Source organism: Loxodonta africana, chromosome 12 (assembly GCF_030014295.1).
Source record: "Loxodonta africana isolate mLoxAfr1 chromosome 12, mLoxAfr1.hap2, whole genome shotgun sequence".
NCBI classification, from domain to species: domain Eukaryota; kingdom Metazoa; phylum Chordata; class Mammalia; order Proboscidea; family Elephantidae; genus Loxodonta; species Loxodonta africana.
In genome coordinates, this window is record NC_087353.1 from 7,338,201 (window position 1) to 7,399,148 (window position 60,948).

The 60,948-nt window shown below is 42.2% G+C and overlaps 1 protein-coding gene across 2 annotated transcripts; it reads left to right on the plus strand.

The window, feature by feature from the left end:
* Positions 1-4,623: 4,623 nt before the first annotated feature.
* On the plus strand, positions 4,624-53,354 carry TDRP (testis development related protein). Of its 2 annotated transcripts, XM_064294981.1 has the most exons (4): positions 4,624-4,711; positions 4,879-5,114; positions 44,879-44,982; positions 46,282-53,354. In XM_064294981.1, exons 2-4 carry the CDS (start codon positions 5,004-5,006, stop codon positions 46,625-46,627), a joined length of 561 nt encoding a protein of 186 aa, XP_064151051.1. In that variant the 5' UTR covers positions 4,624-4,711; positions 4,879-5,003; the 3' UTR covers positions 46,628-53,354. The 2 variants fall into 2 exon arrangements, with proteins under 2 accessions (XP_064151051.1, XP_023406343.2); XM_023550575.2 differs by lacking the exon at positions 4,624-4,711 and having other exon boundaries at positions 4,867-5,114.
* The last annotated feature ends 7,594 nt before the right edge of the window (positions 53,355-60,948 follow it).

A 60,948-nucleotide genomic window follows, 5' to 3' on the forward strand; every position in this document is an offset into this window, starting at 1 on the left:
ACTCCATGGCCACTGGAATTTTAGAAAACTCAGAAATTAGTGAATGAATGAACTATGTCAAATTCAGAGAATTCATGAGACGTTTTTCTCATAATTCTGGAAATGCCTGAAGTAGTCATAACAGCATTGCCGTTGTACACTACCAGCTTCCCTCCCTCCCTTCTATTTGCCTTAAAGTGCTTCAGGTTGCTGGCCTTTACCCTCTACAAGGGTAGACATCCTTATCTGCTGTGCTCTTCAAAGGAGTAATATTAAATGGTGTTTAAAATATTTGGCCTTTTGATTTAGCGAGCCTGGCCTTTTTCCAGATTATCCTGAATTTGGAGGGGGTTTACACTGAAAATTTTAAAAACACGGAGCAGTGACTAATCCAGATGGAAATAAAGCAGTGATCTTGGAGCATAAAAACCAAAATCAAACCCGCAGCCGTTGGGTCGATTCTGACTCATGAAGACCCTATATAGGACCGAGTAGAACTGCTGCACGGGGTTTCCAAGGAGGGACTGGTGGGTTCAAACTGCCTACCTTTTTGTTAGCAGCCATAGCTCTTAACCAGTGGGGATTCCGTGTTATCTTGGCATTTTTTTCCTTGAAATGTTTAGAGTTGATTTGCCATGTTTTATTTGCAGTGACTTTGAATTGGCTTTGTTTGGATCATGACTTTGTTTTGTAACCTCTGTTTTATGGTATTTACTTTTATCAATGTTTTGTTCTTTGAGTGTGTTTATTTTGACAGCACCTCATGGGTTATGAGGTACAAAGTCATCCTGTGTTTGTAGTACATACTGTAACCATTGCCAAGTCTATTTGCAATTCCTTAAGGTTCTGTAGCCTGGAAGGCCAAGCTTATTTGAATATGTTTGAAAAGGTGTATATTTTTAAACATTCTTAAATATTCCCCTGCAGAAGGAGCTCTAAAATTTAGTTTCTACTGGATGGAATGTTCTTTAGTTGGTGTCCTGTGGTTTTATTTGATATTGTAACATTTGTGCCCCGTAGGTTCGGAGGTATTTGAGGATGTGTGTGACTGTCATGATGCTCCTGACTTACTGCAAATGTAAGGTGGTGATTGCTGCCACACAGTTTTTCTTTCAATGTGGCTGGTTGATGTTTATATTTGGCTAATCCCCTTCAGTAACTTGGCCCCCTTCCAGACCCTAACCAGTTAATCCTTTAAGTACACCTCTATGTAAGAGGTTCCTGGTGTGGGTGGGGGGTTCCTTCTCATCTGTCAAGCATAAGTCACCCTTCAGTATATTCTTGGGGCTCTTCTGCTTCCAAGCCTGGCTGAGGAGTGTGGAAGCTGGCTCTCGGCAGGTCTCTTCCAAAGACAAGCTCACAGCCATTTTTCATTTTAAATGTCTTGCAGCTTATCACTTCTGGAAAACCCAAAGGTGCACTCGACTTTTCAGAGTTGTTGTTGTTAGGTGCCACCAAGTCAGTTCTGACTCATAGTGACCCTAAGTAGAACAGAACAAAACGCCGTCCGGTCCTGCACCATCCTCACCATCGTTGCTATGCTTGAGCCCATTGTTGCGGCCGCTGTGTCAATCCATCTGTTGAGAGTCTTCCTCTTTTTCACTGACCCTCTACTTTCCAAGCATGATGTCCTTCTCCAGGGACTGGTCCCTAGAGTAGTGAAGATATAAAACTCTTAAGCATTTGCCTATTAACCAAAAGGTTGGTGGTTTGAATTCACCCAGCGGCTCCTGGGGAGAAAGGCCTGGCAATCTGCTCTTATAAAGATTATAACCTAGAAAACCCTATGGGGCAGTTCTACCCTTTCACATGGGGTCACTACAAGTCAGAATGGACTCGTTGGCACCTAACAACATCAACATAAACAGTTCTGGATTCTTTTTTAAATGTATCTTTAGATGACTGAAGTAATACATGATTATGTATTTGTTCTGAAAAATGTAAGCAATACTGAAGTATATTGAGTAAAACGCTTCTCTGTGGACTGGAAGGGAATGTTATCTCATGGTCATTTGTATTTCCTGATCATAATGGAGCTGAGTATCTTTTCGTATTTTATTGTTTGGTTCCTGTTGTGGATCAAATTATGTCCCCCCCTCCCAAAAGTGTGTGTATTAACTTGGTTAGGCCATGATTTCTAGTATTGTGTGGTTGTCCTCCATTTTGTGATTGTAATTTTATGTTAAAGAGGATTAGGGTGGGATTGTAACACCCTTATCAGGTCACATCCCTGATCCAATATAAAGGGAGTTTCCCTGGGGTGTGGCCTGCACCATCTTTTCTCTCTTAAGAGATAAAAGGAAAGGGAAGCAGGCAGAGAGTGGGAACCTCATACCACCAAGAAAGCAGCCCAGGGAACAGAGCGCATCCTCTGGACCTGAGGTTCCTGCGCTGAGAGGCTCCCAGACCAAGGAAAGATGGATGACAAGGACCTTCCTCCAGAGCTGAGAGAGAGAGAAAGCCTTCCCCTGGAGCTGACGCCCTGAATTTGGACTTTTAGTCTACTTTACTGTGAGGAAAATAAACTTCTCTTTGTTAAAGCCATCCACTTGTGGTATTTCTGTTATAGCAGCACGAGATGACTAAGATAGTTCCTTTCTAAGAAAAAAAAGTCCTTTTTTGCTTTGGAACGTGCACCTGTGCTTCTAACTTCTGGTGAGGGCAGGAGCATGCTTTGCTTCAGGATGAGTCCTCTGGCTCTCAGGGATTCGCATCCGTCTTGAGAAATCCTGGGCTATGATGGCAGGTCAGGGCCCCTTGCCTCTGTGACTCCCAGACTGGGTTACGGCTTGGATTTCTGACATAGGCACTGTAAAGTGTGATTGAACCTGTCTTAGCTGGAAAAAGTAACAATCATGTATTGTCAGAATCACCAATAAAATCACTTTAAGCTGCACTACATACCTTATATTTTGTCGTCTAGGAAATGCTTAAAATGATTTACACATTATTTCCTTGGATTTTGCCACACACATTGAAGCACTGACTGTCTCAGGCACCTAACCCACTGCCTTTGTCAAGTCCACACTGACTCATAGCCTCCCTATAGGACAGAAGAACTGCCACATAGGGTTTCCGAGGAGCGGCTGGTGGATTCGAACTGCCGACCTGCGGGTTAGCAGCCAAGCTCTTAGCCACTGCGCCACCGGGCCTCCATCAGGTATCTACTGCCTATTTAACGAATGTGAGAGATACAAACTATGATGCTGAAGAACCGTCAACTGAGGCCTATAATTTTAATTCCTGTAATTCCTGTTTTGGTTCCAAGGTGGCAGGATGATGTTTGACATTTGGCTTAGGCCAGGTCTACCCGCGTTTCCTTTTTTCTTGGGCCACAGACTCTAAACTTACTTACAAAATTCTCCCTTCCTTTTCCTCTAGTATATCCGAACACAATCCATTTACCTGTGCCGAGCCCAGGCCACCATAACCAGAAAGTTAATTTATCAAGCTAGTCAATAAAGAACACTGTGCGCTGTTTATTCCTTGTGTGTTGCCCCCTCCCTGCAAATTCTAGTATCTACCCTTCCCAAATATAAACTCCTTAAGGATAAGATCTTGCATTAACCCACAATGCAAACTATACATTTAAGGAGCAACTTCAAGCCCACAGCCTGCTAATCACTCAATCTGATCTGAAATGTTAAAGAGTCAAAGGAGTCTCGAGGCTTTGCTTCTACTTCCATCTTGCTCACCCAACTAACAGACCTAGGAATTATGGTCTTTCACTCACTGGGGCTCCTTTTATGCTGTTGATGAAAAATTCTAGTAAGAACTGAATTATTACAGAGTGGATTAAAAGTCGCTGTGTGCTAAATGCCAATTTTCCACGCAAGTGAGCAAACATTCTGGAATCAATTTCTGTAAGTGAAATGCCTTTGGAGTTTGCGTGCTACTAGGTTTTAAGCGACTCGTAGCCCGCTGAGCGACTGAGGGGTGCTTCTCTGGCACCCCACTTTCTAGCTCTACTTGGCCTTCAGCTGGGCGACCTCTATCTCCTCCTCAACCTTACTGGCCCCGTAGGCGCGCACTCACACGTTCCCCACCGTGCGCGGGGCAGGGGAGGAAGTCCGGGGTCCCGAGGAAGGGTGCCCCCCCCGGTACCCTCTCCCGGCCGCCCCGCCATGGCCCCCAGATGCCCCTCCCCCCAGCCGCCCCCATACCCCCCGGGTGCCCCTCCCCCCGGCCGCCCCCATGCCCCTCCCCCCAGCCGCCCCCATACCCCCTGGGTGCCCCTCCCCCGGCCGCCCCTCCCGGGTACCCCCCCGGCTGCCCCTCCCCTGGCCGCCCCCCCCGGGTAACCTCCCCCCCCAGCCGCCCCCCTGTATCTTCCCCCGGCCGCCCCCTCGGGTACCCTCCCCCGGCCGCCCCTCCCGGGTACCCTCCCCCGGCCGCCCCTCCCGGTACCCCCCGGGTACCCTCCCCCGGCCGCCCCTCCCGGTACCCCCCGGGTGCCTCTTCCCCGGCCGCCCCCCGCCCCGGGTGCGCCCCGGCTGCGGTGTGGGAGCCGCGGGCACGCGCGCGCCTCGCTGCGGCCGGCCTGGGGCGTCCCGGCGGCCGCGTTGCCGTGGTAACAGCAGAGCCGGCGCGGCTGGCCCCGCCCCCGCCCCGCCCCCCGCGGCGCCGGCCGCTCTCCGGAGCTAACATGGCTGAGCCCAGCGGCCGGCGGCGGAGGCAGCAGCTGGCGCTCGGCGCGGTCGGCGGTGCTGCGCGCGGCGGAGCCTGAGAGCAGGTGAGGAGCGTCCCCGCGGGCGGCCGGGCGGCGCGGGGGGCGGCGGGGGGGCCGCAGAGGCCCGGGGTCGGCGCGGCGCGAGGGGGCGCGCACTGGCACGGGGCTCGCTCCGCGCCCGCCGCCCCGGCTCCGGCGCAACTTAGTTCCCCGCCTGTGCCTCGGGGCAGGACTCGTAGACCGCGAGCGCCGGCCCAGGAGCGGAGCGCATAGGACAGACCCCCGGCGCGCGCCCGGAGACCGCGCACCCGGAGGGAGACCCCGCGCCCGGAGAGAGGAGACCCCGCCCCGGAGCATGTGGAAGCTCGGCAAGAGCAAAGTGCTTCTGAGCAGCGCCCCCGAGGAGGAGGAGGGCCTGCGGGAGGGGAAGCCGCCGCCGCCGCCCGCCGCCGCCGCCGCCGCGCAGGTAGGGCCGCCTCGCGCTTCCTGGCCCCAGGCCGGGGGCCCGGAGGGAGGGGGCTCGGGTTTGCAGGGCGCGCTGCCCGACCGCCACGGTTCCCTCCGTCGCGCCTCGGCGTGTGTGCCGGGCGGGCTCAGAGCCCAGCCGGGGGGCGCGCGGAGCTCGGGGGCCCCCGGGGGGCGCGCGGGGCGCGGGGCGCGCGGAGGTCGCGGGGCCGCCGGCCGCTCCCGCCCGATGACTCTGCAGTTCAGCGCGCGCCCGCCGCCCCTTGGCGCAGAGCGGGGAGAGCGGGGCGCTGCGGGGCAGGGACGTCGGGGCCCTGTGGGGTGGTGGCATCGCCCTCAGGAGCGGCCCCGGGGTCCGGACGCGCTGCCGGGAGCCTCAGGAAGCCGAGCCGAGGGATGCCGGGGAAACCCCGCCTAGGCGCTCCGGCAAGGCGCGCGCTCAGCTGCCCATCGCAGCCGGTTATGGTTACAAGTGGACGAGTTCGAGCGAAAACTTTCAAAAAACAAGGGCTTATCTGGGGTTTTCTGTTGTGTGTTTACTGTCTCTCCACCTCCTGTATATTTTTAGTGCCCCTTCCTCACCAGTTTAGTAAGAAAACGTACCCTGGTCCCGTAAGCAATTGAGGGACTTCGAAGCCTGCCCCATATAAGCTTATTTATTCATCTGTAATGCGGTACCGGGAGAATGGTCCAATTTTAGGTTTGTGACGGCAGCGGGAGTACGATGGTCGGGGAACACACCTTCAAAGCATATTCAGAATTTTTGGCTTTGCTTTTTTTTTTTTTTTAACCTCTCATTGCGCTTCTCCGTTGAGCCATATGATGAAATATACATTCTTGGAAGGGTGAATATCCTCGCGGAATAGATAGCCACGGGAACGTTTTAAAGTTCACTTGCACGCCTGTCTGATAACTGGTGTGGAAATTACAGAGAAGTCCTGAATCATTGTCAGCTCTAAGGGCATTGAGAATAAAAAGCTGACATTAAGAATAAAAAGCTTTTGATGATCATAGCAGACAGTTAAGTGTGCTAAATATTTGTTCGAGTTAACAAGTACTTCCTTTTCTCAAACCTTTGATTTTCTTGAGGAAGAAGGCAGATGTCCGTTATACAGAAACTTGAAAGGCACAGGTTTACAAGTTTAGGGATATGCTTGGAATGTTTAGAATTTTTTAAATTAAAAGGATTCCAGGTGGATCCTGTATGTATTACATATGCCAAACCCCCCCCCCCCACCTTTTTTCCCCTAATGCACTCTTTTCCTGTGCCATGAAATTTAGGCCAGAAATTCAGCATTATTATTATTCTTTAAAAAGAAGGTCATAGATTTCTTTAAAGAAAAACAACTTTTTTTCTGATGAAGTTAGAGGTGTTAGGGAACATTATAATTATCGGTATTTTTTTTCTGAGCACTTATAAATAGTTCATGAGATTGCTGCTTCCCTAATTGAGCAAAAGGTTTTCTTTTAGGGATTGAAGTTGTTTTATCATGATTAAAAAACAAAACAAAACAAAAAAAACCCTAACCCGTTGCTGTAGAGTTGTTTCAGACTCATAGTGACCCTATAGGACAGAGTAGAACTGCCCCATAGAGTTTCCAAGGAGCACCTGGTGGATTTGAACTGCCAGCCTTTTGGTTAGCAGCTGTAGCTCTTAACTACTGCGCCGCCAGGGTTTCTTGCTTTAGCATGATACTCTTACAGAAGCTAAAAACCAGGCTCCCAACTCATGTAAAATGGACTTATCTTACGTGTTTAAATAGGGTTAATATCTGAATAGTCGCTTTTTTGGTAGTATTTGAGCTTATCCTACTTTTTATTTTTTAAATCTCAACATTTTACGGTTACTGTAAACAGCAGGGAAACCCTGGTGGTATAGTGGTTAAGTGCTGCGGCTGCTAACCAAAGGGTCGGCAGTTCAAGTCCGCCAGGCGCTCCTTGGAATCTCTGTGGGGCAGTTCTACTCTGTCCTGTAGGGTCGCTATGATTCGGAATCAACTCAATGGCACTGCATTTTTGGTTTGGTAAACAGCAGTTGTCATCTTAGATGTAATAGTAAGAGTTTAAATGTGACCGCTGAGTTAATTGGAGAAGCTGTAAATAACTAATACTTCTCCAAGATGAGAAATACTGTTGTCAGGACGGACTCTGTTGAGAATTTTAAGTTCATCCTGTGTGTGTTCCACTCCCATTTCTCCTAATGATAGCTACTGTGCTAAAGTTCTCCCCCCGCCCCAAGTTTTTATTTTGAAAAAGCTCTAACAGAAAACTTGGAAGAACTGAACAGTGTACACCCACGTATCCTCCACCTAGATTCAGCCACTGTTAACACTTTGCCACATTTGAGTAAAGCTCTTTTTCTGATCTACTGGTTTTGAGATTGTCATCTAACCTACACCCTGCCTCTAACTGTAGTTTTTCTGTATCTGTACTTATAACGTGTTGGAAAAACTCTGCCGTGGAGAAAAACAGAAAATTTTTAATTGTGACAGCTTATTCACTTTCTAAGTTTAGTTAATTCCTTCAAAAGGAATGATCTTTATCAAAACCAAAGCCATCTTCTCTTAGAATGAAAATTTAAAATTCATGACAAATCTACCTTAAAACTGCCTACAAAATTTTATTTTAAAGTTGAGAGAGCTAGGATGAACACATGAGTAGGATTTAATGAATCTGTTAAATTCCGTATCATATTAGAAATGAGTTCTCAATTCTGCTTCATTTTTAGTCTTTCAGCCACCCTCCTTTGCCAAAAAAAAATCACCCTACCAATTCAATATTAATATGCAGCTTGAGAGTACACTTTGCCTTATTCTAAAAAGGTTAACTACAATCGTAGCCGATGTATTTAACTTCCTTAAAAATCAGGCCTAATAGCTATAGTTTCTACCACCTTATGTTATTTTTAAGAAGAAAAATAGGTTAATGTTAGGTTCTGTGCGAGGCATTCAAAGTCATGACTTGGATTTAAGGGATGTTTAAAGCTGTTACTAAAATGCTTTAATATTATAAAAAATAAACTTCAGTTTCTCTTTGGACCATTGGCCTTTTTGTCATAACTACACATATTTTGCGTATGTTTTTATGCATTTATTCAGTAAAAAGAGTTTACAGGTTTTAATGAATCTCACGTTTATTTAAAAAAAAAAACACTGCTATGCATATGGCGGAATATTTAAAGAAGGGTATCAAATGTTAGGTCATCTTCTTGCCGGTAGGAAGTATTGCTAAGTTTTTTTTTTTCATAGCCAGTCATTAAACATTGATGTATATACATAAGTGTGTGTTTAAAACAATACATTTGTTTTCCACTATAAATGTTTTCTCCAACCTGGATTGGCCTTTAATAATATGCGTATCATGGCGAGCTTTCCCTTTGAGCACCAACAGCTCCACTGTGTTGTTGTTTTTTTTTTAATTGTGGTTTAGGTGGACGTTTACAGTGCAAACTAATTTTTCACTCAAAAAAAAATTTATACATAAACTGTTTTGTGACATTAACTGCAATCCTCACGATATGTCAGCAGTCTCCCCCTTTTCCCTTCCCACTCGGGTTCTCTGTGTCCATTCATCCAGTTTTCCATTCCCGTCCAGGCTTCTCACCTTTGCTTTTGGCCAGGTGTTGCCCGTTTGGTCTTATGTGCTTGATTGAACTAAGAAGCACCTTCCTCTCTTCTGATTACTTTTTAAGGCTGTGATGTTAAATGATATTAAATAATGTGCGAACATTTATCTAATTGGGGCTCTTCTGGTGGTTGTTGAGGTTGCTGAGCCTTTTTTTTTTTTTTTTTCTTACCTTTGTCCCCTAAAGTTTTATGCGAATTATAGAGAAAGCAAGCAGAGAGATTTCCAACATTGATACAGTTTAGACTCATTCTCCAGTTGCTTCAAGGCTGGACTGCATAGGGATTTAGCTAATTTTAAATTAATACCTTTGAAAACAAACCCTAGAGAATTTTTGACATATTTTCACATTACAAATTTAATTTAAAAGGCTTAGATTCTGTAGGCACGGCAATAAAAAACATCGAGGAACATTTCAGGTGTTTATTAATCAGCCTTGAAGATGGAAGAAACCAAAGGATAATCAAATCTTAAGCTTGTTGTTCTTTGCTGATATTTGCCCCCAGATCAGCTCCCACCCGTGGCGGTGTGTGTAACTGAATGAGACGTCGCCTGGTCCTTTGCTGTCTTCGCGGTCACTGGCATATTTTAGCCTATTGCTGTGGCTGCTGTGTCAGTCTGTCTCTTTGAGGGTTTCCCTCATTGTCATTGGCCCTCTACTTTACCAACCATCATGTCCTTTTCTTGCAAATGGTCTTTCCTTATTATGTGTCCAGAGTAAGTCAGTTAAAGTCTTGCTGACTTCACTTCTAAGGAGCATTCTGGTTGTATTTCTTCCAAGACTGATTTGTCCTTTTGGCAGTCCCACTCTATCGTCTATATTCTTTGCCTGCAACTCAGTTTCAACAAATCCTTTCTTCCTCTGTCCTCCTTTTTCGTTGTCCAACTTTTGCATGCACGTGAGGAAATCGAAAAGACCATGGCTTGGGTCAGATGCACCTTGGCCATCAGCTTATGTTGAGGTGGAACCCGTACTGAAGCCTGTAGTCTTTGATCCTCATCAGTAAGTGCTTCAAGTCCTCTCCACTTTCTGCAGGCAAGGTTGTGTTATCGACATCACGCAGGCCGTTACTGAGTCTCCCTGCAGTCTTGATGCTGCATTTTTCTTCACATAGTCCGGTCTCTCAGATTATTTACTCAGCACACAAACTGAACAAGTGTGGTGAAAGGATACAGTCCTGACGCACACCTTTCCTGATTATAAACCACACAGTATCCTCTTGTTCTGTTTGAACGACTGCCCCTCGGTCTCTGTACAGGTTCTGCATGAGCACAATTAAGTGTTCCCATTCTTTGCAGTGTTACCCATAATTTGTTCGGATCCACACAGTCGAATGCCTTTGCATAGTCGATAAAACACAGGCAAACGTCTTTCTGGAATACTTTCAGCCAAGGTTCATCTGACATCAGCAGTGATTACCCTTGTTCCAAGTCCTTTTTTGAATTTGACTTGAATTTTTGACAGTTCCCCATTGATGTACTGCTACAGCTGTTTTTGAATTATCCTTAGCATTATTTTACTTGTTATTGTTTGATAATTTCCACATTCTGTCGGATCACTTTTCTTTGAAATGGGTATGAATATGGATCTCTTGTAGTCGGTTGACCAGGTAGTTGTCTTCCAAATTTCTTGGCGTAGACGAATGAGCACTTTCAGTGTTCCATCCATTTGTTGAAACACCTCAGTTTGTATTTTGTCAATTCCCGGAGACTTGTTTTTCCCTAATGCCTTCAGTGCAGCTTTGACTTCTTCCTTCAGTACCGTCAGTTCTTGATCGTACACTATCTCCTGAAATGGTTGAATGTTGACCAGTCTTTTCGTACAGTGACTGTGTTCCTTCCATCCTCTTCTGATGTTTCATGTGTTGCTTAATTTTTTGCCCATAGAATCATTCAGAATTTCAACTCAAGGCCTGATTTTTTTCTTCAGCTCTTTCAGCTTCAGAAATGTTGAGCATGTTCGTCTGTTTTGGTTTTCTACTCCAAGTTTTTGTACATTTTATTATAATACTTTAATTTGTTTTCTCGAGCAACCTGTTGAAATCTTCTGTTGAAGATTTTCTTCATCATGTCTTCCTTTTGCTTTAGCTACACTGTGTTCAAGAGCAAGCTTCAGAGTCTCTTCTGACATCCATTTTGACCTTTGTATTTTCTGTCTTCTTAGTGACCTTTTGCTTTCTTCACGTATGATGTCATCCCACAGCTTGCCTGGTCTTTGGTCATTGGTGTTCAGTGCATCAAATCTGTTCCTGAGATGGTCCCTAAATTCAGGAGGGATATACTCAAGGTTGTACTTTGGCTCCTATGGACTTTATTGGTTTGATTCCTGTATATTCCATCTGGTGAAGTCAGTGTGTATAGTCGCTGTTTATGTTGGTGAAAAAGATATTTGCAATGAAGAAATGGTTGGTCTTGCAAAATTCTATCGTGCGATCTCTGGTGTCATTTGTCACCAAGGCCATATTTTCCTACTTATGATCCTCCTTCTTTGTTTCCAGCTTTCACATACCAGTCATCAGTCATTATCAGTACATCCTGATGCATGTTTGATCAGTTTCAGATTGTAAAAGTTGGTAAAAATCTTCAGTTTCTTCATTTTTGGCATTAGTGGCTGGTGCATAAATTTTAGTATAGTTGTATTAACTGATCTTCCTTGCAGAGATAGATCTTGAAATGTTCTTTTTGACAGTGAATGCAGTGCTGTCTCTCTTTAGTTTGTCATTCCCAGCATACTAGATTGTACGCTTGTTCAATTCAACATGGCCAACACCAGTCCGTTTCCGCTCACTAATACCGAGGTTACTGATCTGCCGGTGTTCCATTTCATTTTTGACAGCTTTGAATTTTCTTAGATTCTTACTTCATACGTTCCAGGTTCTGGTTATTAATGGATGTTTACAGCTCGCTCTTTTCATTTTGAGTCATTCCACATCAGCCAATGAAGGTCCCAGAAGCTTTGCTCCATCTGCGTTGTTCAGATCAACTCTACTTTGAGGAGGCAGCTCTTCCCCACTGTATCAGACAGTGTTCTGCTACTTTTCACAAGGTCTTCACTGGCTAATTTTTTCAGAAGTAGATTGCTAGGCCCTTCTCCCCAGTCTGTCCTAGTCTGGAATTTCCACTGTAACCTGTCCAGCACGGGTGTCCCTGCTAGTATTTGAAATACTGGTGGCATAGCTTCCAGCATCATAGCAACATGCAAGCCACCCCAGTTCAGCAGACTAACAGAGGAGTGGTGGCTGCTTTTAATAATTTCTAAATTGTCCTCCTAGAGAGATTATACCAATTCCCATTTCAACCAGCAGTATGTGAGTGGGCCTTTCACTGCAGGCTATAGGGTCGCTATGAGTCGGGATCGACTCGACGGCACTGGGTTTGGTTTGGTTTTTGTTTTGCCAGTACAATATAATACAGTATGTTACAAAATTTTAGATATGGTGGGTAAAAAGTGGTATCTCATTTGGTTTTCATTTGTATTTCTCTTATGGCTGATATTGAATAGCTTTTCATGTGTTTGCAAGTCTAAATGAAGACTTCTGAAAACTTCTCCACCAGCCCTGTTAACATATCATTAGATCTATTAATCTGTAGTCGAAATAGCTTCATTTTCTTGAAGATACGGTCTGGTAGTTAGATCTGGACCTTGGCTTTCCATGGACCTGAATTGAGTTCCTCCTGTGAGCTCCCTTGTTAGCTGTTTGGCCTTGCACAAGTCACTTAACCTATCCAAGCTTCATTTTTTCGTTTTTTCTTCTGTAAAATTGGGATTAGGATAGCTAACACTAACGTTTATTGAGATTTTTTTTCTGGCATTGTTATAAGAACTTCTCACGGATTAGTACCTTCATTTGACGGATGAATAAACTAGTCCCAAAGAAGTAGAATAACTTTTCAAAGGCCACACAACTACTAGGTGATGAGACTCTAATTCAAGCTCCATGGTCTGTCTCCTCAGCCCACGTACATAAACTAGGCCTTCCTGCCTCTCTGGGATAGTTATAGCACTTACCCAATGAGTTATCATGGGGGGGAAAAAAAAGTTTTTTTCTCTGGCACATAGAAACACTTTGAGGAGTAGCCCTTATTGTTAAATAATGGTAATAATTAACAATCTTTTACGAATTTATTATTAGGCATTCTCTCATCCACCCCTGAGACTCGTCGTTAGCACTCTAGAATGTACCTGTTGCTCGCGTTGGCTCAGCCATTGGGATACAGAGCTGACTGCAGATGTCAGGAGGGGAGAGAGTAATGGCCATTGTCCTCATTAGGACAGCTGCTTCCTGACTGATGAGGCTGACCCCTTGTATTCTAACCATTTGATAGACATTTGGAGATCACTTATCACTTATTTCCTAAGAGTTATCTGGACTGCAGACTCCAAAAGAATAAAGACTTTATGTATACTGTCGAATCCGTGATGTCAAGAAAAGTGCCAAGCGTGTAGCTGATGTTCTGTAAATAACTTGTGAAGCAAATGGACCAGGTGCAGGATTTTCAGATAACACGACCACGCTTTAATAGAATTGTGTTTGCGGTGCTGAGGGAATTAAATGTGGGGAAGTCAGGGGGGGTATTGTTGAGCAGGTTTCCTTTCCACTGGGTCTTGAAGGACAAATAGATCTTACTCATTTGTAGATACAGATTCATTTTTGGGTAGGCAAATACTTCTTCGTAGGGTTAGTCCTACTGGGCAGTCACGTTAGCTGAGCCATATATTTAGTCAGCAAAAGAACTTCAGTCAAATCTAAGCAAATGATAGTCCTTTGAGGGAAGGGGGTGAGGAATCAGAGTTAGACAAAGAAAAGAAAAAGGTAGGGTAAAACCCTTTTTAACGTTTTCCCCTTTGATTGAGTTTAACCTTGAGGAGTCTTCTATTTGTTGAACGTCTAGAGCGGTTCTGTCCAGTAGACATGCAATGAGTGACACGTAATCCAGAATTTCCAGTAGCCACATTAAAGGAGCTCTAAAAAAAGTGAAATTAATTTTAATGAAGTGTTTTATTTGACTCAGTGTATCTAAAATACAATACCAACATGTAATCAATATAAAAGTTTATTAGTGAGACAGTTTACATTCTTTTTTTCGTACTAAGCCCTGGAAATCTGATGTGTATTTTACACTTACCAGCACATCTAAATTCAGACACTAAACTTTTTATCAGCAATACGTGATGGTTATGTAGATTTTATAAAATTTACAGTTGAAGAAGGGTATAACTGAATTGAATATCTGTTTTTTAAATTCAAATTTATATAACTAAGATTGAAAATTCATTTTCTCAGGTGCACTAACCCTATGTCAAGTGGCAATTGTGTTGGACTACATAGCTCTAGAATCTTCCCTTAGGTTCAGTTCAGCTCATCACAGAGGATTTGTGGAGTCTTCTACTTGACTGGGCCTGTGGAACTTGGCTAGGAATCAGCTAGGTAAATTCTGAGATTCTTTAGTCTGTCTCTAGTACAGTAAGTCAGCTGATGATAGAAATGATGAAGGCTTAAGTATTTGCCTCTCTTGGGCCCTAACGTATTACCCTGTATAACATTGACCTGTTAATTCTGATGTTAAACTTTTGATTGAAAATTCACTATTTCTAAAAGTTAAATATTGAATATACCACGGACTGCCAAAAGAAAGAACAAATCTGTCTTGGAAGAAGTACAACCAGAATGCTCCTTGGAAGGATGGTGCGACTGTGTCTCAAGTACTTTGGACATGTTATCAGGAGGGACCAGTCCCTGGAGAAGGACATCATGCTTGGTAAAGTAGAGGGTCAGCGAAAAAGAGGAAGACCCTAACAAGATGGATTGACACAGTGGCTGCAACAATGGGCTCAAGCATAACAGCAGTTACGAGGATGGCCCAGGACCGGGCAGCGTTTCATTCTGTTGTACGCAGGGTCGCTATGAGTCGGAAGTGACTCAACGGCACCTAACAACAGCAGCAGCAAAAGTTAAAATTTTAATGGTTAAGATTCACTTTTACTTTTTTTACTAGAGCTTAAGGTAGCATGATTTAGAATGTTCTTAAAAAGTTGCTACTTGCATCAGTACGTTTAAGTTAGGCTCTGTAGGTTTCAGTATGTGGATCAAATTGATTATCGTTGACCATGGAGCCTAACTCACTTGTCCTGTTTTAAGGCTGTGGTCTAGTGAACCGTGTCTCACCTCGCTGTCTCACGTCACTGAAACCTTACATTGTCCACCTGAGATGGTGAGGCATTTGTTCTCTTTTTTTAATATATTTGTTGGGAAGATTGATCAGGTGGGGCCATTTGCTTTAAATCTGGGTTTAGGGAGTGGAGCGTGTATGTGCTGTTGTGTGCCATTGAGTAGATTCCGACTCATAGTGACCCTATAGGACAGCGTAGAGCTACCCCATACGGTTTCCAAGGAGCACCTGGTGGATTTGAACTGTTGACCCCTGGGTTAGCAGCCGTAGCTCCCAACCACTATGTTACCAGAGTTTCCAGTTTCCAGGGAGCGCCTGGTGGATTCGAGCTGCCGACCTTTTAATTAGCAGCAGTAGCTCTTAACCACTATGCCATCAGGGTTTCCTCTGACTCATAGTGACCCTGTATAACAGTAGAACTGCCTCATAGGGTTTCCTAGGCTGTAATCTTCACGGGAGCAGATTGCCAGGTCTTTTCTTCTGCATGGTGGCAGCTGAGTTTGAACCTCTGATCCTTTGGTTAGCAGCTGAGTGCTTAGCATTGCACAACCAGAGCTCCTTGGGAAGGTGGTGGCGAATGTGTAAGGAGCAATAAGCCTCAGTCTGAGGAATTAAAAACCAAAGACTAGAACTCAAAAAGACTTTGATCTGTTTCAGGATGAATGAAGATCCATGCTAGAGAAAGCCACAAGAATTTTGCAAACTTTGTTGTTTTCCTGTTTGCTCTTTCTATTATCCCTGTCCGCTCATGGCAGGCAGTCCACTTCATGTTCATTTTGCTCATTCACTCATCACGCCTTGAGTGTAAGTGCTTCTGTGTCTCAGTGTTGTGCATAGTCAGATAAATCAGTTTCTGCTTTTCGAGTCTTACAGTCTTTGAGGGGATATGGTAAGACTGACCGTTTCTAGCCTTGGTTTTTGATAAAACCGGAGAGGAGGACTCCCAAGAGGTAGGGTGGGTGGTGGCTGCCATCAGATCAGAAAATGGATGAGTACATGGAGAGCTTCGACAATTGGTTTGAATCTAAGGGTAGACTGGTGCTAAGAAGGAGAAAGGGTCTCTGGGAGCTTCTGATAGCAGCTTTTTTACTTTTCAAGATATTAATAAATGCTAATTACAAAAAAGAAAACTTTGGTTTAGCTTTGTAATCTAATAGATGGAAGTATAGTGTTCTATATGGAATTTTTATTAGCTAAACAAAACAAAGTGGCAAATGTTAATCAGTTCTAGCATGTGAAAGGTAGCTTGAGTTTCTCTCGTAACTGCTCGCTATTGCGTGCAGCAGATGCAACAGTTCACTCAGTAGAGTTTTAATTTTAATCCGTGAATGTGTCTTGGTTTGGACCATATAATAAAAAAAAATAATAATACTAGATGGTAATACTGGTATCTGGGGTGTGCCAGGCCCTGCAGTGGGTGCTTTACATATGTTATCGCAGATTCTCACAACCACCCTGGGAGAAGTATTTTACATATGAGAAGCCAAGAAGTTGTGTAAAATTATGTAGCTAGTAACAAGAATCTGAATCGCCGTTTCTCTGAGTTTATATCCTTTGCTGTGCTTTTTCTTAACCTCTAAAAAACAGTATCATTTTTCTTCATTTTTCAAGTACTCATTCTTTTAATATTTAAAAAAGCCCAGGGCTTCAGTAATCGTCGCCTTAGAAAAGCATTGGTAGTATTGTATTTTGGCTAAATTGCAGTATAATAAACATCATAGTATACTTTGAATTTTTGCTATGCTTAGCTTTGTAATAAAGAGCGTATGGATAGAAGTTTTACTTCCTGTCTACAGGAAGTGAACAGTTCTCTGGTGAATTAGAAGTTGGAAAGCTCTCCAAACGTTGCAAGAAAAGAGAACTGCCGTGCATATGCCTACCCTTTTCTTGGTACACTTCCTTTTTTATTCTTAATTATTTGAGGAGGAGCAGGTGGAATCTAAGCTGGCTCTTGAGGAACGATCTTGAGAAAGGGGGGCTTGGCATTAGTGGTGCTTTGGGAGCAGGACAATCTAAGAATGTTTTGGGGATAGAAAATGAGCCAGTTTGACCAGCACCAAGGTTTGTATAGGGGATATTATGTGGCCCCCCAAAAGATATGTTGAAGTCCTAACCCTGGTTCCTGTGAATGTGACCTTATTTGGAAATGAGGTCTTCACAGATGTGATTAGTTAACATGAGGTCACATTGGAGTAGAGTGGGCCCTAGTCCTATATGATCGGTGTCCTTACCAAGAGAGACACGGAGAGGCACTGAGATGCAGAGGGAAGGTGCCACTCGAAGACCAGGCGGTTTGGAGTTAGGCTGCCACAAGCTAAGGAATGCCTGGGGATACCTTGAAGCTGGAAGAGACCAAGAAGGATTTCTCCCCAGAGTCTTCTGAGAAAGCATGTCCCTGCAGACCTTGATTTTGGACTTGAAGCCTCTGGAACTGTGAAGAGAGTGAATGTCTGCTGTTTCAGGTCACCCAGTTTGTGGAACTCTGTAATGGCAGACCTAGGAAACCAATACAGGGGAGAATTGGGGAAGCGCATTGAGGAGTATAGGCTTCATCTTTTAGATAATGATAATCAGTGAAGAATTTTTAGAAAGGGCATCATTTTAGAAAGATGACTTACCTGTGGACATGAGGATAAATTGAAAGGGAGGAGGAATTAGAGACAAAATGCAGATGAAACAGAGTGCTAGTGTGGTAGTTCAGATAAGAAATAGAAGCCTGAATTCTAGATTGGATGCTTGTGAAAAAAAAAGGGGGGGGATGGTGAGCTTGCCAAAGATGCCTGTTGAGAGTTGGTGCCTTTGGTATGAGGATCAAGGACTAAAGAGCAGCTGGAGTGTTGGGGAGAAAGGTGTACCCTCTGATAGCACCAGGGATGTTCTGAGGGAGATCGGGTTTTGAGAGCAGTACGCTGTTTTATTATTATAGACTTGTTGGCCTTGAGATAACATCTGGACATCCAGACTTGAAGAGCCGAGCAGGTGGTGTGGGATTGGAGAGCAGGGGAGAGGGTTAAAGGCTCGTTGTTTGTCGCACTATAAAAAAATCTGTGAGAACCTGGCTCTCTTTTTCAGAACTCATAATTAGGTTGCCGTGTGAATTGGGTCTAGGAAAAAGGGGTAGCTAGTGTAGTGTTGTTGAAAGGCTGCCTAGGAGTTGACAGGTCTGTGTTCCAAACATGCCACGGATTTTGTGACTTGAGGAAAATAAGTTACTCTCTCCAGATTGCATGTTTAAGTGGGGAGTTGAAACCAGGAGCTGGAAAGCTTTTACTGTAAAGTGCCAGATAGAACGTATTTTAGCATCTGTGAGCCGTACAGTTTCTGTCACAACTATTCAGCTCCGCAGGTATATCATGAAAATAGTAGTAGACGGCATGTAAATGAATGAGTGTGTTGGTGTTCCAATAAGACTTTATAAAAATAGGCACTGGGCTGGCCTGCTGGCCAGTGCTTACCAACTCCTAGTTTAAAATAAAAGATCTTTGAATTTTCTTCTAACTCTAAAGTATCTTAATTTGTTGGAAGTTGTGATACAGAATTATTTGTGATTTAGGGCACAAATGCAAAAACAAAACAAAACACACACACGCAAATAAAGCAAAAAACACCAAAACTAATCCCATTGCCATTAAGGGTACAAATAGGAAGTCTTAATTGCTAAAGTCAGGAAATAAATAACATTGTCGTGGAGCCCATTTTATTCTTCTGGGGCCTCCATTTTATTAGCAAGTGTTCATTTGTGTAGTTTTAAGTGCTTTCATATAAATTGTCTTATTTGATCCTTCGTCATTTCATGAAGAAATGAATAATTATTTTGTAGTTAAAAAAAATAGGTGTTAAGAACTATATGTGATAATACTCATTATCTGAATGCTCAGAGTTAAAGAGGCTAAGAGAAACTGGATAATGTTTTTGTAAGAACTGTGTGATAGTGTTTACCGTTTTAGTTCTTTAAAGCCTGGAGGCTAGCAGGTGCTCTCCTGAGAGAGACTGTTGGTTTTCCCCAATACCTGTTCTTTTCTTCTGCTAGTAATAACCCTCAAGTTTTAGTTGGGAACGTGGATACCCAACTAAAGACCACGGTTACCAGCATCCTTTGCAGTTGTCAGTAGCTCTGTGACTAAGTTCTGACCAGTTGTATGCGGGATGAAGCAGTGTATAGCACTTTGTTACGCCGTTAAAGGACCTTGGCGTGCCCTTCTCTGCTTTTTCCCACTTTACGCCAGGTTAGCAGACAGAGTGGGCTATCTTACACCCTGTGGATGAGAGCAGCATCTGGGATGGCTGAGGAACAAGATGAAGGAATCTAGATTCCTGTAAAAATGGAGTGGCGGCTGTCAGACCTCCTCTAACTTCATGGGGAGGAGAGAGAATCACCATCAACAGCCCAGGGCTGAATCCTGTGGGTTGGAGGTCAGACATGACTCCACTCTCCAACTCTTTTACCATTTCTGACACTAGCCATCCTTCCCACGGCAGTCTCTGCTTCTTTGCTGGGTTCGTTAATTTCTTTGCAGTGGTCACACAGAACTCACAGTCAGTGCTCACGATTATGAGATTTATTAGGGAAGTAACAGGCTGCAAGTTGGGATCAGGATCAGGAAGCATGTAGCCAGTCTCCGTTCTTCAGTACAAGACAGCCCTCTCAGCTCCTCTCAGCTGTGCAGAGCGCTTCTCGACCCCTGGGGACAGACTTCTCTCCCCGCCCCCGCTCGAGCCTGGCCTCTGCCCTGCTCAGCCAAGTGTTACAAAACTCTTAAGCTCTGCCAGTAAGTGCCCGAAGGCACCCCATTCTACCAGGAAGCCTCGGCTGGAAGGCGCTCAGCTCTCTCTGTGGGTTGGCGAGCCTAGCTCTGCCAAGTGCCCAGAGGTGCTCCACTCTGCCAGCAAGTCGCCTACCCAAAGACGCTCAGCTGCCTTGGCTCCATGGATTGGCACATCCACCATAGCTGGCTCACTTGGAAGCCCACTGCTCCATCTTGTGCCGGCCTCCTAGTTCTGCTGCTGCTGTTTGCTGCTGCTTCCCACTGTCTTGTGCCATCTCCAGTGTTACAGCTCTCTCTGTCTCCAGAGTCTAGAAGGTTCTCAGTACAGGCACCCCAGGTCCAAAGGACACGCTCCACTCCCAGCTCTTCTTTCTTGATGGTAGTGAGATCCCCCCTTCCCACCTCTGGGATGGCTCATTTTAAGCCTAGCAGGATGGTGAAACTGACCAGTCCCTTCGTTAGGATTCCATACACCTTATTTGCATGGTCCCACCTCCACAAAGATGCCACATACCTCATTTGCATTATTAGCAGGCTGTGCAGTGTCATTCGTGGGCCACAAACACCTTATTTGCAAAATCACTACCCAGTGATTTTTGTGGGAGTCACAAAGACCATGAATGGTTAGAAGGGCCACATTATGTAATTCACTGCACTGCAGTTCTTAACACTGCTGAGCCCTAACTGCTCTCCTGGACTTAGTGAAACAGAAGTGTACTTCAGTCATCAGTCTTTGTTTTTTCTTCTGTTACAGCAGCCAGACATTTTTATAACCAAAGCCCTTTATTATACAACTTCCCTCCACCCCACCCATGCCTATATTAGTCATGTGCTACTTAAAATCCACCCCCTCCCAATTAATTTAAATTATAAAATAAAACCTGGAATTCAGTGTTTTCTTGTAACTACTTAAATCACTTTTTGGATCTTTACCAGGCTGTGGCTAATACTAAGCTTAAGGAGCCCTGGTGGCGCAGTGGTTAAATTAACCAAAAGGTTGGTGGTTTGAAACCATCCGGTGCCTCTGTTGGAGAAAACACCTGGAGTTCTGCCCCCCAGCCTAGAAAATGCTCTGGGGCAGTTCTACTTTGTCTGTAAGGTCATTATGAGTTGGAATCAACTTGACAGCACCTAACAATAACAATGATACTAAGCTTATTACTGAAAATGAATAATATATTTTTTAAAAAGTTAATTTATAGTGCTGATGTTTTTAAAAATAAATGGAATTTTTCCCTATAGTGTAACTCACAGGCAGTTTTGTCTGATAGGCAAGAAGGTCTGCTGAGAAATTTTACAGGGAAAAGAAAATTGTGTAACTATGATGAGGGTGATATCCTTGTACCTTTTCATTCTGTCATGGAAAAATGCATCCTCAGTTTTTGATTTGTTACAGATGTGTATGAATTTCAAATTAAACTTCTTATTAAGAAGATAGTTATGTAAAAAATTTCCTTAAAGGATGTACTTAATGACTTAAAACTACTTCCTTGTAGACTCAAAATCATTATTTAATTACCAAGGAACCAGATCAGCCTGATAGTATTCTATTCTTTTTCCTCCAGTCTCACCTTAATATCCTTTGAAAGGATAGCAGTCCTGTTTTGTACCTTGGAATTCACTGACATGAGTGATTATTAGGGTTTTCTTTTTGTCTTTAGGGTTTTGTTTTGTTTCTGTGTTGGGTTTCGGACGGGGTTATATTGTGGGGTTTTGTTTGTTTGTATGCAGTTTGGCAAAGTGATCCCAAATTTCACCTGAAAAGTAAACAGGCAGACGTGTTTTCAAGTCTGGTAAAAGGTAGTGTGTTCTACCAGCTATTAAATGGTTTCCAAGTGTGTTGTAAGTAAAACTGTGGAAATACTCGAGTATGAATACATAAAATAACTCAATAGAACAGAACAGAAAACTCAACAGATCCCAGTATATGTGAATTTTAGCATACAGGAAGAGTAACTTGATACAAAAGGGGGGAAAGAACAGTAGTTAAAAAAAAAAAAAATAGAGATAGTGGGGCAACTGGTTAACTATTTTGAGGGGAAAAAATTTAGACCCATCTAGTTAGACCCATATTTTCACAGCAGACAGCAAAATAAACACACAGATTAAAGATTAATTTCTTTCAAGTGAGGCCATAAAAGTGCTAGAAGAATCTGATCTCAAGGAAGGAAATGCTTTTCTAAGCGTAAGAGCAAGTGGGGAAAAAAAAACTGAGGGACTGTACTATGTTTAAAATTTTTCAATTTCAAAAACCACTGAGTACAAGAAATGGCAGAGAAATGACAAAGTGGGAAAAAAACTACTACCTAAAAAGTAGCTTCTCTTAAGAATATTTGAAAATCATAAAGAACACAGTAGAGAAGAAAAATTAGTGAGGGTCATGAAACAAGCATTTACAAAATAAAAATGTCTAAATGACTGGGAACTCTGAAAAAGTTTCACTATTAACCTCAAAGTATAAATAAGAAACTTTTTTCAAAAAAATGATAATGCCCTGTTTAATTAACCCAGGCCCTCCAAACTCTGTTGGTGGGAGTTTATTTTGAACGTGCACTGGGTTTGCTTTCCCACACCTATTGGTGGGGTTGTCATGACTCAGAATTGACTTGATGGCAGCCGGTTTAGTTTTTTGGTTTAATGGTTCTTCATTTGATTCGCTTCCGTTTTCTAGTTATGTAGTCAATTATATAGTCATTGCCTAAATAGCAATAATTGTATTTTCCTTTCTGGTAGCTTTACTTATTTCTTTGTATATCTTCTACTGATTAGAACTTAAAGAATAATTTTGAAGAATAATGTTTAAGGACTGCTGTATCTTCTTCCTGAGTTTACTGTTGTATGCTGGCTAGAATATAATTTATTTTTATATGTACTTCGAACATGCTAATATGAAAATAAATGCATTGTACATATATTTATAGCTTTAATCAGAGAGAGAGATTTTACATAGCGATAGATACAGTTCTTATTTGCTGGCTGAGAGATCGATAAGTGAGTAAAAATTCATAGAAAATGTAAAGCAGAAAAGACAAAGTAAGGGTGGAAGAGGAGAGAATGAGGGAACAATTAGTGGGCATCTCATTTAGTGCACATTTGTTCCATGAAGTATGAGTGTTATTTCATGTTTAATGAAATGTAGGCCGAGGAGAGGTGCTAAGTATTTTCCACAAGGTTGCAGAGCTGGTCAGTGGTAGCCCTGAAATTTGACCTGCATTCCCAGCTTTTATGGTCTTTTTTCAATAATGAAAACCCTGGTGGCTTAGTGGTTAAGAACTGCAGCTGCTAGTCAAAAGGTCAGCAGTTGGAGTCCACCAGGCGCTTCTTGGAAACCGTATGGGGCAGCTCGCTATGAGTTGGAATTGACTTGACCGCAACGGGTTTGGTTTGGTTTTTGGTATTCAGTAGGTACTAACGGAAGTGTAACAAACAATTGGAAAACATTCTTTTTTAGATCTTTTTGCAGGATAAATTCCATCATGGTCCAGTTACTTCATTCTGTGAACTGAGAATTTTAAAGTGGTGGCCCCCCCCCACCCCAACTCCTATCCACCAGGTCAGCAAATACCCTCTTACCTGTTGGTACCAGCGCAGGGGAAGGGGTGCTGTGATAGATACGTGAAATCAGCTGTCTACATATGTGTCCCAGCAGTGTGTCCTGTTGGGGCACCTGGTGGATTCAAACTGCCGACCTTTTGGTTAGCAGCCATAGTACTTGACCATTACGCCGCCAGGGTTTCATTACAGAGCTAGGAAGCTCATGCCCAGACTTGCCAGACTCCTTGCAGCCTGTGTTCCTTGGGAAAGACTGGAAGTTGGAACTGAGTTTATTGGGGATACAGGAGAAGCTTGAGGCTCTGTTTTGCTGGCGTGGATTCAGCTGTCATGGAGTGGTTTTGTAGGCCGCGGTTCCTGCCCTGTCCTCACATAGCAGCTAAGGTTGTGTATTTCTGGGGTCGTCGATTTGCCAGCGTTCTGGTCCAGATCGGAGTAAAGAAGCCTGACCTGGAGTCAGTGTTAACACAGCAGCTTCCTGTTCCTTCAGCTTTGTAGTCCTGCAGCCCAGAGATAGCAGCTCCTCTACTGGGCCAGCTCTGTGATCATTTTCCGGGAGTCATTCCTGGAGGCTCAGTTCAGAACCCCAGTGCGCATTCTTTCTAACAGTTTTGTAAATAGCGAGTTCTCGGTATTAAATTGCTTCCTGCTTAGAATAGTGGTTTCTGTTAATTGCGCCTGAATCGAAGCTTTGTAGGCTTTATGTATGTGCTGGCTGCCACGATTGTAATATACATCAGGAATGACCGTGGGCATCCTTGTGTGGGCAGCATTGTTGTTCTAATTGCTGTTGAGTCGATTCCAGCTCCTGGGGACCCATGCATGCAGTAGAACTCCATAGGGTTTTCAAGGCTGTGAACTTTAGAAATAGATTGCCAGACCTGTCTTCCCAGTGCCTCCGGGTGAGTTTGAACCGCCAACCTTTAGGCTAGTAGTTGAGCACTTAACTGTTTGTGCCACGCGGGGACTCCTGTGGGTTTGATTACAAATGGATAAAATGGGTAGCGCATACCATAGCGTCATTATTAATGCTAGGCTGTGGTAATAACTGCTGTTCGGAATGGTTGCTTAACTTGAAGAATGTAATCAATGTCAATGAATTGTACATGAAAAAATAGTTGGATTGGTGTGTGTTCTGCTGTGTGTGTTTTCAACAACAAAAAAGCAAATTATTAAAAAAAAGAATCTGCTTTTGCATCTATGTTCATAAAGGATATTGGTCTGCAATTTTCTTATGATACCTTTACCTGGCTTTGGTATCAGGTTAATGCCATTCTCATAGAATGAGTTAGGAAGTGTTCCCTTCTCATATTTTTTGGAAGAATTTGAGAAGAACTGGCATTAATTCTTCTTTAAATGTTTGCTAGGATTTGCCAGTGAAGGCTTGGACTTTTTTTGGTCCTGGACTTTTCTTTGCTTGGGAGATTTTTGATTATTATTCAGTGTCTTTACTTGGGATAAGTTTATCGAGATTTTCGATTTTCTTTTTGAATCAGTTTAGGTAGTTTGTTTCTATGAACTTGTCCATTTCGTCTAGGTTATCTAATTGGCATAAAATTGTTTATAGTATTCTCTTATCATTTTTATTTAAGGCCAGTAGTAATGTGTCCCCACTTTCATTTCATTTTAGTAATTTGAATCTTCCCTTTTTTTCTTGGTCAGTCTAGTTTAAGGTTTGTCAATTTTATTAATCTTTTCAAAGAAGGAACTTTTGGTTTCATTGATTTTTGTCTCTTGTTTTTCTATTCTCTATTTCATTAATTTCCACTCTAATCTTTATTATTTCCTTCCTTCTGCTTGCTTTAGGTTTAGTTTGCTCTTCTTTCTCCAGTGTCTTTAAAGATGGATGATTCTTTTTTAATACAGATATTTACAGCTATAAGTTTCCCTCTTAGCACTGCCTTAGCTGCATCACATAAGTTTTGGTGTGTTATGTCTTCATTTTCGTTTATCTCAAAGTATTTTCTAGCTTCCTTTTTGACTCCTTCTTTGACCTAATAGTAAAACTGGGTCATAAGAAAATTAAAAAAACAAAAATCAAAAAAGAATCCTGAAAATAAGAAAGCAGGATTATCTATTATCATGTAAGGGAAAGGAATTCTGTTGCCTTCCTGTTGAATCTCATGACTGCTGCATGATTAAATAGTTCAACTTGGAACATCATGAAGGACAGTGGTGGTTCAATGGTAGAATTCTCACCTTCCATGCAGGAGACGCAGGTTTGATTCCTGGCCAGTGCACCTTTGTCATTTGAGGCTTGTGTATTGCTATGATTGCTAAACATACTAAGCGGAGCTTTCAGACTAAGACAGACTAGGAAGAAAGACCTATTGATCTAATTTCATAAAGCAGCCAATGAAAACCCCTATGGATCACAGTGATCCAATCCACAGCTGATCAGGCAGTGATTCATTTTGTTGTGCATGGAGTTGCCATTGTTGGTAGGTACAAACAACAACTTAGAAAATAAACTAGACGTTAGCTTAAAAAAAAGAGACTCTCCTTTTCAGACATGACGAAATGTTCCAGGTATTTTTCTTCCCATGTTTGTGCAAGGCAGGTGGTGGTGGTGGGAGTGTTCTTGTTTATTGTCAGCGAGTCAGTTCTGGCTCGTGGTGACCCCACGTGTGCAGAGTAGAAAACTGCTCCGTAGGGTTTTCAAGGCTGTGGCCTTTTGGAAGCAGATTACCAGGCCCGTCTTCCAAGCGTCTCTGGGTGAGTTTGAACCACCGACCTTTTGGCCTGTAGTGAAGCGCTTACTGGTTTGCGTCACCCAGGGACTCCTAATAGGAAGTACTTAACACTGAAGTCAGTTTTTTCAAGAACAATGGTAAATGGAGAAGCATGAGGGCTGGGAGTGTAAGATATAAAAACTTTGGTGTTGATTGTATTTTTTTTTTTTTATGGTATTAGTATGTGTGGAGAGAAGACGTGCAGGGAAAAAGCAGGGGTCGAGGATGGCGTTGGGAATCCCAGGTTGTCACCTGAGTAAATGCCAGGAGCAGCTGCCGTTTGTAGCCATATGGTGACTGCTGACATCTCTCTAATCTGAGGCTGGTGTCCCTTCACTCAGCATCAGTTCTTAAACCAGTTTTCTTTTTTTGCTCATTGTTTAGGGTTGGTGCCTTTTAATGCTTTACTTCTCTAATAAAGGAAATGATGGATTGACTCAAGACATGAGTGTTCTCTTTATCTACTGATGATTTCTTTCTCTCATTTATGTGTATCTAACTTTGAACTTCAGCTTTGCAAGTAGTAACTTGGAATACTGCTGTGATTTGTAAACATAAGCTGCTTTTGGTCTTAGTTTTAGATGAGTTTATTTTGGCATCTTTATATAATTTGGAATTCCATTTTTGACCCTGAGTACAACTAGGGTCTTATTACTGTCCAGTTGTAATGGTACAATTGCAAATACTGAAACTTTTATTATTAATAACTAGCCTGTCATCCAGCCATGGAAGTAGAGAACCTTAAAAAATCTAAGATTGTTGGCAGGACTGTGGAGTGTGCTGTTACTTCCGTCCTTCAGCAGATCCGCACAGTGGATGAGGAAACCAAGTGAGCAAGGAGAATAGTGTGTATTTCGCTTTACCACCTTGCTTTAAATTTCTCTTCCTTAGCCTTCCACGTTCTTTGTCCCATAGCTCTGAATGCTACTGCAGGGTTCACAGGTTTCCCTTCTTATGCTGTGAAAGCATTATTGCTTGAGGAGTGGGAACAAACTTGACCTTCTACAGAACAGAAAGATCAGTAGTGGCTGGAGCCCTCATACTCTGGTGCCATCCTTGCAAATGTGCATTGGAGACACGTATGAGAATATACAGGAAAAAGGTGGAAACAACTCAGAGATGCTTATTTATAGGAAAAGGACGAACAGTGGTGTGTTTACACAAAGGAGTACTGCAGAGGTAAAGGTGTGTGAACTCCAGCTACGTGCAGCACGGGTGAATCACACTTGTACCATGTTGAGTGAGAGCAGCGAGTCCCATAGCACTTGTAAAGCTAAAAAACAAGCAAAACTAAACAGTGTCTAGCTTAGGCAGCTGGATCTGAAAAATCTATAAAAAGTCAGGGAAAACGGGAAGAAAGGTACGTTGATCTAGGTTATTGTAACCTTCTAGTTATTGGATGGAAACCCTGGTGGTACAGTGGTTAAGCGCTACAGCTGCTAACCAAAAGGTCAGCAGTTCGAATCCACCAGGTGCTCCTTGGAAACTGTGGGGCAGTTCTGCTCTGTCCTTACAGGGTCCCTATGAGTCGGAATTGCAACGGGTCAGTTATTGGGTAGGGTCATGTTGTCATGGTTGTTCATTATTTTTTTAGGCTTTGTAATGTACTACATGTTATGTGTGTAGCAGAGTAAAGAGTGGGTATAGGAGCACTAAGGGTGTAGGGAATAAGCTTTGTGATGCACGTGAGGCCAAGATGCTTCATGCACTTCCTGGTCTGCAGGAAGACCTGTGAGTGAGCAGGACATTGTGCAGGTTGAGCCTGGTTAAGTCAGCCTGGGCTCAGGTTGTGCATGGCCTCATAGCTGATTTTGTGTGTTGTCCTAAAGGCAGTAAGAAGCTATAGAAGGTTTTAGGAATTTGAATCTTAAAACTCAGCTATTAATAACAGTGTGCATCGCTTTTCCTTTCCGTTTACAACGCCATCACCTAACAGCTCTCTCATTTTATCAAGCCTTTGTTAGGTAAGGATCACCAGAAAACCAAACCCGTGGCTGTTGAGTTGGTTCCAACTTACAGCGACCCTAAAGGACAGAGCAGAACTGCCCTGTAGGTTTTCCAAGGAGTGCCTGATGGATTTGAACTGCCGACCTTTTGGTTAGCAGCCGTAGCTCTTAACCACTATGCCACCAGGGTTTCCAGATTACCGTAGGAGCTTTCTGAAATGGATTTTCTTTCTTCATCTACCCACTTCCTCTGACCCCATTATCCTTCCTGCAGGTTCAGTTTGTTATTTAAGACCTAGAAATCTGGACCTTTTTCCTTCCGAGTCTTCTACTTTACGTCAGTCAGACCTATTTCTGTAATAGTTTGTTTATAGTAATGGTATTTATAATAGCTAAACTGTACTGAGTGCTTACTGTGTGCTTTGCAGGCGGCGTACTGCCCTCAGTGCTTTGCATATGTTTTTTTCCTTAATGTAGGCCCTGTTATAGCCCCTGGTGTACAGAGAGGAAGCTGAATGATGGAAATGTAGTTCTCAGGCTCAGAGGACTAGAGCATGGCAGGGCCAGCTTCCCTGTCGCACGTGTCTGTTCCTTTATCCTTGATGTTTATACACGGCTCATCATTCTGATACCTGTACTCCATGCTGCCTAATTTATATCTTATCATTTAGAACCGACAGTGCATTGAGACTTAAGTCTGTTTGCCTGAACTACTTGTTTTGCACTTTCCTGTATGATACCGTATGTTGCTTGCTTTTCATATCTATGTCTCATTTGTTAAGGCAGTGCTAGGTGCTGTAACAAATAGGCCCCTAAAGATGTAATGATCAAAAACAATAGACATTATATCTTGCTTATGCTGTAGTCTGGCAGATGCTCGGGGACTGTGGGAACTGTGGGTGTCTGTCTTCTATATGGTTATCAGGGACCAGGCTCCTTCCATCAATCTGCTGTCCACTGCATTCATCTAGACGAAGGGGAAAAGAGAAGGTTTGGAAGCATACCCACTTCTTAAAAGCCTTGCCCAGGAAATGGCACATTCCCTCTCACGTGCAGTCCGTTGGCTGGATCTTAGTCACATGGCTATACACAAACCCAGAAGACTGGGCCGTGTCACCTGGTTGTGTGGCTCGGGAGGGAGAGCACAGCTTCTCTTAAGTAATCACTGATTCCTGTTCCTCTTTTGATTCATCTTTTTGTCCGCTGTAGTACTTGTTGCGATAAAAAAAAAAAAAAAAAAAAGCTATAGGAATGAGAGTATGAAAGAATCGTTTTTTCATCTTAAAATGCCCTGCCTTTGTTTCTTGTGCCTTGGCCCCAGTTTTCACCCTCCGTTTCATCTTCTTACTAGTCACTAAGTTGTAGATGCTTTTCCACCTTCTTGCCACAGCACGAGTAAGGGAAACCTGGAGTTTGAGATTCTTGAAAAAAATGGTAATCTTCTGACCCTACCCCTTCTGCATCATTATGACACTGGAAAACGGTCCATGACTGTGATGTTTCTGTCAGGAAGGGGACAGGATGGAAGAGAGGAGGAGCAAGGGCGTGTGGGAGAAAGGAGGAAGGCAGGGTCACTGCCCAGGAGGCAGGGCAGGATGGAGCTGCAGCGACCCTGCAGCTGGCGACAGTGGAAGATACCTCTCCTGCCCTTCTCCAGAAGGCCTCCTCTGAGAGCCTGTCCCCTTATTGCTCCGAAGACCTGAAAGGCCCAGTGGCTGCCATGACTTGAAGTCAGCACATTAACGAATGTGCACAGGCTTCGTGCGTGGTTTTAGGGTTCACGTGACAGTCTCCAGCCATAGTCAATATCCTGCTCCATGCCCCAGGTGTTCAATGGGCGATGACCTGTAGTTTGAGAATTTTTCATTGGAGGGGTGTTTATAGTTTATGATTCTGTACCGCTTTGTTCAAATCTGGGCTTTAAGAATACTGTGACTTTTTTTTTTTCTCCCTCAACTAAAGCCTCAGTGAAGTGTTGATTATCTGATAATGTTGGTTTTTGTTAGCTGTGACTGAAGAAGATAATTCAGAGAAGTTTATAGGAAGTGCACTGGAGTAGGTGGGATTTTACACTGACTTCTCGTAAAAGATTGAGTTCACCTCTCTGAAATAGCTCCAGCAAAATAAGTGATTTTGATTGGCCAAAGTAATGAATGTCTTTCTTCACTGGAATTGCTTTTTCTAGTTTCTCAAAAACAGAAGAGAAATTTTAAGCACCTTAAATATTGTGAAAATATGCATCCTTTTAAGAGACCCCTCCTGTGGTCGCATAATGAGCCCGTTATTAAACCTGGTTTAGTACCTAATGGCAGAGGAATGCAGGGATTTGTAGGAACAGTTAATGGACTTAGTGGGTTAATCCTTTTCAGTACTTTAGAAACCTGTTGAACAAAAGAATGTTTGTACTAAGGAAGTCTGTAATCAGGCTGTTTTAGGTCTGTAGATATTTGCTGAGTAAATTCGAACCCGTTGCCATCAAGTCGATTCTAACTCATAGCAACCCTGAATGACAGAGTAGAGCTGCCCCACAGGGTCTCCAAGCCTGTATATCTTTACAGAAGCAGACTGCCACGTCTTTCTCCTGTGGAGCGACTGGTGGGTTTGAACCGCCGACCTTTCAGTTAGCAACCGAGTGCTTAACCACCGCACCAGCAAAGATCCTTTTTGCTAAGTAGGCACTATTAATGCTTTTCAATTTTAGATTACCATACACCCAATGTGTTGTTTTTATCAAGCATACAAGGTTACGTGGCAGGTGTAACGTATATCAGTTATCGAAATTAAATATTAAGCCATCATTTAAAAAGATTAACTTTTGTTTTGGCAAAATACTTCAAAAAATGAACCGGTCACGTAACCCACCTTCCTACAGGTGAGACCATTGCCGCTGAGTCGATTCTGACTCATTGCAACCCAATAGGACAGAGTAGAACTGCCCCGTCGGGTTTCTAAGGAGTGGCTGGTGGATTATGAGCTGCTGACCTTTTGGTTAGCAGCCAAGCTTTTAACCACTGCGCCACCAGGGCTCCGTACAGGTGAGGGGATTGTGCAGACAGAGCTGGAATCAGAAGCTGGGGGAATAGTTGGCTACTTAAATAACAGTGGAGAGGAGTCAACAAAGACCCCTTTGTGCCTTTAAGGCCAGAAATCCCATCGGCTTCTTTTTGTAGCACCAGAACAAAAGTAAGGGAACAAGAGGTCTCGTGAGCTGCCCCTTGATTTGAGTCCTTTGTCTTTATATTTTTTAGGCTCAATAAAAAGAGTTTGTCTGATATATTAAAGTTGAAAAGGTAACCTAAGATGGAGCAAAGTGAATACCTTTGACTTTAGCCACTACGGCTCAGTTTAGAAGGCTCTTCTCCAAGATGTCGTTTAATCCATAGTTTCTCTTAACAACTGAGAATATAAGTTTCCGCTGTTCAGCAGATACTTGTTTTTTGCCCATTTTTCTACTTGGCTGTTAATATATATATATATTTTTAATAAAACTCCTTACATTATTGAGGACACTAGGTTTCCATCATTACATATTAACACATTTCCACTTAGTGGTTTGCTTTTTTTCCCCTCAAACTTGAAAAGAACTGTAAGTTTATAATTTAAAAAGCATTTCCCCGCTTCTCTCCTTTCACCCACGAGTTCTTCTCTGCAGAGGTTGCCACTCTAACGTTTTGAACTGTGCTCAAGGTTTTTAACTCCATGTTTTAAGTATAATGCTTATTTTACCATTTCTGCTGGATTGAATAGCGTCCCCAAAAACTCATGTCCGGTTGGATCCTGTGAACGCTCTAGAAGTCCTTATTTGGAAATAGGGTCTTTTCAGAGGTAACCAAGTTAAGGAAGAGGTTGTACTGAGCTATGGTGGGCTCTGAATCCACTACGACTTACACAACCAAAAACCAAACCCGAGTGGATTTCAACGCATAGCGACCCCATAGGACACCGTAGAACTGCCCGTAAGGTTTCCAAGGAGCAGCTGGTGAATTTGAACTGCCGTCCTGTTGGTTAGCAGTCAAGCTCTCAACCTCTGCGCCACCAGGGCTCCATATGAGTTATAAGAAGAGAGAAGTTTGTACACAGAGGCTGGCACAAGTAAAACAGGCATGTGAAGGCAGAGGCAGAAATTGGAGTCCTGCGGCCACCAGAAGTTGGTAGACGGGAGAAGGATCCTCCCCTAGGAGGAGGGAGGCCCTACTAACAGCTTGTTTAAGGACTTGCTGCCTCCAGGAGTAAGTCGGTTGTTTTAAGCCACCCCGGTTGTGGGACTTTGTTACGGCAGCCCTAAGACAGCAATAACACGTCGTCGTACGGAGTAAGAATTCTGCAGTACTTTGCTGCAGGAGGAGAGGAGTAGATCAGCTTTCCAAGGAAGTTGGAGGTTAGGTCAAAAATAAACTTCCCACAGGATTAAATTTGTGTAGGAACTCATAAGCTTTATTTGCAGTTCATGAACGGGCGGGGAGGGGGGGCACCTGGTCTGGAGCCCTGGTGGTGCAGCAGTTAAGAGGTCGGCTGCTAACCAAGAGGTCAGCAGTTGGAATCCACCGGCCACTCCTTGGAAAGCCAGTGGGGCAGTTCTGCTCCATCCTATAGGGTCGCTATGAGGCAGATTCGACCCGACGGCGGTGGATTTGATTTTTTGTTTTATTTTGGTTTTGGTCGGGAAGTCAGGCAAGAGCTGCCAAGGACAAGCAGAAGAGACCAGGGCTGTATGGGCAGGATGCTGGAAAGTCGTGTTCTACTTTGCACACACAGGGCAGCTATCAGTCGGAATCAACTCAGTGGCAACTAACAACATCTCCTTTTTATTTTTGTCATCTAAATTTTAATTTCTTCAGGCCTTCTCTCCCTTGCTCTAACCCTAGTCTTATAGGAACGCACCCTTGCCCTTGTTTTCTCCTTGCTGGAGGGCTGACTGAGGACAGAGTGCATCTCTGTGCCCTGGCTGCACGCAGGGGGCCCTCTGGCTTTCTTTGCCGTGCCGCCTGAGGGCCCCATCTCCTAGTCTTGCTCCCTGTACCTCCTCTCTCCTGCCCCTTCCAAGCATGTACTTGCTTCTCAGTTATGAAAAGTTGGTTTTCCGGAAAAAGAGAACCTTGCCTCCAGTCCCTGCTGTGGGGTGAGGATCTGAGATCACTTACTAGGATGGCGTTAAGGTTATTTAGGATAGAAAGCCTGCCTGCTGCTTTTCACTTGGTGAATTCATTCTGTGTACTGTCTCTCTTGACGTTTAGGCATTAGATCTTTCTCAGCTGGGGTTTTTGAGAAAATTAAAGCTACAGTGCCCTAAGACATCCATTATATGACATAAATTAACTTTTCTCTGTATCTAGGATGGTACTAGCCTTATATCTTCCTGAGACAATTGAGAAGGCACTCACTCAAACCATTTTCTGTCTTTTGTGGTTCAGGTGAGGAACGTGAGTCAAGAGAGGCCTGTAATTATTACCATACTTTAAGATGATAGCTCAAGATATATAAATACATTTAAAACATACACATGGTACAAAATTTTAAATGTACAAAAGGGTATACAGTGGAAGTCTTCCTTCATTTCTATCTCCTAGCCACCAGTTCTTCTCTCCAGCTAACATTTTCTTGTTTTTCCCTCCAGAGATACAGTATACATAGGAAGATATATATCTACAATAGTCATTTTAAATTCAGATGATAGCATATTGTATATACTGTTTGGCACCTTTCTTTTTGGACTGAAGAGTTCATCTTGTTGATAATTTCACGTTAGCACCTGTGAATATTTGTCCTTCCACATTCTTAAACTGTAGAAAACAAACCTGTTGCCATCAAGTCGATTCCGACTCATAGCGATCCTATAGGACAGAGTAGAACTGCCCCGTGGAGTTTCCAAGGAGCGCCTGGTGAGTTGGAACTGTAGACCTTTTGGTTAGCAGCTGTAGCACTTAACTGCTGCGCCACCAGGGTTTCCTTTATACTGTAGAACTGTACCATATTCTGTTTAACAAAGTCCTCTGTTGATGGACATTTAGTTCCCAACTTTTGCTATTAAGCCAAAACTCGAACCCGTTGTCATCGAGTCATTTCCAACTCCTAGCAGCCTTATAGGACAGAGTAGAACTGCCCTGTAGGGTTTCCAGGGCTGTCATCTTTACGGAAGCAGACGGCCATACCTTTCTCCTGTTGAGCGGCTGGTGGGTTTGAACCACCAAACTTTCGGTTAGTGTTTAACCACTACCCCACCAGGGCTCCTCCACCTTTGCTACCACAAAGTGCTTTTTTTTTGTCCTTGGACTTGGCTGTACACGAGGACAGTTGCTTTGAATCAGGGATGTCTCCCATGAACGTGAATAATTTAGAGTTGACTGTAAAGTGATTAGGGTATTTAAAAGAAAAGATACAAATAAACATTGTGGAATAAATGATCAAGTAACCAAAGTTTAATTGTTGGTTGATCCCAAACATTTTTTCATGGTTTTAGGAACTGGTAAATATATTTTCTAACGTCAACAAATGTGTTTACAGTACTGTGTGCTTTAGAATAAGCATCCATACCCGTTATCGTTACTCGTTGGCTCTGTGGGTTGTACGTCACTTTGACTTGTAAATTCCCAGATGAGGAGCACTTCCACGGGAGACAGTGGGCGAGAGTGTTATCCTAAGAGCAAGTGATGTGATGCTTTAACTGTTTCCGAGCTTAATCTAAGCGGCCTTTGTAGAGATTACTGTCAGTGCCAACCTGGTAAATCAGAACCGTTAGTGTAAACAGATACAGAAGCCCATCAAGCCAGGCAGAGGCTTATGGTCAGTGCCCGTGCTACCTCAAGTCTAAATTTAGCTTTGAAAACGGTGAAGGACCCCCTGTGCTCCTGGCGTTTCAGTCTGGCTTTATATCCTGTAGTAAAATGACTAACGTTTTCCCGGCGTTTTAGATGGAGTTAAAAACACGGAAACACTATCAGGCCATCTGCCATCTGCCTTACTTTCACCAACCCTGATAGCACCAAGAGTTCTGGTGTATTTTGTTACCCATGTAAATTCAGTAAGAATGTAGGGCTACTCCTCTTTATATTTTCTCCTAAAAATGTTTGCAATGTCAAATAATGAATTTGTATGTCTGCCTGAAGTGTGTCTGTGTCATCTAAATAGTGTTTTTGGGTAAGGCAGTAATAACAGGCAGGGCTGCAGTAATTGCTTTGCCGAAAGAGGGATGGCCCTTTTCAGCTCAGCTCTGGCCCTGTTTATTCCTTTGTACTGAGAAGGCGCAGCCAGCCTTTCCCTTTCTCCTTCCAGCCTCAGTGTTTCTCATCTGTAAGACCGGGGAGTCAGACTACATTTCTTCTAAAGTCCTTTTCCGCTCAGTCAATCTATGATTTGGTGACTGTCCCCTCAGAATTTTCTCTGTAGCATAATAGCTCTCAAACCAAAACCAAACCCATTGCTGTTGAGTCGATTCCAGGCTCATGTCTTTGGTAAAAGGGCCTAGGATTTGTTTTCATAGCTTGACATAAATGCTGGAACTGGGTTATGAAAGTAATTTTGTCCAGAATTACAAGTTTCTCAATTACTTCAGACTATTTAATTAAAAAAAAAAAAAAACTCTTTTTTTTTTTTTATTAAAAGATGGTTATGAGTTTTAAAATCTACAGGAGTTAGAAAGAAAATCAAGCCATTCTCCCATACCTTAAGACAGCCTGGTCCTGGCTCTCGGCACTTTTTCCTGTGAGACACACAAGACTGAAGGTTTCCCGTGGAGGACACTCATGTGTGAGTGCCCATATTTTGGTGACATTCTCCTCTCTTTTGCTTAGAAGTAAAGTTCTATAACAATTTTGATTTCCACAGTCATCGGTAAGGTGATAGTAGCCAATGGCGATACCAGGGGAAGGCTTTGTGGAGAGTCTGTGATTTAGCTCCTCCCATAGTGGCATAGTGGTTAAAAGCTACGGCTGCTAACCAAAAGGTCAGCAGTTCGAATCTACCAGGAGCTCGTTGGGAACTGTGGGGGGTAGTTCTACTCTGTCCTATAGGGTTGCAATGAATCGGTATCCACTTGATGGCAATGGGTTTTTTTTAATAGTCCTCTCTCAGGAGCCCTGGTGGTGCAATGGTTAAGTGCTTGGCTGCTAACCAAAAGGTTGGTGGTTCAAACCCACCAGCCGCTCTCTGGGAGAAAAGACCTGATGATCTACTCCAATAAAAGTTACAGCCCAGAAAACCCTATTGGGCAGTTCTCCTCTGTCTTATAGGGTCTCTGAGTAGGAATCGACTCAGTGGCACACGGCAATAACAACAACAATCCTCTCTCACCAAGTTCTTCCCGAAAACTGTACAACGTTAGTGCTTTCTGTGCGAAAAAGCTTCCAGAGACATCTCTTAACCCTTCCCTGCATTCAGAATGCCAGCCTTAAGCCCCTTCTCCATAAAACTTCTGGAGTATGATAGGCCGTGACGTGGAGAACGAGGGGCCTCAGGATTTATGTAGCCAGCTCTGTCTTTATTCCCTTCTTTTCTTCCACAGAAGGAAACATTGGAGTGTCAGTAAATCTTTTGTAGCAAATCTCACATCTCACATCTAATGGAGATAAACCACGATACTGATGTCAAACTCCGGATCACTGTAAAATGATAAACAGTGTTTTCCTAATAAAAAATTGGGGTGCTTTGCCTATCAAAGATTTTTCTTTCTTCTAACCACTGAATCCGTGTACTTTTAAGAAGTATACAAATTAAAATATTAAGATTACATGGATCTTGACTGGACCGGGAAGTGTGTTATATGACGTGCTCCGAACTGGCCAGAAGCACTGTATTTGTGCTCTGTTTAAGCACCCTATCGTTAGTTTCTGTTTCTCAGATATTTTGGTATAATATTTTTCTTGTCACATCACACCATTGAATTGGCGCATTTCATTTGAGTTTCAGCAATCCCCTTTGGTTTTTTTTGCTCTGAAAAAGTTTGTGTTTCGGTCACCTATTTGGATCAAGAGTTCTGTGGAGTAGTGTGGGTGGCAGATAGTTACTGCTTTCTCACAGTAGATGAAGAATATAAGTGACCCTTCTGATTCGTGGTATTACATATGAAGTAGGAAAAATTTGAAATGAGACATTGTAGTGGTTTCACTTGAACAAATAAAACCCTTGAAGCTGGAATTTTATATTTAAGGAAAAGTAGGAGAAAATGCAGGTGACAGTGTATCTTGGTCTTTAAGTAACTTTGGGACATTTTACTCAAAATTTTAAAATTACAAATTGTGAGATAAAGTTTGAAGGATGGTGCGTTAAAGAATTTAACTTGGTTAGATAGCAGTCTTATTTCCTAACCTAAAGCGATGAAGGAAACCCTAGTGGCGTAGTGGTTAAGAGTTACGGCTGCTAACCAAAACGTTGGCAGTTCAAATCTACCCGGCGCTCCTTGGAAACCCGATGGGGTGGTTCTACTCTATCCTGTAGGGTTGCTGTGGGTCAGAATCGACTTGATGACAACGGGTTTGGTTGTTTTTTTTAAAGAGATGAAGTTTGGCACGTTCATTTTTTTTTGTTTGTTTTTAATTACCAGGCTTTCATATCCTTTGTGTTTTGTGCTCAGAGATGGGAATCTTAGAATCCTAGAACTGACCTGAACTGTAGGTGAGAAGGTCCTCAGTGCTCCCTCCCCTATGATTCACCTCCAGGTGCCACAGTCTCCCCTGGCCTCTGTCTCAGCTGTACTTGGTTTGTGTTAAACTTGCATGCGATCTCTCCAACAGATATAATTTTGATAGATTATGGATTATATTAATTTTCTTTCTTAGTATTTCATCAATTTTCTACATGGAGCATGAAGTACTTTTTTGCAACTGCCCACAACTGAGGCATCACTAAAAGGGAAAAATTTTTCCTTGTTGTTTTGTGCTGAAAGTTAATGTCTTTAGCCTGCTCCTTTGTTACCGCTCGGGGTTGTACAGTTAGCCTGCTCCTTTGTTACCGCTCGGGGTTGTACAGTTAGCCTGCTCCTTTGTTACCGCTCGGGGTTGTACAGTTAGCCTGCTCCTTTGTTACCGCTCGGGGTTGTACAGTTAGCCTGCTCCTTTGTTACCGCTCGGGGTTGTACAGTGCAGCGTATTTGTCTTCATTTTTCTGGCCGTCTTGGTCTCCCTGAATCTAATCCTAGCTTTAAAGAATTTTTTACCCCAGATCGTTCTTGTTGCCCACCGGGAGGCATTTGGGTTTGCCATTGCAGCGCCTTCCTTAAGGACCGTAGCCTGCGTGTGCTTTGCCTTCGGAAGATGGAAACTCTCCCAAACACTGTGACCAGCGCTTCCATTTAACACAGACTGTTTAATCCAACTCAGGAAAACCTTCATGTCCTTCTTAGCAAACCTGCTCACTGGGACCTCCTTTAGAATGGTTTTTTGTGAAGGATGACTTCTTGATTTAGAGAGCCGCACTTTCAGGCTGTGGGCCTTGCTAGAATTCTCTGGTGGCTACATTCACATTCTCTCCGAGGAGGCCTCACGTATAAATTTGGAAGATTTAAGGTGAAGCTGAGTTTTTGTTGACTACAGAAATGTGAACACGTGTCCAGTTAATGAGGTTTTTGGCTTTGAGTTAGTCTTCCCAGGTCGTTCAGCTGGCTGTGATTATTACAAGCTCCAGGAGGACAATACCTGCCCTGTGTATAGTAGGTACTCAGTCAGCATTGCCGAGGTCCTGCCATCTCCTCTCAGCTCCAGGCGATTCTTATTTGCCTTAAATTGTATATTAGTATTTTATCTCTCAGAACTCCTTACAGCTTTTGTCTGTGTGTGCACCATTATTTATTCATACAAATTGATGCTGCTCCAGCCTCTTCTTATCGCTCAGTTGCAAAGACAGAGAGTTTCATTTATTCTTTGATTTCTTGTGGACACTGACGAGGCCCTGTGTTACAGCAGTGAACTGGGAGATCCGACTGTTGGTGCTGATGGAAGTTCCAGCTCTCAGGTCACCTGGCAGGTATTTCCAGCCCTCTTAGTATGAATTGTGGAAACTCTGGTGGCTTAGTGGTTAAAGTGTGGTTGCTAACCAAAAGGTCGGCAGTTCAAATCCACCTGGCGCTCCTTGGAAACCCTGTGGGGCAGTTTTCCTCTGTTCTAGAGGGTTGCTATGATTTGGAATTGACTTGACAGCGAGGGGTTTTTGGTTTAGTATGAATTGCAGCGTTGGGATAGGTGTTGTATAGGGATACTGTTGCGTATCAGTCATGGCTTGTAATCGGTGGAGTTCAGGCAGGAGGGAGAGCGAGTTCATATGCTGAGCATGAACGCAGACCCCAGTGGGCAGAGTCACTTACAGATTCTCAGCCTGGTGGCGAGGAATGGGACAGCACTGTCATTGACAGGGATGGGGGAGGTTAAGGCAAGCTGTGAGAGGACAAGGAGAGGCTGTCCTTCTCAGGGTGCGGCGACTTGAGGGTAATGATTGCACATGTAAGTGAAGTGCCCAGTGGGCAGTTGGAGATTTGGGTCTGAGGTTTGTAAGAGGGCAGGATCTGTCGCAGGGTGTGACGCTCTTCCACATAAAAGTGAAGGGTTGAACTCAGAACAGAGAAGGAGCTATTTGTTCCTGCACGCACCCAGAAGATAAAGTCCATTTCTATAAGTGCGAATAAAATAGGAAAAAGGGAACTAGAGGGCAGGCAAAGGTGGGAAAGGAGAGGGAAGAGAGATGATGGAAGCTAATCATATGCTTCTATAAAAATACTAGGAGTCCTGGTGGCACAGTGGTTAAGCGCTTGGCTGTGAACTGATAGGTCAGCGGTTTGAACCCCCCAGCCACTCTGCGGGAGAAAGATGTGGCAGTCTGCTCCCTAAAGATTTCAGCCTTGGAAACCCCGTGGGGCCGTTCTCCTCTGTCCTATAGGGTCTCTTTGAGTCAGAATCGACTCGACGATAAACAGGTATTAAAACACCAGAGGTATTGGTGCGTGGAGTTTAGAGCTCACGTACTTAGCTCAGAGCAAGGTGCATGTGGTTTGTCTTTACGTTTTTGGAAAATAATATTTAAAAATTCTTTTTTTGGTGGTGCTTTTATTTACTATTTGTATTATGTTAAGTCAGAGATTCGCCTTTTAGATCTGTGGCTTTAGATGAGGACTAAGGGATGTGTGCTATAGGCCAGGGAGTGGTTACAGCAACACTCTCTTAACTTTGAATGCATTTATCTCGTGCATTTGATAACATTCATTGAGTGAATGTGTGTACCCAGATTTCGTTGTGGTCTGGTGGAGCTGAGGTTATAGGCTGTCTGCTTAGTCTTAACTGTAGTGTTCCTTTCTCTGTTTTTTGTTCCAAGACAGCCACGTTGCCCTTGACTTTCAACATCTCAGTTTATGGAAAGCTCAGGGAGCCTGAACTAATCATAATTGTCCTCACTAGAAGAGATCCAAATGAATTTCAGTATACTCAGTAGGGTTTAGAGGATTTGCATGGCTTACAGACTCAGAATTGACTGCTTTCCAGAAATACTGTAAACTGCCAAAGTGAAATTGTTGTGTAATTACATAAAGTCGATGTCATCTTCATAGTTTGTCCTTGTGTAAGTAATTGTGTACACATTCACTGCGTCACATGGTGAAAACACCTAGACCGTTGATCACATTGCCAAAGCAGATTCTTCCCGGACAGTTCTTTGCCAAATGTTTGTCCTGAGAGTCAGGAACAGACAGTGACCCTCAGAAAAGCTGTGAGGCTGCATGTAAGTCATGGAACCCATTGTTCCTTACCACCTAAATCTAGTGAAATAAAAGTTCATAAATTTAAATAGCTTTACAGTTCCTTAAACTAAAAGGGATTTAATGTCACACAGAACGACCCAGTTAACTCTTTGACTTTTTTTTTTTTAATAATTTTTATCGTGCTTTAAGTGAAAGTTCACGAATCAAGTCAGTCTGTCACATATAAGCTTATATACACCTTACTCCATACTCGCATTTACTCTCCCCCTAATGAGTCAGCCCGCTCCCTCCTTCCAGTCTCCCCTTTGTGACGGTTTTGCCAGTTTCTAACCCTCTCTACCCTCCCATCTCCCCTCCAGACAGGAGATGTCAACACAGTCTCAAGTGTCTTTGACTTTTTTTGATGAAAAGAGCACTCAGCATAATGGGAGGAAGATGCCTTTATTGAAGAACCGGCTGTGAAACTATGTTGTCAGAGTCTTCTGGGAACTTTTGGAGAGTTTGTGTGTGAGAAGGATAGTGAAAAATTATGAATGGAAGTTTTCTTAACATCCAGGAAGTCAGTTGGAGTAGATAAGGAAGCTGAGAGGTAACAGGAAATAAAAATACGGTCATCAGCATTGAGAAAGAATATTTGGTCGAGTGTGATACCTAATGTACTTCAATTCTGTTTGAAAACATTAAATGTTTACTTTGTGTGCTCTGGTAAAATAGGTACTTCAGAGAATTCATGGATTTTAAATACTATCGTTTTTTCCTCAGATCATCTTTGGAATAACGCAAATACTTTAAAAAGGTCTCTTTCATCTAGAACCCTTCAGTCTAGTGAAATTGGCCGATGTACATGATATGAGAGCAAGAGCTATACAGCATAGTCTGTGGGAAAGAGTGATGCTCTCAGGGAATGGATTTGTAAGCTGAGCCTTGGGGTCCTTGGAAGGGACACTGAAAGGTGTCTCTTCTCTTAAACGTTGCCAACCATCAGCGGTCCAGCTTGTTAATGAACATGTCTAACCATGGTGCCAGTTCTTGCCATCTTTGGACAGCTGAGTGTCAGAAAGCTCTTGAATACTGAACTGAAATCCATTTTCCTCTTCTTTCACCCATTTGTCTGTTTAAGCCTCTTGGAATCCTAATAAAATGCTTCTCTGTCTTCTTTGTGACAGCCCTTCAGTATGTGAAGGTAGCAGTCTGTCTCCTCTCAGTTAAATCAAGCTCTGGTTATTTCTTCTGTGACATTCATTGAAATTCCATCACCTTCTTAGTTATTTTCCACTCAGTAACTTCCAGTTTATAAATATCAATTTTAAATTGTTCGTTCAATTATTCCAGGCATGGCTTAACTAACGTACAGTGTAGCGAGACTGCATATTGGGATAGATGGATATGGCACAGAACACCCAAGTCTGAGCCCTGGCCAGCTGAACCCTACCTATAGGTCCCTGAGGGGTCTGCGCGAATGTGACACTCCTGACTAGTTCACACTTACTGGTTAATTAATCGGGGCTGGATCTCCTACTCATGACGGATGGCAGTGCAAGGGCTCCTTTGGCCTGGAGTCTGAGGAGTAAGCAGTGACCATCTTTCTCCTTTTCCCTACTTCTTCCCTGTGGTGTCAGGCCCTCGAAGAGCGGGGCCCAGAGCCTGCTGTATCACGGTAACTGGGTGAGAGGAGCGGGCAAACAGAGAGAAGGCCACGGAGAGATGGCCTCAAAAGCACACTGTGTAGAGAGAGGTTACCTCTTTGTCCCTCTGAGCTCCTTCCCATCCCACCCCCTAACCACCTTGTCCCCTTAGATGTCCGGTGTCGCTGGTGACTGTTCTGTAAGGTGCGTATCGTTACCCCTCTCCTGTGGGGGTGAAAGTGAGGGTGCAGGAGAAAAGCTGTATGCTGTGAATGCAGCCAGTGTCGTTTCAGGAAGTGGCAGTCCTTTTCCCAATTACAAAGGAATAAAAGTAAGGCTACCCCCACCCCCAGAAAATTCTGTTCATCGTTTGATCGACTCTGTCATCAAAGAGACCTGTATGTATGTATGCAGGTATATATACAAGTGTTTTTTATATGATAAGATGTAAAAACATACAATAAAGCAATATATAATGAAAATTATTATATGAAATGCTTTTACAACAATTTATATAATAAAATACATCATTTAAACAAGTAATCCACTTTTTTAAATTTCTGTATATGATGTAACTTACATAAAAAGAGATGCCAGTCAGTCTTTGGTTTACAGGTGGTGCTTACGGAGCCTGCAGAGTTTCTCCACCACAGAGGTTACCACTCACTCTTATAACCCCACGGTTTTTTTGTTTATTCTGCAGCTAAACCGTGTTTCACCCCCATTCCTTCTCCCCCCAAATATTACCCCTAATGAATTTCATCCGCTTAGGTTTGAAGAACCTGTTCCTGCAACCAACTGAGCTCCTTTTGTATGCCAGAGACACTGAATTAAAAAAAAAAAAATCTCAATAGGGCAGTTGGGTTTAAATTGAAAATCATGAGTTATATTAAGGCTAGTAATAGAATATATATAGAAAAAAATATATACATACGAATATATAACTAAAACTAATGTCATGTCCAATATTTTTTATTTATATTATTTATATTACTTATTATTTATATTCAAAGAACAAAGCAAAAAATGAGTAGGGTTGACATTTAGTGAACACAATTCTAGATGTTTTTTTCTATGCAGGTAGCAGGTAACATGAACGAAAATAGGTGTCGTAATTGCATCACAATATGCATGCTAATTTGGATCATACTATAAATGATATTTTTATTTAAAATTGCTTAATTTTTCTTGGAGAAAAAACTGAAACAGAACAAGGAATACTTTATATAAATGTTTATTCATCATAAGAGATACAGTTCTTTTAAAAGATACATCTGAGAATTAAGAAATAGATATGAAACACCAAGAGGACAGACAATAGTTGTTTAAAAAACAAAAAAAAACCCTGAAAAACTTCAAATTTTAGACAACATAATGTGATAGCCTGCTATGAAAGAGGTAGTTGCCAGTCTTAGCGTTCTGCCTTCTCTCCATCGTTTTCCTGATCTTGGTTGGGTCAAAATGTAACTCTCAGAATTTTTTTTTTTTTTAAAGTGTATCTGTTAAAGTTTTAATTAACTCATTAATGACAAGGCTGGTTTAAAGGGGAGGGTATGGAAATTGATACTTACATAGACTGGGAGGTGGGTGCAGAAGGCTGATGGGTGGGAAAGAAGGCTGAAATAAGATTGCGAAATTAGACATTGAAGTGGTTAATGTCCTACGGAACACTGGAACCATAAACTTTGGGGTTATCTTTTCTATAGTCAGAAGCAACTTCAATCTCTACTAGCCAAAAAAATCATTTGTATCCTACCGGTTTTCTACAAATTAACGTTCAGCTTTACAAATTATAACCATTAAGGCAGTATTCCCCCAGACTCTGAGGAGTCAGGTGGCGTTTTAGGTGCGATGGTTAGGCAGTGGTTCAGTATGGCTTGGAAGGTCACTCAATCTTCTAAAAAATTTTTTCATCAGGTATTTGTATTTATCGTATTTATATTATTTGTACTATTCAGCAGTAAAGTTCCACTTTTTAATATAATTTAATCTCATAAATAGATTTAATGCTCGTGGCTAGTTTTTATCGTAGTTTTTATCATTTCTGTATTTTTTTATTTTGATTCATTCATTTGCTGTATTTTATTTTATTTTTTTTCCTCAGTAAGAGTGTGTAAGTTTTTCTGTCATATATTTAAAAGTCTGCCTATTACCTTTATACTTGGATGGGTAAAACAGTCTCGAGCCCTGCTTTCTAATTATATTCTAGCATTGAATGTGGGAAGGTTAATGCCAGCCTGATGTTTTCTCCTTTTTAGGTGGTTGACTTTTTTTTTTTTCTTTCTGTTTTACCTTTGAAATTCAACAGTATAGTCAGGGAAACTTGAATCTCCATATCACTTGTCCTGTATCCATATTTTAACTAGTCTTCTGGTGAATGTCATCATATTATGGCACAACCTGTTTGAAATAAAATGCATTTATTGATTAGTCTGCTACTCAATGTGGGTATTTTGTTCAGTATGATTGATAGGCCACTAAGACTAAGACTCCAACACCTGAGGTCACTAGTGACTAGTGAGAAGAGATTAAATGCGTGCACACTGAGCGAGGTAAGAGGAAATCTGCGCCAATTTCTTCTCTAGACTTCAGTTTCATAAATTACTGGAATACAAAATTGCTAGCTATTTATTCATGACATCAGATTTCAGGATATTTTTCTTAACACCATATTAGGTACAAGGAGCAAGCTTTCGAGGCTGGAAGGAAGTGACGTCTCTGTTTAATAGGGATGACAAGCAGCATCTTCTTGAGAGGTGTAAATCCCCCAAGTCCAAAGGGTAAGTCATACGTGTTGAAAGAAAAGGATTGTTTCACGAGAGCTGTGAAATCACTCAGGAGGTGGAAAATGGTTGTTTTAACAGTGTAAATAAAATTTTACGTCAGGCTGCTTTTGGGTTACTTGGTAAATGAGTCAGTCTTCTTTTCTCTAGTTAAAAATACAAAAGATTAATTGGTAAAGTGTAAAAGAGTTTAGGAAATTAAATAGATATCAGCAGGCATACTGCTACTTTATTATAAGCAGTTTTGAAATTTTAAATAGTATTTTTAAATAATATGTTTAAAAATACAGACTCATTGGCTACCTAATGGTGTTACTCATGGCATAGTTACCCAGTGGTTTGAAGAGTTGTTTAATTAGTGACCCTAAAATTAATTGGTGACCCTAAAAGTAAAGAATTTACTTTTGTTGGAGGACAAATGGATACCTTGGCAGTGCTTTTCCACATTTACCAGGTGGGTATATGGCCCTTACTTGCTCTGGCTAGGTGCATATGACCAAACCCATGTTCTTTTCCTCTGGAAGACAGTGCAGGTCAGTACTTTCTGCTGTCACGATGACCTGTGACACACCAGCCCTTCTCAAGTCTGGCTGCATGTGAGAATCTCTGTATCCTGGCCCCATCTCAGACCAGCTAAACTAGAATCTTTAGGGGTAGGGCCTGGACACTGGTCTTCTAAAAATCATTTCCCAGGTGATTCTCCTTTGCAGTCAAGGCTAAGATCCACTGATCTAGATAATGATATCTCTGTAGTCATTTTCGTTATGGTTCACGACGATCTTCCTTAAATTAGACGGATGCCTTCCTTTCCTGTTTGTAGTGGTGTGCTGACTTTTAATTTTCGTTGAACAAATTACCTATCAGATGCTTGTTTGAGACCCGCTTGCTGTACGAGTAACCTTATTGAAAATCTGTTTTGGTAAATGGAGTTAATTCCCCTGCCCCCTTAGTCCTTCATCTGGACTCTCAATTGTCATCATCTAGCTTCCCTAAACCAAGCAGCTTTCATATTGCCTTGAAAAGATTGCCTTTCTGTAATTCTATGTTTGTGTCTTCTTGCCAGACAACTAGTTCTTTGCATGTATATTGAGAAATGGGATTCTGTGTAAAGTGTAGCATTTACCAGTTTTATTAACATGTTGTGACAGTAATTTTTCCTTATTAATTTTTAATATTTTAAATTCTATGTACAGATTTGTGTTAACTTTCAATTAAAATGTCTTAAAAAAAAGACCCTTAAATTTAAAAAAGTGACACAATTTGATCACCAACACCTAACATTCTCATCTCCTGCAGACCTAATTCACGATTAAAAGAAGAGTTGAAGACTGAGAAGAAGTCTGGATTTTGGGACAATTTGGTTTTAAAACAGAATACACAGTCTAAAAAGCCAGATGAGATCGAAGGTTGGGAGCCTCCAAAAATCACTCTTGAAGATGCAGCAGCTGATTCCGGCGACCCCACGAGCGACCACTTGTCTTGGCCGGGCTGGGAAGATGATACCAAAGGCTCTTCTAAGTATACCACCCTGGCCAGCTCAGGAAATAGCTCCAGATGGGGCATCAAGTCAGCCGGGAAGCTGGTCAGCATTAGACGGCAAAGCAGAGGTAACCTTACCGAGAACTGGGAAGAATTGGAATGAGAGTGTGAAAGGAAATGCTACATAAAAAAAAAAGCCCACTATTTCCATGTATTTTCAAACCAAAATTTGCCTAATATTGCACCTTTGTATTTCATTAAGTCTTAGAGTTTGCTGTATCGTGTTTTGTTTTTTTTTTTAATTAGTATCTATCATTAAGCCTTTCCGTCTGTTCTCACATTAAAAAGAGTAGAGAACCTACTCTCTGCCTGCATTTCACATCTGGATCTTTATTTTCATGTATTGAATTTTGAAATTCCCAAGCATACTGTGATTCCTTAATGACTATTTACAGGGGTCGTACATTGGATTGCCTTACCGTAGAAATGCCCATTTCTCAGAATCCATGTTCTGCTGAAACTGGAGGTGTAAATTTTGGAGGCTGTCCTGTACGATAATAGCAGTGATTTGCATTTGGCACAGACCTGTTTTCGTGCCAGTCTTAGTTGTAGTTCTTACCTTTCTCTCGCACGCAGCATATACGAGCAGTCTGTGAAACATGAGAAAGTAGCAATTACGCAGTTCTTTCCTGTTGTCAGAAAATTGCTGTCCAGGTGGTAAAATGAATCTTCCAAAGGTTATGTTAAATGTTGTTTAATTTAGCAAATCAAAAATTTCCTTATTAAATTAAAAATAGGTAGACAAATTAAATACTAGAAAAGCAAAGGTTATATTTGAGTATAAAATGTCAATATTTAAAAATGTATATTCATCTGTCGTCTGGGGGAATAGCCTCTGGTGCACATCGGCTAGGTAATGCTTGGAGATTGTGTTTTCCTTCTCCTGAACTTTTAAATGTTCTTTGTTTTCTTCTAAATATTTACTCTCTTCTTTTGTTTACAGATTAATTAAAGAATGCAGTAAAGTATGGATAAATTTTAGTAACTTGATACTCTTAATTTTGTTTGGAACCCTTAATTTGCTCACTGTAGAATGCAAACTGTATATAAAATAACTGGAAGTACCTCTTTTCTATTATGCCCCAGTTTTTCTTTTTTCAAAGTGAGATACTTGTCGTGATTGGTGTTAGGTCTATAAGATGCTGTATTTTTTTTTCCCCCACTTAAGAATAATTCGAGAGCATTGCCCGGGAGTTTTTTCTCTGTCTCTGTCTCTCTCCTATTAAAGATGTCTCTAGACTTGCTGATTGACCTTGACGATGGGATCCTGTGTTTATCAGGTAAACTAGTAATATGTGTCTCTTTAACAATATGGCCCTTAGCAGGTGGTGCAGATATCTGTCTTAGGTAAAAGTGGTTTTAAAAGCAAACGTAGATTTTTCTTTTTTTTGCATAAAAACCTCCAGTTACACTGTGTTTTCCCCTCATGTAAAAAAAAAAAAAAATGAACTTGTCCTCAAATTGTTCAGTTTGCACTTCCGTGCTGTTGCGTTTAATTGGCTGCTCCATTTACTGTTCCTGTGGGATTTCTGAACGTGCTTGATGGCAACCCGCGTTGTATTGTAACATAACATAGTATTTAAATAAATATATATATTTTTAGTAGAACAAGGAGTTTACTTGACCCAGCCTTCAAAGGGGGACACGTTGTAAGTGGTGTTAATATACAAATTCCAGCTTATGTTAGAATCTTGAATGCCTGGAGGTTTTGTTTCTTAATGCAGAGGAAGGCTTATAATTTCTGACATAAGAGCAGAGTTGAAAATCTTGTTTCCTCAGGTAAATAGTTTGGTGTACAGACTGCAACCGTCAGTCCCCTTAAAGGAACGTGTGCTATGATTGTACAGACGTGAACCGTTTCAGGATTTATGCAGATGTTTTCAAGCGGGAGGTGGGTTTGGGTTTATCTTTGGCTAACAGTGTCTCGAGGCACAAGAAAGTAAATAACGTATTTGAGACCCTAGAAATGGTAGTAACATGTAAGAAGGTTGGGAATGCTACTTCTCCCACTTTTGGGGAGTGCTGGATACCGTGACCAGCTGCAGTTAGTTATGGCTGTACTTGTAACGTTAAGTGCCTGTAATTCACCTGGATAATAGATTTGTGATGCACAGTTGGTAAAATAGCTTTATAATATTTGTCCTCAAAATTTGAAGAGAAAGCCAGGCTGGGATTGGAATATGACGTGTAAATCAAATTTTTTTCTTATCTACAAAAATTCATTAATGTAAAAATAGATTTTTCTTCTGTGTTTCTGATTAAATTAGAATGTGATTTTTTTTTTTTTTTAATATATTTACTGGTGTGCTTTGAAAGCTAAATTTTTTTTTTTTTTCCTGAAAGAAGAACTTACCAAAGCAAATTTCTCTGCTATGTTCACAGGTTAATGAGAGAATGAGGTTTTGATCTGGGGGTTTTGTTTGAATTCTGTATACACACAAGGGGATTTACTGTGTGAAGAAAGAGTTGTCTGTACTCCTTATGAAGTGATTTTATTGTTTTTTTTGATAAGAAAACAATTGGCTTCAAAGAAGGTAGGATTCATTCTTAATGCTGAAGTTTCAAAAAATAAAAATACTATTTTTACCACTTTGCTTTGTTGGTTTGCATGCTCGTCAGCGTCCACTCAAAGGCGAATGCTCCCAACGGCTTTCAGTGTTCCGTCAGAGCTGCTGGCACTTGCCCTGAATTTTAAACCTCATTTTAAAATGCAGACGATACATGTAAACTTTTTCATAAATAAATGAACAATTTCAAATGAAGTTCTTAAGATGGATCTTTTGCATATTCGAACTGCCACTTTGTGTTTCTCTGTGAATGAATAGTGCTTGCTCAGGACTGTGTGTGACCAGAAGCCGCCGGGCTCCTAACATGCGTCTCCTGGTGGGGCACGCAGTGTAGCAGTGTTACTGAAGCGGACTGGGCACGTACCCTGGTTTTTGTTTTTGATTTCACTGTTGATTATTTAACGAGTTAGATCCTTAAGCAAATTTTTACCCCTCCGCATTAGTTCGGAAACAATGAATATACTAGCCATAATAATATATTTTTGACTTAATCATTTTTGTCTCTTTAAATCATTACCATCTCTTAGGAAAAACATTTTTTTTCAGATAACAGTGGTGTATTATGGAAGGTAATATTAATTTCCCTTAAAAACCGGATGGAGCATTCGTTAGGTGCTTGGCTGCTAACCGAAACGTTGGCAGTTCAAACCCACCAGCCACTGCTCAGGAGAAAGATATGGCAGTCTGCTTCTGTAGTGTAAAGATTACAGACTTGAAAAAACTCTGGGGCAGTTCTGCTGTCCTGCGGGGCCTCTGTGAGTTGGAATTGATTAGACAGAATTGATGAAAAACTGAGTAACTGAACCATGGGCTGGAATGCCTTAATCATCAGCGTTATTTTTCGAGTATGGATACTTTTGGAAATAGGTAAGTGAAACATTTGGTGATAACTCGACATCGTGTCATTTTCCTTTTCTTTCCTTTCTGGTAAAAATGTATCCTAAGCAATTGAGTTTCTGCCTATGACTCTGTACTCTGTCACCTCAAAACTACTTACATGGCTGGAAAGCTTTCTACTTTGCCTGGTTGTTAAGAGTGTAAAAATAAAAATTTCACGTCCTCCCCCTCTGTGGGTCTCATGATCACCCGCTGGCTTCAGCTCTGTCCACTCTCAGTCACCCCTTTCCTGAGGGGTCTCTAAGATGGCCTGCCCTTGGCCTGTGGCTCTTACGTACTCCTCTTCCTTGACTTTGTCCCCTCTTATTGATAATGAGATGCCCCTCTCCTTTTCTAGTACCTCCATTCCATCTTACTTGCAGTGTGGGTCCTTCCTCGACCAGAGACCATGCTTCTCCCAGCTCTTCTCCACTGGCTGTTTCACCCGCAAGCTGTCTTGTGTTTTCCATTCATCACTGAAGATTCCAGCTCTCTTTCCAGTGGAGACTGACGCCGCAAGCCTAAGCTTCCCCTCAAGGCTCCCTCTTCTCTCATCTGGCCTACTTTTGAAATTGCTGCAGGGCACTCTGGGGAATTCGGCATCACAGTTTCGGAGTGTGTCTTGGATTCTGACTCATGGACCAGCATCACTGATTTCCGTATGGTGATTTTCTGGCTCTTGTCACGGGCAAGGGGAATGTTCGTGTCCCCATTGTCTCCCAATTTGAGCCATTTAGCCTCTTTCTGATTTTATGGCTCTGCCTCAGTTGATACTTGATTGAATGTAAACAATCAAAAGACCAGCAGGTAGGGTACTATTTAGTAAGCGCTGAAGAGCTCAGTGGGCTAAGATGATTTTTCTAAGTTTGTCTTTTTATTCTAAATGTTCAGAATAATCCAGAGCTTGTATAAACAGTGCTGTGTAACTGTCTTAGTTATCTAAGTGCTGCTGCAACAGAAATACCACGAGTGGGTGGCTTTAACAACAGAAGTTTATTCTCTCACAGTTTAGTAAGCTAGAAGTTCAAATTCAGGGTGCGAGCTCCAGGGGAAGGCTTTCTCTCTCTGTCGGCCCTGGGAGAAGGTCCTTGCTTCTTCAACCTCTGCTTTCTGGTTCCTTGGAGATCTTCACATGTCTTGGCATCTCTCTTACCCAGTCTCTCCTCTGCTCCTTTGTTTAATCTCTCTTATATCTCGAAAGAGATTGAGTCAAGATACACCCTACACTAATCCTGCCTTGTTAACATAGCCAAGACAACCCATTCCCAAATGGGATTACAACACATGTTTTTGGAGAACACAATTCAATTCATAACGGTAACCAAGAGAGCTTGCTGCCGCCGCCATTTTTTTTCCATTTGGTAAAAAGTGATTTTAGCGTGATGGATATGAAGCAGTAATATACTCGGAATGGCCCCCTTGCAGTTTAAATCACGTGCTAGTGAGGAAATAAAAATTGTTCCTTCTTTTTCTAGTATAATATGTTGCCTTAAGTAAAAGCATTTCTGACTGGGGTTGTAATTTTTGACATCAGCTAGTTCATCCAGCATTCAGGTGGAATAAACACTGAGGCAAATTTAAAGTGCAGTGGTAAGTTACTCTTCTCATGGCCCAGTGTTCTGTAATTTCGTAATGGTTGTTTATAATCGCGGATATGAGACACTGCGGTGACTTCTGAGTTGGAGTAAGTTATGCTGAATTTTATGTTTAAGTGATTTATTATACCCTTTTTTTTATTAATTATACCCTAGTTCTTCAAAAACTAACCACTGCAGTGGCCTTCCATTGGATTATCTACTGAATATCTGGCAGGAGCTGGAGGAGGGTAAAGGTGTTTACTCTCTACCCTTTCGTATTTGCATAGCACTTTTTTATTATGCAACTCACAGCCCCCGAAGAGTGGCAGGGTGAGGTGGACACTCCAGGTGGAGAGCAGGCTAACTTCTTCCCAGGAAGCCTTGAAACCATCCAGTGCAACTTGCATTTTTGTCTCAGTTTTTAGTACCAGGTAGCTGTTAAGGAGCCCTGCTGGTGTAGTGAGTAAGAGGTGCGGCTGCTAACCAAAAGGTTGGCAGTTCGAATCCACCATTTGCTCCCTGGACACCTGATAGGGCAGGTCTGCTCTGTCCTGTAGGGTCCGTATGAATTGGAATTGACGGCAGCGGGTTTTTTTGTTGTGTTTCATTTTGTTTTTTAGTTAGCTATTGAGAGAAGTTGTAAGTTCAGCAAGTTGAATGCAGAGATTTTAAGTTTTAACACGAAGTATTGCTTTGTTACCTAAATGCCTTTTGATTTACACTGTGGAGTAAGAAATCATGTGGAAATGAAAAATAACTTCAGCTAACAACCGAAAGGTGATGAACCTAGCTTTTGCCAGTTGGAAAATATAAAATTTCTACTGAAAAAGACTTCTTATTTTGAAAACATTGGAGCTGTGTTATTTAGTAAACAGAACGAAGAGAGCCAGCTTGCTAGTGCTCAGAGCATGCGGTCAAACTTGGTAATTAGTGAGCATCCATTGATGGCTCACTGCTTTCCTTCAGCTCAACTTTGCCTTATTGAAGAAATGCCTATGAATATTAATTTCTAATGTCTGTGAGTGCGGTAAGGATAGCAGTGAATTGTGGAAGAGTGCCAGGCCTAGCGCCCCAGCACTGCCAGTTACGTTGTAATCTCTCTGCGCTTTAGTTGTCTTATTTATAAGATGATATATCCTGAGGGTTGTGAGGATGAGATCGGTTAAAGCTGAAGGCTGTTGGTAAAGCTGTAAAACACCGAATACATGCAAGGTGTGGATCCTGTGGCCTTTCCCTCAGCTTAAATTAGTCTTGAATAACTCCAGCTACAAGTCATATGGAAAGAACGCTGCAGTCACTCTTGAATATTTAAAACACTTTAAATAGAGAAAACTAAAACAAGACAGCCGCTGGATTAGGGTGGGCCAAGTGGATTGAGCTGTGTAAAGTTGGCGGGTGTTAACCTTTCATATTAGAATTAAATAGTTTAGTTTTGTTTAAAGGGATGTAAAAGAAGTTACTGCCATTGCATGCTCCTTTAAGCTGCCAGAGAAGACAGAGCTGTAAGCTTTCCATGGCTGGTATAGTGACTGGTCTCCTTTAGCCGGAAATTGGCTAACATTTTTGACTAGCTTTAGGGAAGGAAACTTATAATGCTATGAATGCAAACTGTACAGTTCTGTCCAAAATGTTCAGTAGTGGTAGCTGGGCACCATGCAGTTCTTCTGGTCTCATTGCAAAGAAGGCAGGAGTTTATAAGCAGCTAGACCTGAGGTCCAGCTCTTTGTCCAATTCCTAGTTCTCCTTTTTCCTCTGCTGCTCCAGGCAGATGGAGACCATAGTTGTACCTTGGATGGCTACTCGCAAGCTTTGAAGACCCCAGGCACTACTCACCAAACCGCGGGGTAGAACAGAAACTCTAAAAACAGTATTAGGCCAGTTGGCTGGATAGTCCCTCAAAGCCATGACCCTGAACCCCTAATCCAAGAGAATTTATCTCATGAGGTGTTTGGTTGCACCTAAGTAATATCAGCAACTGCGTCCTCTTTGTTTTTGATTGATGCTGTTGTTGTGAGATAATACACAACACACAATTTGCCGTTTCGCCCTTTTTCTGATGTACATCTTAGTGATATCAGTTACACTGGTCAAGTTGTGTAGCTGTTACCCTAATCGATGCCAGTTTTCCCATCACCATCAACGTAAACTCACTGCTTCCTAAAGGCTGATTCCCTCCCTCCCTCCCCCCCCGACCCCAGGTAACCATTAATAACCATTGGTGTCTCTAGATTTACCTGTTCCTGTCATTTCGTAGAACCAAGGTCATACGGTATTTGACCTTTTGTGATTGACCTGTTTCACTCAGCGTAATGTCTTCGAGGTTCACCTTTGTTGTAGCGTGCATCGATACTTCATTTCTCTCTATGGCGGACTAGTATTCCATTGGATGTATGTACCATATTTTGTTTATCTCTTCGTCTGTTGATGGACACTTAGGTTGTTTCCACTTTTTTGCCGCTGTGAATAATGCAGTGAACATAGGCGTGCATATGTCTGTTTCCACTGCTACTTTCAGGTACTTAGGGTATTTACCTGGGAGTGGAACTGTTGGGTCAGATGGTAGTTCTGGAGCCCTGGTGGAGCAGCGGTTAAGTGTTTGGCCAAAAGGTCGACAGTTCAAATCCATCAGCTGCTCCTTGGAAACCCTGTGGGGCAATTCTGCTCTGTCCTGTAGGGTTAGTATGAGTAGGAATCGACTCAACGGCAGCGGGGGGGGGGGCTTTTTTTTTTTTTTTTGGCTTTATGATAGATTCCGTTTTTCAATTTTTTGAGGATTCACCGTATTTTTCACAATAGCTGTACCATTTTACATTCCCACCAGCAATGAATAAGAATTCCAATCCCTGACACCCTCACCAACATTTGCTGCCTTCTGTTTTTTGATCATTGTCATTCTAGTAGTGGTGAAGTGGTGTCTCATTGTAGTTTTGATTTGCATCTTTCTAATGGCCAGTGACAGTGAGCATCTTTGCATGTGTTTGTTGGCCACTTGAATTTCATATTCCTTTGGTGAAGTGTCTGATCATGTCCTTTGCCTGTTTTTGATTGGGTTGTCTTTTTGTTGTTAAATTTTAGTAGTATTACATATATTTGGATATCCAACTCTTACCGGTTATATGGTTCCCCTCAGTTTTTTTCCAGTCTGTACGTTGCCTCATTACTCTTTAGTTAGAGTCTTTTGATTAACATGAGTAATTTTTATGAGGACCCTATTATCTATTCTCACTTCCTCTGCTCTAGCATTTGTTGTCATATTTGATAATCTCGTTTAAAAAACCTAGGTCCCATAGCTTTGCCCCTATATTTTTTCTTCCGAGAACTTTAGGGATTTAACATTTAGGTCCTTGATCTATTTTGAATTAGTGGTTTATTTTGGGGGGAGGGATAAGTTGTGAGGTTTGGATCTTGCTTTGTTTTTCTGTGTGTGGAATTCCAGTTTTGCCAGCACTATTTGGTGAAGAGACTGTTCCCTCCCATTGAATGGACTTCACTCTTGGAAAAATCAGTTGACTATGTATATATGGATTTATTTCTGAGTTCTCAATGCCATTGAGTTTGTCTATGTGTCTGTCATTAAAGCAGTCCCAGGCTATTTGGATTACTGTAGCTGTACAGTATGGTTTGATATTGAGGAGTGTGAGGTCTCCTACTTTGTTCTTCAAGATTGCTTTGGCTATTTGGGGCCTTTTGCCTTTCCATATAAACTTGAGGATTGGTTTTTCCATTTTTATAAAAAAATACTGTTGGAATTTTGGTCGGGATTGTGTTAAATCCATAGATAGCTTTGGATAGTATTGACGTTTTTGCAATATTAAGCCTTCCAAGAACATGAAATATCTTTCCATTTATTTGGGTCCGTTTTAGTCTTTCTCAGGAGTGTTTTATAGATGTCATTGTATAAGTCTTTTACATTGCTGGTTAAGTTTATTCCTAGGTATTTTATTCTTTTAGAAGCTATTGCACCTCATTGCTGGTGTAAAGAAGCCAACTAATTTTTGAGTGTTGATCATGTATCCTGTAATTATGCTGAATTCTTTTACTATAGAAGCTTTCTTGTGGGTTGTTTGGGATTTTCTATATATAGGATCATGTCATCTGCATGTAGAGATAGTTTTGCTTCCCCCCCCACCCCCAACATGGACTTTATTTCTTTTTCTTGCCTTATTGCTTTGGCTAGGACCTGTAGTACAATATTGAATAAAAGTGAAAGTGGCCATCCTTGTCTCATTCCGAGTCTCAAGGGGAAAGTTCTCAGCCTGTTCTTCACTGAGTGTGAGATTGGCTGTGGGTTTTCCCTAGTGAACCCTCTAGTCCAGGGTTTTTGTTGTTGTTGAGAGGTTTTTGATTACTGATTCAGTCTCTTCATAACATACAAGTGTTTGTTTACTGTTTCCTCTGCTAGACTAACTGATCCAAGAGGGCAGAGACTCTGTATGTCTTATCTACCACTGGACCCCTCGTACCTAGTGAGAACTTCACACGTAGAAGGCACACAGTAAACTTCTGTTGGATGAATGAGTAATGAATGAATGCACTCAAATCAAAGGAGGTCTTGGATTAGTGTCTGTAGAGTGCTTAGAGCATTTGACCCTGGAAAGTGATTATCTCGTGTCTTTCTCATCCTTGCCTGTTGGAGGCAGGATGTCATGGTTTGTGTTCACAGACTGTGGAGCCACACACCTGGATTTGAAGCCCAGTCCTACCTTCCTGACTTTGTGACCTTTTGCAGTTTCAAGTAAGGAGACTCAGTTTCTTCATGCAAAAGGGGAATAATAATACAATTTACAGAGTTGCTGTAAGGAGAACTGAGACAATCATTTAAAAGTGTGTGCAGCGTGTGCCTGGTGCTGGTTGATCATATTGTTGTTATTAATAGGAGTTCTTAACATGTGGGTAGGGCCTGAGTAATCTAAAAACGTTCACTTTTACAAACGGGCGGAAGTCACTTCTGTTTATAACTATTGGTGCCTTTTTAAAAAAATAGCTCATCAGCATTGCTCAGGTACTGAACAAAGAACGTGGTAGCAGAATGAAGTGGGACTCGGCAGCAGGATGCCTGTTTTCCTCATTTAAGAGCATAATAGTTATGATATTTACCTGTAGGGCAGATGTGATTTTAATAAGTTGCTTTTTCTTTTAACTTTTTTTTTCTGATTATATTCTTTATATTGTGAAATAGAGGATAAAGAAGGAAAAGATATTATTTACCTGGTCAGTAATGGAGGCTTACTCTTAATTTTCAGGGCTCAGATATTTTTAAATCTTTATATTTTTAAATGTCAATATTTATGTTCTCCTTGGGCAATAACCCGTTTTCTTTTTGTCCTCCAGCCCAGTTAACCATTGATTTACCCTAGTTGTCTTGGGCCTTTGTCTTCTAGAAAACAGCAGATTGTGTTATTGTCCAGTGAGTATTTTTTGTCCTTTATTCATTAAAAGTGAGGAAGGAAGCCAATCGGTAGTGAGCTTTTCCTAGACTAAGTTTGTTCCTGGGCATTTTTGCTTGACTGGGAAAAGATAAGACCAGAAATGTGAATGGTGAAGAGGTGCTTTATGGTGAAAAAGATTGTTTATTTTAAGGTCATAAATCCTGTGTTAGTTGGTGTGAGTTTTTTGTCCCCCCCCCCGCCCCGTTCCCCAAACTTAACTCTAAAAACTGTTTACTGCAGTGTTTGCTGTTGAGTGGTTTCCTCAGGTTTCACTGAGAGCTTTTTCGGTTTTAATGACAGTGAGATTTATTTATTTATGTTCAGTTACTTCTCAAGTTTATGAGTGCTTTCATGCCCTTTTTCCCGGTACTACAGGAAAGGGGGAAAAAAGACAAGATCACTGTCAGGAGTGATTATGGTGCAAATTTAATAAAACACCCTTTGAATGAGTCTTGATTCTGATGTCAAATATACTGTTAAATAGTCATAGTATTTAGGTGACAGTTTTTAACTCTAGCTCAGTTGCAGAAATAATGCATGAGGTACTGGAAAATTCCCCCTAAAGGCTAAAATCTTAAGTCCGTACCCCTCATGCATTATCCAATCATAATAATCGTCTTCGAAGGTTAGGATTTTAATGTGACCTTACGGTATGGGATAGAGGAGCCTCAACAAGGGGGAGAGAAAACAGTGCCCCCAGTGGCTACGGGACTGGGACGACTTGCCATTTGAAGATATTAATAGAACAAGATACAGGCCCTGTGCTTTGTTATATCATGCTTACAAGTGGTTACTGGTTCGCATGAGCGTGCCCAGACGACTCAGGTCCCAGTCACCTCAGGGGGCTTCATGAAAGTTTAGATTAGTGAGGTCTAGATCACCTACCCTGAGTCAGCATCTCTGAGGAAGGGATCTTGGAAATGGGCGTTATCCGTCTGTCTCTTGTTCATCTACTGTACTTTCATTTTCCCATTACGTTGACAGCTCAGAACATAAGATGTATCAGTGTACTTAGGATTAAAAGGCAGATTATTTTCTTGGCAATCGGTAGTTTTAAAAATATAGAGTAATCCCATTCAGCTAATTGACGTACTGATGCTTGGAAACCACTCATTGTATGACCCTTGATTGGGCAAGTTTTGCCTTTTGCTGCAAGGTCATTCATGCTAGTGAGTAGTGAGCCCCCAACAAGGGAGACCTCCCTCCGGCAGGGAGGTGGTGGAAGGTGCGTTCCTTCCCCACTTGTCTCTCTGTAATGAATGAAGCACACACAGCCGTATGGTAAAATGGTAATATTTTTTAACTTAAAGGTGGTGTTAAGATGAAGGGACTTTTTACCTCTATTTTTCAATCTCTCTGTAATACATTGAAGAAATAAATTTAGAAAAGGGTACAGACAAGATTAACGGTGTTTATAACTTTGGATTTTCTCTGAATGTGTAATTTATTATGTGGCAGTTCTACATTACAGTCTCATAAGCCAGTGGTTAGCTACAAAGGCTGGAAGGATTCTGTGAGTTGTTTCTGATGCTGGTCCTGGAGCCGCGTTGGGACAGGTTAGCACACAGGCTCCACTCTTTACCGTGTCTTCTAGTTTCATGCGTAGGTATCACCTTTGTGTGTCATATTCATGCATTCTTCAGAAGGCATGGCATATTATTTATATCAGTGTTAGCATCGCATTGGAGAAAAACAGTAATTTACCCAAATCATAAAACAAATAGAACCATGCTAAGCCCTTGCCTAAAGTTACAGTCAGCTCAGAAGGATTCAATCATCACGAAATAACTTCTAAGACAAGCATTTTTGATCAGGCATGTCTGGCTTGGCACACAGATTCATTTTCCATATTATCCTTTAACTGCATAGATTTTGGAAAAGATGTGTTGTCATTTCTAAGCCTGTAGGGATCTAAAAAGATGGTGAGTTATGGACTGAAGCCATTTTACTTGTTGGAAAGCCTTACAAAAGATTTGAAATTGGTTTCCTTTGAGTTTCAATTTTAGAATGTGTTTATATAAAACTTGTCCCCTTGCTTACTTCCTCTCATCTTCCAGTGACTGTCCCTCCAGGTTCCTGCGTCCTTCTTCAGGGTTAAGGCCACTTGCCTCTAGAACTTGTTTGCCTGTTTTAAATTTAGACAATGACTTGGCACAGTGAAGTGGTGCTGTGTGTTTTGGGGGTAGGGTGGGGGTAAAGAAACAAAACAGTTTACTTCCCACGAGGAGGTAAACTATTTTTTGATTGAGTTGATATATTTCAGTTCCCCGAAGTGGGAAATTCCAGCCAAAATTGCTGGCTATTTGAGGATTCAACTGGATTTTCTGCAAAAAAAAATCTCAGCCCAACCAAAGACAAAACCAGAAATGAGCGAAACAAAACAAACAAAAACTTCAAGTACTTGTTTTTAAGTTGAGTAAAACCATTAAAAAAATGCCTTAATATAGTCAAACAAAATGTCAAATAAAATGGCTGGCTTAAATTTTGGCCCCAGTGTTTTTGGCTGTAACGTGTCTGTGTCGATTGGAAAGAGACTTTTGGAGAAGAAACCTGGAAGGCTAAACAGAGGCTTCTGCAGGCCTGTCCCTGGAGCTGAGTCTGGTCTGTCTTGGGAGGTCAGCTGGGTCCTCCCACTTGCTCTGCTGTCCCCCACACAAGGGGCTTTTATTCGCTCACCTGGTCTTTTGAGTAGCCTTGAAACCCAAGCTTTGAGCTGTATCGGAAAGACCTTTGACAGCCTCACTTAACTGTTTTAGTGAGAGGACAGATGGCAGGAGTTGGAAGCGCAGCAGACGCCTGGCTTCTAGTTCCTGCTGTGCTTGTCCATCCCTGTTGGTCTCTGAAGGAGCCAGTGTGGACCGTCCACCTCCAGGTCCTGCCTGCCGTGCCTTGCACTCTTGTTTGTGCCTTGTTTCCTGTGGACATGGTCATCCTGTCCAGATGATAAGCCTCATGAGGGCAGAGATGACCGTCTTTGTTTTTGTGTCCCCTTAGTTCAGTCCAGCATATCCTCTGGATGGCACTGACAAGCTTCCCTGCCTATGTGACGGCTTCCTGGTGATGAGGGGAGGGAGAGAGGCGAAGGGAAGGATGATGGCGTTGACGGTATTGTCACCCGTCACATGTCAGCTCCTGGGTGCAGGGAACTTCCACTTCTGGCCTCATGGAACCCCGGCACACTTCTCTGCAGTTGGTGTTACTCTTGGCATCGTTGCGTCTTCTCCTTTCTCTGGTCACTGGGGAGGCCTCCAGGTGATGCACAGAAGCTTGTGAGTCGGTGCCCATCGAGGATACACCAAACCCAACTAGAGGAACACACAAACCCTGAGGCTCCGAGAATTAACTCTGAAAACCTAGAGTGAATCTTCAATTAGAATACATTGCAAGTTGTAATAATACCGTAGGGTGATCTGGAAGTTCGCGGGGGGTTTAGGCGGGGGGAAAAGCAGGTGGTGACTCCTGGCGACTTTTCATTTAGTGACTTGCATTTATGCTGTTTGTTTCCAGCGAGTGACATAGTGCATTCCAGGACAGAAGAGGCTGCCCTGGTGGAGTATCTGTAAGACCTTCTATTGTTGATTTGCTTGGATTTTCCAGATACCTTGTCGTGGCCGCTGTTGTGTGCCGTGGAGTCGATCCCGACTCAGCAACCCTCCAGGACAGAGTAGAACTGCCCTATGGGGTTTCCTAGGCTGTAATTGTTACAAGAACAGACAACTAGGTCTTTTCTCCTCCAGAGCCGCTGGTGGGTCTTAGCAGCCGAGCACTTAACCATTGCGCTTGACGCAGGGATGATGATGTTTTATGTTGCATTTCCAGTGAGGATTAAATGAGGTTATGTAAGCCTTACGCAACGGCAGTGGGTTTGAAGGCTTCCTGGCATAGCTCCTGCCGTCATCAGCCTCGTAACTCAGATTCGGCTTTTCCCTCCAGGAGGCGGTGGCCACGGCGTGCTCCTAGGGACACAGGGCCTGC

Bases quoted from the DNA above. Each gene is read 5' to 3' on its own strand.
- TDRP (XM_064294981.1), top strand. From the start codon at position 5,004: ATGTGGAAGCTCGGCAAGAGCAAAGTGCTTCTGAGCAGCGCCCCCGAG. The intron at 5,115-44,878 runs GTAGGGCCGCCT...ACACCATATTAG, and splicing joins CCGCCGCCGCCGCCGCGCAG to GTACAAGGAGCAAGCTTTCG. The intron at 44,983-46,281 runs GTAAGTCATACG...CATCTCCTGCAG, and splicing joins AAATCCCCCAAGTCCAAAGG to ACCTAATTCACGATTAAAAG.